This window comes from Aedes aegypti, chromosome 1 (assembly GCF_002204515.2).
Source record: "Aedes aegypti strain LVP_AGWG chromosome 1, AaegL5.0 Primary Assembly, whole genome shotgun sequence".
Classification (NCBI taxonomy): Eukaryota; Metazoa; Arthropoda; class Insecta; order Diptera; family Culicidae; genus Aedes; species Aedes aegypti.
The window spans coordinates 290,774,128-290,846,216 of record NC_035107.1 but is presented as its reverse complement, the minus strand read 5'-3'; the positions used below and the strand labels follow the sequence as shown (position 1 = coordinate 290,846,216).

The 72,089-nt window shown below is 38.2% G+C and overlaps 5 protein-coding genes across 7 annotated transcripts in view; 3 read left to right on the top strand and 2 right to left on the bottom strand.

Moving 5' to 3' along the window:
* LOC23687423 (serine protease easter) overlaps positions 1 to 584 on the top strand; it is an 8,899-nt gene extending 8,315 nt beyond the window's left edge. For both annotated transcript variants that reach the window (XM_021838130.1, XM_011494692.2), the window contains exon 4: positions 54 to 584. In XM_021838130.1, coding sequence (XP_021693822.1) covers positions 54 to 475 — 422 coding nt within the window. In that variant the 3' untranslated portion in view covers positions 476 to 584. The remainder of the gene's footprint in view (positions 1 to 53) is intronic.
* Positions 585 to 20,378: 19,794 nt separating this feature from the next.
* Positions 20,379 to 21,186, bottom strand: LOC110673983 (ADP-ribosylation factor-like protein 2). Its single transcript, XM_021838129.1, has 2 exons — positions 21,003 to 21,186; positions 20,379 to 20,924 (listed from the first exon to the last, which is right to left on the bottom strand). Exons 1-2 carry the CDS (start codon positions 21,065 to 21,067, stop codon positions 20,435 to 20,437), a joined length of 555 nt encoding a protein of 184 aa, XP_021693821.1. The 5' UTR covers positions 21,068 to 21,186; the 3' UTR covers positions 20,379 to 20,434.
* A 7,190-nt stretch (positions 21,187 to 28,376) lies between these two features.
* On the top strand, positions 28,377 to 30,336 carry LOC5577664 (probable palmitoyltransferase ZDHHC16). The gene is made up of 6 exons (XM_001656612.2): positions 28,377 to 28,619; positions 28,682 to 28,829; positions 28,891 to 29,082; positions 29,144 to 29,261; positions 29,489 to 29,700; positions 29,761 to 30,336. The coding sequence occupies exons 1-6, from the start codon at positions 28,573 to 28,575 to the stop codon at positions 30,196 to 30,198; spliced, it is 1,155 nt and encodes a 384-aa protein (XP_001656662.2). The 5' UTR covers positions 28,377 to 28,572; the 3' UTR covers positions 30,199 to 30,336.
* Positions 30,337 to 40,409: 10,073 nt separating this feature from the next.
* Positions 40,410 to 61,743, bottom strand: LOC5577665 (transmembrane protease serine 9). Of its 2 annotated transcripts, XM_021838128.1 has the most exons (7): positions 61,554 to 61,743; positions 59,836 to 61,039; positions 41,951 to 42,078; positions 41,770 to 41,885; positions 41,423 to 41,711; positions 40,847 to 41,341; positions 40,410 to 40,783 (listed from the first exon to the last, which is right to left on the bottom strand). In XM_021838128.1, the coding sequence occupies exons 1-7, from the start codon at positions 61,714 to 61,716 to the stop codon at positions 40,479 to 40,481; spliced, it is 2,700 nt and encodes an 899-aa protein (XP_021693820.1). In that variant the 5' UTR covers positions 61,717 to 61,743; the 3' UTR covers positions 40,410 to 40,478. The 2 variants fall into 2 exon arrangements, with proteins under 2 accessions (XP_021693820.1, XP_021693818.1); XM_021838126.1 differs by having other exon boundaries at positions 40,847 to 41,711.
* A 7,919-nt stretch (positions 61,744 to 69,662) lies between these two features.
* LOC5576794 (serine protease Hayan) lies at positions 69,663 to 71,509 on the top strand. The gene is made up of 4 exons (XM_001662830.2): positions 69,663 to 69,967; positions 70,533 to 71,062; positions 71,121 to 71,310; positions 71,375 to 71,509. Exons 1-4 carry the CDS (start codon positions 69,910 to 69,912, stop codon positions 71,392 to 71,394), a joined length of 798 nt encoding a protein of 265 aa, XP_001662880.2. The 5' UTR covers positions 69,663 to 69,909; the 3' UTR covers positions 71,395 to 71,509.
* Positions 71,510 to 72,089: the final 580 nt, after the last annotated feature.

The following is a 72,089-nucleotide window of genomic DNA, read 5'->3' as shown; positions in this document are numbered from 1 at the left end:
GTAGGTAACCCTTGAAGTAATAAGAACTAACTAAAACCACTCATCTTTCACAGAGCACATCAAACCGATCTGCCTTCCGGTGACGCATAAGCTGCAAAAAACGCTCTACCCCCGATACATCCTCACCGGTTGGGGTAAAACGGAAAAGGACGAACTGTCGGACATTCTGCAAAAGGCAGTTCTTCCCCGAATCGACAACGAACAGTGCATGCAAGTTCTGAAACAGAACCAGCTGCGCATCGCCCTGACGGATAAGCAGATGTGCGCCGGTGGTGAAAAACGTGTCGACAGCTGCCGGGGAGATTCCGGTGGACCACTGGCATGGGTTGACAAGTTGAACGACGCACCACGCTTCATTCAATTCGGAATAGTTTCCCTGGGAAGCAACACCTGTGGAGAGAAAAGCGTGCCCAGCATCTACACCCGGGTGGGACAGTACATGGACTGGATCCTGAACAATTTGCACCCATCATGAGAATTACTCTCATCCAATAACTATCAACCTGTACAGGGATTTCTCATTGCCAAAAACTCATGTAGATTAAGCTTGAAAATAAATATTATTTATGAAATACATAAATTAACCATTGCTGTTCATAGTCTAGTGTGTTCATCCCTTTCGATCCTTGTTTGGAGCCGTGCTTTCGAGTTTTCGTTGGACCCGTTGGCGAAAGCAGTTCTCTCGTTTATTCACTAAACATGGTTGCAACTACTAACAAAAGGAAGGGTGAATCTCTGAAATCACAACTTCCTTCCTATAATGTACCCAATATGGGGTTTTCTCAGTCGATAAATGAATAGCACACGTCTAGACTTTAGTTGTAAATACTGATCACTCATGCTTTATTGCAACGGTTTATATAGGGGTACGAACAATAGTAATGACCACTGGATAAGTGTTGATATCACAGTTGATATCGATTTGACCCGAGTAATAAGAGACTCGCTTCGATCCCATAAATATGTAATTTATGAACATCACAATACCTTTCCTCTTAAGCTTAAACTTATTTCATTTTTTGTTTATTTGAATCCTAAATGGTTTCTATGATTATCTATTCATGCTTATTAATTGATTTTCCAAATTCAAAGGTACACAAAATCACTATCCAATTTTTTCTTCTTAATTCGAGTAGATCGTCTTAAGATAGATCCATCATTTCGATCTGAGAAAGCTGTGCTCTGCAATGGTGATGAACGTAGCGCTTCGGGGTGGACTTCGCTTCTAGACGGTGGAGGAGCTTCGAAGGAAGAGTCTAGCATCGGAGGATCCGTATCCTCCTCGGAGTTATTTCTGCTTCTCTTCGTTCCACGCCTTGGTACCGACTGAAGCGCCACTCTGCGCCGTTCAGTCCTCACAGGCACTCTCAGTTGCCCCATGTGGGCCGAAACTGGGTGAGATCCGATCGCGATCTGAAACATATTTTTAGAAATTCTTTTAATGTATTTTGCCTCAATCCATCGCTGATACTCATTATCTCTAAAATTCCTATAATATACCTTATCCCCAACTGCCAACTTCGCAAAAGGGTCCAGGTTTTCATGCTCTAGAGGCTCTATGGGCATTAAAACATTAGAGTGTGAAGTTTCTGTAGACTGATGCTTGAAACCATTTTTAGGATTCACGAGGTCTAATAATGTCCTAGGCTTGTACCCTAATACCTTTTCAGAAGGATATTCCCCCGTAGACGTTAGGCAACTATTACGGTAATTGAATAGAAAATAATTCAATCGGTCCTGTAAATCCAGATGTCTAAACTCTCTATCTAATAGAAACTTTTTCAAGACTTCCTTTGTCACTCTTACCAAACGTTCTGTCTGACCATTACTTTGCGGATGATAAGGTGGGCTTTTTAAAACCTGTATCCCGTTTCTCTCAAAAAAATTTACAAAATGTCTTGAATTAAATGGCGGGCCATTATCAGTTACGATTAAGTTTGGTAAACCAAACCTTGCAAACAAGGTAGTAAATTTCTTAATAACCTTTCCGGCATCTGTTCCAAATCTCATCCAGTCTATTTCTAACCATTTAGAATGACTATCGACGATTAACAAGAAAGTTTGTTTTTCAAAATAGAATAAATCGGCATGAATTCTGCTAAAAGCTTTATTTGTCGCGGTCCATTCAGTAAGAAATTTGTCTTTGGGAACGACTGCCATTTTCATACAAATGTCACATCGTTTCACATAAGATTCTACATCGTTATTATCGTTAAACCAATACACATGTCGTCTAGCCAGCTGTTTCATTTTCACTATTCCATCGTGGTTTGCGTGAAGAAGTTTCAAAAGTTTTCCTTGCAAAGATCCCGGTATGATCACACGATCCTGGAAGAGCAGGCATCCATTAACCTCCTCTAAATGTTGCTGTTGAGAATATATGTCTCTAAAGCATTTATCAATGCGTTCTGGCCATCCATTTTTTATGAAAAACATTATTTGTTGCAAAAATAAATCTTTCACAATCTCTTGCGCTATCGTCGAGAAATTCAATGGAAACTCCTCAGAAAAGTTCAGGCTTTTGATAGAATATTTCTCATAGTTACCTGGGACCTCAACCTTTAAAAGAAATCGCGAACAGAAGTCTGCGTTGTCCATATTTTGTGACGGTCGATAAATGATTTCATAATCATAAATGGACAATTCCATAATATAACGCTGCAGTCTAGTCACAAAAATTGAATTTCGCCCAGGTTTCCCAAGGATTCCAATTAATGGTTTGTGGTCCGTAAAAACCGTGAACTTCTGCTTATATAAACATTTATGGAACTTTTTAATTGTCGAGACTACAGCCAACGCTTCTAGGTGAAGTATGGGATACGACTTTTGAGCATTATTGAGAGAAAATTATGTGAAGCTTATAGGCTTCTCTTCTCCATTCACCACATGGGAAATCACTCCTCCAAGTCCATAAGACGATGCATCACTACTAACCACAATTGGTTTTTTGGGATCATAAAGGGTTAAAACGTCCGCATTGAGTAACATTTTCTTGCTTTCATTGAAAGCTTCATTACATGACACATTCCATTCGAACCTTATTTCTTTTTTCAACAACCTATACAATGGACTTAAGACTGATGACAGATTTGGGAGAAATTTGCCATAAAAATTAATTAATCCGAGGAAAGCTTTTAACTCAGTTGTATTGGTTGGTGACTTAGCTTCCTGAATTGTTTGAACTTTTTCAGGGTTTGGCAAAAGCCCTTGCTCTGTGAGAATATGACCCAGGTAAGGCAATTGTTCTACGAAAAATTTACACTTTTTGTAATTCACTTTAATGTTCACCTTGTTCAAACGATCCAACACAATTAGAAGCTTTTTATAACAATCCTCGAAATCTTTTCCAGCAATCAACACATCGTCAAGATAGCAATAAACAAAGTCAAGTCCTTTTAATATTGTTTCCATGATCTGCTGGAAAATTGCAGCACTGGATGAAGCCCCCTGTGGAAGTCTATTATACGAATATAGTCCCTTAATCGTGTTAATGATTACAAATTTTCTTGATTTTTCGGAAAGGTTAAGCTGAGTATAAGCAGTAGTTAAATCAAGCGCACAATACACCTTGCACCCCGCTAAGGAAGCGAAAAGATCCTGAGCGGTAGGCAGAGGGTATGTGTTTGGAATTAGTACTTTATTTATAGACACTTTACAGTCTATGACTAATCGTATGTCATTATCTTTTTTTATAACTACTACCACTGGGGAAGCCCATAAACTCGTCTTCACTGGTGTAATAATGCCATCATTTTCTAGCATATCCAAGTGATTTAGTACTTTTTCGCGCAAACGGTACGGTACATCGTAGGCTTTTCTAAAAATCGGCCTGTCCTCTCGAAGCACCAAATCTGCTTCTAAACCAACAATAGGCTTTGAAAAATCTCGCTTGAAAACGTTAGAATATTTGTCTTTTATCTGACTTACAATTGTGTCTTTGTTATCTTGAACAACAGCTTTATTAACAGACAAACCAATGGAAAAATTACTTCTCCATCCAGTACAAAAGACATCAAACCAATCCCTGCCAATCAATGGAATAAAATTATGGGCGCCATCCAAAATTATGATTTCCGCTGGAACGGTTTTCGCATTTAAAGAAACTCTCACATAAGCTTTACCGAAAACGTTAAGATTTGATCCGTTGATCACCACTAACTTTTTTTTACAAGTTCTTAATGGGACATGGCTAAGATTTCTCATAAATTCAACTTTACTTATTACGGATACGGCCGAACCGCTGTCGACCTCCATTGGAACCCTTTTTCCTTTAATTTTGGCTTCAAGGAGACAAGGCTCACTAACATTATTGATGGACGCCACCATTAGGCAAGGGTATTCACCTGAATCGTCACTTTCGCCGCTATAATCCATTTTCAGTCGCTTGAAATAGTCGTGAACTCGTTCTGCTGGCTTGCCGCTGTCCTCTACAAACTTGACCGCATTTTTCTGGCTGTTTTTATAACGGTAGCAGTTTTTCTGTATGTGCCCTTTCATTTTACAAAAATGGCAAGTAAAATTTGGCAAGTAAAATTCTTCCGCGGCTGGATGACCTATCACCAGATCGTGACCTTCCTCGATACATTTTACGCCCTCCACGATTATCGCGACTTCTACTGCGTTCTCTGCTGCGATTTTGAAATCTATCAAGGTTCCTATCACTACGGCTGTCCTTTTGACCTAACCGATGTTTTACCGAATTTACTGGTACGTCAGAATTAATAGCACGCGCTTGAGAAACGGCAATCTCACTATTTTTAATTAATCGTTCAGCAGTTTTAGAAGTTAAATTCTCTTCATTTAGAAGCCGCTTTTGAAGCTCGCGGTCGTATACTCCAAATATCAACTGATCACGGATAGCCTCATCGCGATGGGCGCCGAATTCGCAAGATTCAGCCATCAATTTAACCGCAAGCACAAAATTTTCACCCGTTTCCGATGGACTCTGCTTTCTACATCTAAATTTGTAGCGGAGAACAATGGTAGAATCGATTTTGTCGTACCTCTCTTTCAACTTTTTGGTAATGTCTTCGTATGACAAGGTTTTTAGGTCTGTGGCAGGATATAAAAGCTTTATCTCTTCGAATACAGAAAAACCGGCAAGCGTGATGAAAATATCTTTTCTACGATTTGGATCAATATTGTTAGATGAGAAAAAATGCTCAACCATTTCCACATAATTTGTAAAAGACGAGTCTGGCACATACGGATCAACGGTTCCTATTAACGCCATTGCTACTGCACCTGAGAATACAATCACAGAGTGCACAGAGGTCAAATAACTACTCAATAGACGATAGAACAAAGAAAATGAAATCCACGTACCTTTTTATTCTGCAACGAGCTTTCCAAGCTACTATTGGGCTGTCGTGGCGAGCGGCGAGGCGGGTGGCGGGGTTGGGCGACGGGCGGGGGCGTGGTGGATGGCCTGGTCGGGCGGTGGAGCAACGTCAGGATCGTATACGGAGTACCACAACTAGCCGTCAATTCGGGTCTCCACTTGGGACTCACAATGCTTACTAAATTACTGCTGTAGATCTTCTCTCCCACACAATTTATTTTTATATCACTGCTCAAAAATATCAAAGTTTGACAGTGACTTCAAAAAATAAATGAATATAAGCCCCTACATTACTTGGCTGTATTACATCTTGTCAGTATTACAATTTCCAACAAGAGATTTGTCCTTCTTTTAGTTATCGGCCATTCTTTCGGAAGTTGCACTAGCAAAGTGATTGTTGGCATTCATAATCATTTGACGCTTTCAACAGTGATTTTTTCTTCTTTTATCATAGGCTGTTCTTTAGCGATGTACTTTTGAAATAGTGGTCAGTTTAATATCAGTTAACATTTTCATCTGACATTTTTCAAACCATAGTCTAATGACATTTTAGAATATGTTGAACTCGCATTGCCTCCAGCAATATAAAATATAATTATGCATTACCAAATAATATAACGCTTTTGAAAGAGGGCGGGAAAGGTCTCTAATATTAACATGTCAGCATTATCATCAGTTTCGAAAAATGATTTATTGCTGTGAACACAATCATTCTCACAAAATCAAGTACACGCCTGTGAGTAAAAATTCACCATGCACTTTCGATCAATAGATTTCCTACAGGCACTTTTTTGCCTCACAAACGACGCTACATAAGCGCAATCGTAGCTCACTGCGAGATGGCGGACGGCGTCGCAAATCGACCGGCACAATACAACAACCTAACACGATTTCTTTCCCAAATTTCAATTTCGAAATCTTCCACTTATCTCCGGCAAGGTGATCACCACTTTACGAGAATCAGATTTTAGCACTACTAACAACCGCAACTACCACGTGATCGACCTTAGTACCGGCGCGCACAACCAACGAGATCGATTCGCGAAAGCCAACTAAAGTGTGCTCTATTGCAAATAATACACATAGAGTATCCAACACTATGCCTATCTGTTCGTTACTCACAATCAACGAGATGCTGTGAAAAGATACCACTAGGCACTGTATCACTTTCAAAGAGAGTCACAATACCGTTTTATCCTCGTCGACACTATAATGTACCCAATATGAGGTTTTCTAAATAAATAGCACACGTCTAGACTTTAGTTGTAAATACTGATCACTCATGCTTTATTGCAACGGTTTATATAGGGGTACGAACAATAGTAATGACCACTGGATAAGTGTTGATATCACAGTTGATATCGATTTGACCCGAGTAATAAGAGACTCGCTTCGATCCCATAAATATGTAATTTATGAACATCACACTTCCAAAAAAGTTTAGTTTAAAACTGTCACTAAACGTGGCAAGAATAAAAGAAAGGACGTTTCTCCGTAATGCGCGCTATCTTCCAAGGGTGAAATTGGTGATGTTGATAATTGCATCGAAATGAGCGATCAGTTCGATGCTCTAGACAAATTTTCCGAACACCAAATCAAAGCAGTCTCTAGCCGAGGCTCTTTGATTCAAGTGAGGATGCAAAGAGTGCCGCCGATCGTGGTCAATTGTTCCAAATTTGGGGGATTTAGGCAGGATATCTTGAACTCCATTAGGGAAATCAAGGTTTTTTTCCAATCTCAAAGGAAGGAGACTATCGCGTTTTGCCGGAGACAAACGGTTGATGCAAGTGCGGAATAGTCCTATCTTTCCAAATGACATGCGAATTGAGTTGGACTTTCGATTTAAACTGGGAAATTTGCAGGAAAATGGCCCAGGGGGTCCAAAATATATTGATTACCCTATAAGTCACCTGAAGAGATCAAAAGTGAAATAAATGATTTAGGGTGAAAGCACCGGTTTTGACCAGCCTAAAAGAAAATGTCAATAAAAATTATAAGAGAAGCCCTATCTATACTACAAATATGTCAAATGCAAGCTTATTGTGTATGTAAAATATCGGAACTAAACTGAACCCATTTTTTCGCTTTGAAAATGTCGTTGGTCGATATAGGCTAACATAACCAGTTTCGGCCAGAGATTTATTTTCGGTTCCTAAATTGACCAATCACATTGTTTTTTTATGAGAGTGGCAAAATTAGGAGTACATTGGCCAAATTAGGAGTATGGGAGATAAAATTATTACGAAAATGAATTGTTTTCCTTATGTTTTGAATCAATTCGGACAAGTAAATTAATGTATCTCTATCATGTGAATGTGATCTACTGAACACAAAAGGTAAAACGGTGTAAAATCCAGTATGGCTACAACTGGCGTATGGACAAAACTGGTGCTTCTACCCAATTGGTATTTCCCCAGTCCAAGTAATCATTATGAAAAAAGTTGGAGGGGTTGTGTGCAAGACACAACCGCAGTGTTGACGTTGAATAACGTTAGGCTAGTTAAAAATGATCTGAATAATAATCTGCTCTTGAAAATGATTTTTATAAAGGGTAAATTATTTTGGGGCGGCTGTACACATAGCCGACTCTCCACTTCTCTATATTCTACATTTCGATAACTCTCCCTATGTCAATGATTTGTTCGGTCCCTTCATTCTGCATACATTTTCATTTTTTTTTTAATTTCTTTATTAGTATCATTCCAAATATTACATTCATTTTTTATATCTAGGTGTTCTATGTTATTAGACAACACTATCATCCTAATTTGGTAAAACAAATTTAAGATTTTATCAACATTTTGTTAACAACATATTAAATTTTATAACCTAAACATATAACGCATTAATCATGGCAATAGAATACTGTAACGATTTTTGCCTGAAATTATTATTTATTTTATTTGACATTTGTTCCAATGTTTCAACATTGGATATTCTATGTAACTCATTGGTACTATACCAGGGAGGAAGCTTCAGAATCATTTTCAAAATTTTATTTCGAATTCTTTGCAGAGCTTTCTTCCTGGTATTACAACAGCTAGTACATATTGGTACAGCATACAACATGGCTGGCCTGAAAATTTGTTTGAATATCAAAAGCTTGTTCTTAAGACAAAGTTTTGATTTTTTATAATAAGGGGATAGAGACATTTTACATATTTGTTACATTTGCCTTGAATGCCCTCAATGTGATTTTTGAAAGTAAAATTATCTAGCATGAGCCCTAGATACTTAACTTCATCTGACCAATTTATTGGAAACCCTCTCATCGTGACAACATGTCTACTTGAAGGTTTCAAATAAAGAGCTTTTGGTTTATGTGGGAATATTATTAGTTGAGTTTTGGAAGCATTAGGAGAAATTTTCTATTTCTGCAAGTATGTAGAAAAAATATCCAAACTTTTTTGCAATCGACTACAGATGACACGCAAGCTTCGTCCTTTGGCGGAAAGGCCTGTGTCATCCGCAAACAGGGATTTTTGACATCCCTGAGGTAACTCAGGTAAGTCAGATGTGAAAATATTGTATAATATTGGTCCCAAAATGCTGCCTTGGGGAACACCAGCTCTTACAGGAAGTCTTTCAGATCTGGAGTTCTAATAATTAACCTGAAGCGTACGATTTGACAGATAACTTTGAATTATTCTAACAATATATGTTGGAAAATTAAAGTTTTTTTTTTTTTAATTTTACGATCAAACCTCCATGCCAAACACTGTCGAATACTTTTTCTATGTCTAGAAGAGCAAGACAGCCTTCAGATTTGTTGGCCCGGATCAAATTTGTTACACGTAAAAGTTGATGAGTGGTCGAATGTTCATGGCGGAATCCGAACTGTTCATTGGCAAAGATTGAATTATCGTTGATGTGGGCCATCATTCTGTTCACAATAACCTTTTCAAAAAGTTTACTGATGGAGGAAAGCAAACTGATTGGACGACAGCTAGAAGCATCTGCAGGATTTTTGTCTAGTTTTAAAATTGGAATAACCTTAGCATTTTTCCATTTGTCAGGAAAATATGCTAATTGAAAACATTTGTTAAATATATTAACAAAAAATGATAAGCTACTTTCTGGAAGTTTATTGATGAAGATGTAGAAAATTCCATCATCGCCAGGAGCTTTCATATTTTTGAATTTTTTAATAATAGTTCTCACTTCTTCCAAATCAGTCTCCAGAGGCATTTTCGAAAACGTTCTCTTGATTGAGAATATTTTCGAAGTCCTGAGTAACTTGATTTTCAATTGGACTAGTAAGTCCTAAATTAAAATTGTGCGCGCTTTCAAACTGCATAGCAAGTTTTTGAGCTTTTTCGCAATTGGTTAGTAATAATTTGTGTTCCTCTTTCAATGCCGGTATTGGCTTCTGAGGTTTTTTCAAGATTTTAGATAATTTCCAAAAGGGCTTAGAGTCAGGGTCCAATTCTCGCGTAACATTTCAAAAGGACATATGTAACAATGAGAGATTCTCCCTTCTCTCGCTCTCTTTTGAATATAACAGAGCTATACTGAAACTTTTGGGAAGTTTTCCACTATAGATCGAAAGACAATATCCTTGGCTAGCGTTCCATACAAAAAAAAAACGCTACGGAAAAGTTTGTTTGGCAACAGAAAAAGTTAATGTGGCTCAATTATCGATTAAAGAGAATGTGAACCAAAAGAGCCTCTCACTGTTAGATAGGTCACTTTAGGTGAAAAGTTATGCGAGAATTGAGATTTTTTTTTTAATTCTTGTTTTTTAATTGTGAAAAACGTTTTTTGATTTCTTTCTGCAAATCCTGCCATATAATTTTCATAGCAGGATCGCGAGTGCGTTGAAATTGCCTTCTCGTCTCTCATAATATGCTGCATATTATGATAGTTACAGAGAGCGATACGAGAGAGATTTTCTCAATTTTCCCAGGATTCAATCCCTGATGTTGATATCCAGACATGGAATAAAAGAGAAGTCTTGACGTGGTAGCAATATCGGTCAGCAGCTTGCGGTTGGAGCGAAAGCTTGTTCGTAGTATTTTTATTTCAACAAGTTTTACTGAGTAAACTTGCTATGCGGTTTGAGAGCATGCACAATTTTACTTTAGGACTCACTAGTTTAATTAACCTTTCGGTCGTCGCGCGAATTTTTGTAACGCGAGTAGTCGCGCGTTGTACTTTGTACAACACCCTTGGTTTTGCGAATATCCCAGGAGTCTGACCACTTAGAAAGATGACGTCTTCGGCAAAGTTGTTCAGTAGCTCAAGGGCTATCATTATTTTAGCCAAGAAATTCGGGATTTTGCCACTAGGCGGCACTAGTGAGCATGAAACTTTTGTATCGCGGATCTCAGGATCCTGACCACTTAGAAAGATGGCGTCTTCGGCAAAGTTGCTCGGTAACTTATGGACTATCATTGTTGGAGCTAGTTGATTCAAAATTTTGCCAATAGGCGGCACTAGTGAGCATAAAACATTTGTTTTGCAAATATCTCAGGAGCCTGATCACTTAGAAAGATGGCGTCTTCGGCGGAGTTGTTCAGTAGTTCATTTTTTTTCTTTATTTAATCCTTAAAGTTCAAGATCTTGTAAAATGATAGTTCCTGAGCTTCTGAACAACTTTGCTGATGGTGCCTGTCTTAAAAGTCAAGATCCTGCAGTATCCGCAAAACAAAAATTTTATGCTCACCAGCGCCTGGTTGCAAAATGTCCTATTTCTTGCCTAGAATAATGATAGTCCTTGAGCTACTGAACTACTTTACCGAAGACACTATCTTTCTAAGTGGTCAGGCTTCTAAGATATCTGCAAACAAAAGTTTCATGCACACTAGCGCCACCTTGTGGCAAAATTTTGAATCAACTAGCTCGAACAATGATAGTCCTTAACTTACTAAACAACTTTGTCGAAGACGCCACCCTTATAAATGGTCAGTATCCTGAAATATTTGCAAAACAAAAGTAAAACTTCCATGCCCACTAGTGCCACCTAGCGGTCAAATTTCGAATAAAAGGCGGTATCATCAGATAGCGCTTCACCTCCAGAACAACTTTACTAAAGATTCCAAGTTTCTATATTATCTGGATTTTGAGATATACCGATTTAAAACTGTGGTTTACTCGAACCGTATATAGAGCGTTCATTATTATGCGACTTTCATGTACATATGTTGATTTTACCGCATTATATAGGATCATACTGTAAATAAAAACCCTCAAGTATTTTTCTTAAGAAGATTCTTGAGGAATACATTTTGGTTTGGTGTAGATAGATATCTTTGTTTCAAAATGATAGCATATAAATAACAACTGTTGTACAAAGTACAACAGCGCGACAGCCCGAAGGTTAAGTACCTCAGGATTTCGAAAGCATTCTCAATCAAGAGAACGTTTCTGAAAATTCCAAGGGGACTGATTTGGAAGAAATGGGAACTATTATTATAAAAAATCAAAAATATGAAAGCCCCTGGCGATAACGGAAATTTTTTGGACGTAATGCCAAGAAGTGTTACCGTTTCCAAAGGCAACAATCTAACGATTTGGGACAGGAGGCTCAAGGCCTTAGCTAGTTTAGAGATTTGTTTTTTTTGTCTTATTGTTGTACATATTCCCTGGAAATAAGTCTAGAAGCTTATAGGGGAAGAGCACCAATTTTCGACCCGTTCATACAATTTAGGCCTACTTTGTATGAACATCCGAAAATTGGCACAGATTTCTTGTGAGTCGAAAATTAGTGCTTTTCCCCTAGCATAGTTTAAAAGAAGTCGAATTATTTTTACCATCAGATAGGTCAGCATAAACACCCCTCGTTGAAAAATTTCACCCTTGTATCTCCACTTATGTCGAATTCTTTTTGAACCTAAGGTGGAACTAGCGTAACCCGTTCTGAATCACAGTTCCAACCCCAACCCGATTCAGGTTCGACCGAACTACAATATACTTAACGTTGGTTTGTTTATGTGTTGATCACCGACCTAGTTCCTAAAAACGAAAACGACATTTTTTTACCAATGTTGGCAGCCCTAGTTCCGGACACTGAGAGAGAGGAAAGAATTAGAGGATCAAAATGAGAGAGAACGTGCAGTGGGAAAAGAATTGGATTAGAACGGGGAGTTGATTGCCAGACGCCGAACCGAAAAGGCGAAAAACGCATACAGAAAATTACCTAGACAGAAAGTTCACGAAGTGATTGATCCGCGACAACCGGAGTGATCACGGAAGTGTCCGGAATCGAGTGTGATCGCCGATAGACGATTCATCAGAAGTACGTCAGGCCGTTCCCAGAAAGTTGAAACCCCGATCCACGGTTTGTGGCAACTCCGTGACCAGTATCGTCAACGAAGTTCCTCCACGTGGCCGAATTACTCAACATAAGGAGTAGGCAGGACGAGCCTTCCGTGCCGGAAAAAGGAGTAGGGTGGTTTTGGCGGTCGACAAGCCCCAAGTTATTGTCGTGTCACACGTGGCGGAGGAGTGGCAACCGTAGTTGTGGTGGTGAGGATTACTGTGAGGCCCGGTGGGATTACCCCCGCTCATTCGTAGTCCAACATCCGGTGAGTTGCCACCCCGCACACGAGCATCGTAACGTCACCGTGGGAATCGGACCCGACGCCCCGAATTGTCCGTCGGATCACCCAGGAAGTGGGTACTTCATAGCATAGTTGTCCCACTAGAACAGGAAGTTCAGGCAAGCATGGGAAAATATTCTGTATTATAACAAAATTTGTTACAAATAAGAAACTTTGAGTTGATGGAGGAAATTATAACACAATTAAAATAAAATCAGTTATTTGTTTCAATTCAAAATAAACTATAACACAATTTGTTATAAAAAAACTGAATGCTCAATCAAAAAATCATCGAGCACTATGATACAAATTTAAAAGCACTACAACAGTCAATTTTAATATGGAACATTATAATAGCAAATTGTGGAGCACTACAACAGCAATTTTACAGAACATTCTAGAATTTTCAGGTTCATTGTTCATCCATTAGACTGGCCCAGCTCAGTATGGGAGAAAAATAAAGTTGTATTATTCCACGGGGCACCATTCAGAACTATTTCTTAGGATTAGAGTAAGACTTCCTGAAAATTTCGGTTCATTTGGTCATTCCATGAGCTGGCGCATTTGAATTGAAGTTAATATGGGATTTCCAGCTCAAATATATGGGGAACAGTACATCATCTACTGTTTGGTTTAGGAAAATTGTTGATCGCGTTCAATTGAACCCAGAATGTCAAAAACACTACTTGATACCATAGCGCACAATATTTTAGAAGGTTGTATCATGATTACAATTCATAAAGTTGGTGTTTTACTAATCTAAAGTAGGTCTGCAATACAGCTCTGTATTTCTTCAACATAGCAACATTGCAAGAAAACGAAGTTGTCGTCATATGTGACTTTTCTGAAAATTACACATTTGTTCTTCAGGATGAGGCTCAAAGCCATTACTGGAACAACGATCAAGCAACAATACATCCATTTGTTGTTTATTTTAATGATGGAGGAATAGTAAAGAATTTGAGCTTTGTTGTTGTGTCTGAAGTCATGAGTCACGATACAGTAGCAGTGCATGTTTTTATATCTAAACTAATCACATTTTTGAAACAACGAATGCATATCAAACGAATGATATTTATGTCAGAAGGGGCTGCATCCCAATATAAAAATAAAAAAAAAATTGCGACCTTATGTCAATTTAAATCAAAGTACGATATTGACGTAGAATGGCATTTTTTTGCCACTGCACATGGTAAAGGGCCATGTGATGCCATTGGTGGCACATTGAAAAGGATGGCTACTAGAGCTAGTCTGGCAAGACAGCATGAGCATCCAATCACTAATGCAAAAGCTTTGTATGAGTGGGCTAGTAAGCGGAGAGAAGAATACCCGACAAAATTGTCATTTTGTTTTGTGTCACAGGAAGATTACGAACAAGGATCAGAAGAACTAAGTAACATACATCAACAAGCAAAAAATATCTAGAAAACGGCTAGTTTTAGGAAGATCATTGTTATTAGCATTTTGAATTGTTTTTGGATGAAGAATCATATAACAGCATCAAAACGTCTTTTCTACGGCCAGAAATTGAATTTTCAGAAATGCACCAAAAGTTGCTCTTAGAAATACTTTTTTATTTTAGATTGCACCATGTTGAAACTGTGCTTAAAACATCTGGTTTTACATTGAAATTTTACAGACAAAATTTGAAAAAAATCGAAGATACCTATTTTTTGCAATTTGTGTTATAAGGTTTAATTTCGATTTTTTCATGAAAATAAAAGTATTTTTTTTTCAGTGTATATTTTTTTTTACAAAGCCTATTTGATTGTTTACCATCCCTCCTCAGACACTATTTCTCTATTCCGAGGTACAATTTTTTTAAATGGTGATGCTAAAAATACATACGCCCTTATTAGAAGTTACTCTAGATTCTAAACGATCCCCAATTATATGAGATAATTTTCGTCTCATATACTTAATACATCTGCGCAGTTTCATCCAAATCGGAATGGTACATGTCAGATTTCAGCATTTTATGGACGATTTCGCGTGGAACCGCTCATTTGTCATGTAGCGTTAAGGCCGCACGGGACGTCATTATAATCATCCTATCCATTTGAAGAAGCAGATCTCAAGTACCACTCCATATATGGAAGTGAAAAATTTATCACTATATTCTATATATGTGGTGCACAATCGATTAAATTTTCAGCTTCATCGGTTCATTAAAACTCGAGATTTGCTTCGGCAAAGTTTTGATGATAATTGTTAGAGTGAGACAAAAGATAGGGAAAATAACACGGTCTCCCGTGTCCCCTTAATGCTCTTTTGCTTGACAGCTCTTGTAATGTGTCGAATAAAAGCATTGTCGCATCAGTATTGTTGATATGCAGTAGAATACGTTCAATGTTACACTCAAAAAAATCCAAACGTCATTGCTACGTGAAAAATCACGTAGATCATTCCAAATCCATTTTGCCTCCACTTTACCTGACTAAGATAAAGATCACTAAGCCATTCATAACCATCAAATAGTGAATCGGTAATTGTTACTGAGGTTACCTATCGCACTTACGTGAAATTCACGTAGGTGCCTAAGTTCATTTTGACATCTGCATGTTGTACGTACATTCGGTGTTGAGCGCAAATCCTAAGATGGCGCCTGCTTGATTTTTGAGGAACTCCAGAAGCTGCTGAACTTTAAACCCTGTGTTAGATTGATTTCAAGGTAAATATTCTTTGAATACCGGAGAATCCGTGCATTACTTCATATTTAATACCTGATTTATAACCTCTATCAATTATAGCACGCGAATGCGAAGGCTACAAGACAGAACAAACTCACAACATTTGGGAAACAGGATTCACAATGCTCAGATTGAATATAAAAATATTACAATCTTTTAGGTCTGTTAACATTTTCCAATTGGGAATTAGTTTTCTTCCAAAGCCTATTAGAGATAAGGTTGGTCTTTATTCCAGTTAAATTTAATTCAAAACCATCTAAGTCCTATTGAAACGCTTCGTAAAGGCTACCGGAAAATCCACGTAGCTCTTACGTGTAGCGCCGGTGGAATGGACGAAGTTCAAAAGTTCATGCGTTCATTCTGGGCTACCTATGATTAACGTATAAGCTACGTGGAAAGTGCGATGGAAAAAAACCACGTATGTTTTCACGTAACAATGACGTTTGGATTATTTTGAGTGTATAATTCTCTCTGTGTTATAATGCTTGGTGTTACTTGGGTAGTATCGAATCTATGACAAAAGGTCGAAAGACAAAAGGTCGAAAGGACAAAAGGTCGAAAGGACAAAAGGTCGAAAGACAAAAGGTCGAAAGGACAAAAGGTCGAAGAACAAAAAAGAAGGGACAAAAGGTCGAAAATATTTTTTCATAGAAGGAAAAATTTCCCACCATGTAAATAGTTTTCGACCTTTGTCCTTTCAACTTTTTGTCTTTCGACCTTTTGTCCTTTCGACCTTTTGTATTTCGACCTTTTGTATTTCGACCTTTTGTCCATAAACCGGTAGTATCATGCGTTTTGAAAGTCTATACATATCTATTCTCTTATGAAATTTCGTTCGAACGTGGCTAGCCACGTTAGGTAATCTAGTTATGTTAAGAAAAATAACAAAATGAATTATAATTTTGTTTGATTCGAAACATAATACATAAGTTAAATTTTTGTTTGTTTGTTTCAATTTTGTTTAGTGTAGAAGAAATTGTATTATAATTTTTGTTATTTTAACTAATAATTAGCCAGAATTATAACACATTTTGGTAGCAAAAATGCGCTACCTGAGTAACAAAATCTGTAACAACTCTGTTGTTATCCACTGGTCGGGTATTTTCGTGTTTTGATTAACTCAAAATTCTCTACATGATTGTCATTATCGACATAATGATATTGGCCACACGCAGACTGCATTAGGTGTCAGCCAGGGTAGACGCGTCACGCGAAGCGACGCGAAACTCCTTTGGAATTTGACTTTGCATTATTAATAATTGTTATTCCTTCTCATGCAATTTTCGCTTGCCTTCGCAATTCGCGTCTACCATGGCCGCGCCCTTACAATAACATGCGACAGACAGCTGAGATTTAAGAAGACTTTAACATGATTTTTTTCGATTTTTCTAGAACAATCTCACAGATATTAGTAAGTTGATCGAAAGTATTTATCATTTGATGACTCTCCATGGTATTAACTCCATTTTGTCAAAAATGTCGAATGTGACTGTTTTGCAGTTGTGGGCAGCACTAAAGCTTCATAAATAACATCTAAGATCAAAAACCATTGAAATTGTTACATTAGAAACTATACTATCAATGCATAGAATCAATTATATAAAAAATAAACTACATCAATTAAAATAAGAGTAGAAAAAGGGAATAATGTGGGTAATCTTGGGCCGCAAAGCTGCCTCAATTTAATACAGTATCCTCATGTTTTATCTGTTCTACGACCCTGATGCACGATTAATTTAATCGCAACTGATATCACTATTCATTAAATATTATTTTCCAATAATATTCAAGCATCCATAATAGAAACGTATTTTTTTTTTATATAAATAGTTGACCATCTTCTCCAAAACTTTTTCCAGATTTTTTTATTGGAAAATAGTAGTGAGCCGAAGAACGTACTTCGCCTGATGGTCGAAACAAAAAAGAAAGACTTGTTTTTGATTATGAATCGTGGTTTACGGCTAATCAGCCGAGTGGAAGTTTAACAACTACCGAAAAGCTAAACATTACATATAATCTGCAATTGGATTAGATGGACAAATTGATGTGAAGATTTGCGAAAAAGTTATACGTCTTCTCAGTGAGAATCGAACTCACGACTCCCCGAACTCTAGTTGGGGCGCGTTACCACTACGCCATGAGAGGACTCATGAACGCAGAAGTTAACCTGAATTCGATTTCAGTTCAATAATCACGTGGTCCTTTTTCGCAAAGTGCACCTCTTTCGGAAGAATTAGATGCCCATCCAAACACAACGCTTTCTATATATATCCAATGCCTAGCCCAAGAGCGCATTGTTTTTTAGGTATAGGAATAACACACTACAGCAACTGCGCTGGCTGAGGTATCTATTGTGTGGGCTTCCAATGGGTCACGACGTTCTCAAACGACCGGTTACGGAACATGAGATGTTAAGCTTTTCGGTAGTTGAAAAAGAAAGAGTTTATTAACGATGCAGTACAATTTAAAAAACCATACCCTACTATAATGGTGGATACAATTCAAATTGCGTTAGGGGATTGCTTGACATGTCTAGGCTGACCATACGTACCGTATTTAACGGGACAGTACCGTTTTCATCCCATCGACGGGCTGTCCCGTCGTTTTATGGAAAATGCTCGAATTGTCCCGTATTTTAGGAAACGGAGAATTGGCACATAATAAACACCAATAAAACAATAAAAATAACAACATAATAAACAGTTTATAGAAATATTTCAGAGTTTAATGTCTTACTCATCTATTTTCCAAGCAATTATTATTCTCAAACTGAGTTAAACTTGATCCATACATACTTCTGCTTAACATTTTGCGTTTCTTTATTCATATTTATGCCAAATTTTGGTGGATTTGCAAGATACGGATCTTCATAAGATAATTATTCTATAATACCTAAAATGAAAAAAAAAAACAACTGTGCGTTTACTTCTGATAAGTGTGGATATTTCAATAAAGTAAGAAATATTAGAAAAAATACATTTGAATTGGAAAAATTGAAAAGCGTAACGATTATTTTATGGAATGCTTAAAAAAACTCTGCTTCTCGGAAATCAAAGAATGCGCTTCAAGGTTCTTAAGTTATTTTTATTGAATCATACAGACATGTAGCTTGGGATTGGCTTATCTGGTTCTGCTACTTTCCCTAGAATGGCGGTTTCCTGAATGTCGTTCTACCAACGCCAACATTCTAAGAACGCTAGTTCCCCGAAAACCCCGTTTCCCCGAATAGCTCAGTTCTCCGAAAAGTTCTAACTCATAATTGTCATAATCTTTCGCATTTCAAGGTGATGAACAATATGTATTTTTGGCAATATGTATTTAGTCGAGAATGATCAAATATCTCCTTTGGTAGCTTATCGATCTTTCTAACTCAACACTATCTCACTACCCGAGCAGAAGCAAAGTTCTGACCATTAAATCGAGATATTGATTTGATTGACATAAGAGATAAAAGATCTGAAGATGACATCACAATTATTTTCCTGGAACTTCTGAGCCATAGCCACATTTGATGTTGGAAGGTCTAAAGAATAGCTCGCTGATATTGGTGAGATCTTATAAAAGCTAAATATGATATGCTTATAGTATTCCAGGAGTAAATTTTAAATATTATTTTCGGATCTTTTATCTCTTATATCTTTCAAGTTAATATTACTGTTGTATGTCCATATCAAACTTTGCTATTACTTAGCTTTTTTCGCCTGCTCGGGTAAAGAATATTATTGCACTTTTTCGAGCTGCATTGCTTTACAACGGAACGGGTCATTTAAAGAAATGGCTTCGGAGAAACGGGCCATTCGGGGAAAAGTAGCACTATCGCATAATCTATGTCTTTTAAAATTGTCCCGTTTTTGTTTTTTATTTGTCCCGTTTTTATCTGGTTGGCTTATGGTCAGCCTAGACATGTCGCACTCTAGGACAGGGCGTGACAGCTTAATTGAGACTGCTTCATTGTTTTCAGCCGTTGTTCATCAGTTTATTTCCCAACCCGGCGAAATTTTTAGAGAAAATTTACCCAATTTTCATTATTTTGCTATCAATTAAATATGTTGTATATATTGTAGCATTGTAGCAGCATACACGATTAATTTAACATCAAATATAAATAGATTTGGAGCAAAACGATTTTATGCAAGATGTTCAAACCAATGACGAAATAAAGACCTCCATGTTCCTTGCAGTTGCCCAACATTTTATGGAACATAAAGCAATAGAGCAAAATCTAGAATGTCGTGAGAAGTATACTGCGATCTGTCGAACTTGGGTACCTTTTGCAGTACCAAGGGACCAAATGCAGCACTAGAAGTGGAACCCAATCTGAACCCGACTACTACGTCTCTATCAGTGAATCAAATGTCACCCAACACGCTGGAGAACTTTCTCCATGTTGGTTTTGTGTTTAAAATAACTGATTAATTGCTAGATGAAAAGGTTGCAACAATATTGATTGTCATGGGACTGTGCATTAACCACGTGGCCATTTTTTGAATTTTCATGGTCATTTTTTCGTTAATTAAGGTTTCAGACACACCGTGCTTGAAGTAGATGACTTGGATGAACGAACGCTATATTATGCAGTAGTTTGACCGTAATCATTAGATCAAAAAGTTATATCAATCATAATAATCAGATAGGTAATAGGTAATAGTATATCTGATTACTAAAACAAAATTATCACTCTCTGGAAAATATAATAACAAGCCCAGGGAAGACGAATTCCTGGAAGATTTTTTTACCAAACTTTACCAGCCTTTCAATGATAATTAACATGTACAGGGATTTCTCATTACCAAAAACTCATGTAGATTAAGCTTGAAAATAAATATTGTTTATGGAATACATCACTTACCGTTTGCTATCCTCTAGTCTAGCGTAAAAATTCGTTTTGAAATATCGTCCACCAGCCAATCGATGGCCTCGACCAGTTTCCCCCCGGTCACGGCACTTACTCCGTGAATCGCCCAATGGTGTGTTTCGATCTTTTCCAGCTGTAGAACTTCCCGGATTTCGTTGGCCGTCAACGCCCCGGGAAGATCCTGTTTGTTGGCCAGCACCAGCAATGTGGCTCCCGCGAGTCGTTCCTCCTGCAGCAGCACGGCAAGCTCCTCCCGGCACGATTCCATACGCATCCGATCGGTACTGTCCACCACCCAGACCAGGCCATCGGTGCACTCGAAATAGTTCCTCCAGTAGGATCGGAGCGACTTTTGGCCACCCACGTCCCACATGTTCAGCGTGTAGTTGTTGTACTCCAGCGTTTTTATGTTGAACCCCAGGGTCGGCGATATCTGATCGATCGGTTCCCCGTTGAACCGCTTGAGGATTGTCGTTTTCCCTGCATTGTCCAGACCCCTGTTTTAGAATTAGGATTAGTCATTGGCAGACTTCACACAGGAATCGGCAAATGGTATTTCAAAGGGCTATACTTACAGCAACAGTATTCGCATTTCCTTTTCTTTTTGCTTCATTTTCTTGAGTATCGTTAAAAATCCCATTTTGAGTTGAATACTACAATAAATAACGGAAATATTCACTTAAATTCCTAAAAAAAAATGTCGAGATTGCTGAAAACTACAAAAAGGTTGCGACCGGATTCGTAAAACTGTTTACAAACATTTCAAAACGACAGATCGTTTGGAACCACGTTATGTTGCGTTACACACTAGGCGTTATGCAAATTCCACGAGATTCGCCAGAAGTAGGGTGACTTGTCGTATTGTCGGGAGCTTTGCTTTTGGCCTTCGAACACGCAAACAAATTTTGTAGTATAATCTACTGAATCCATGGTAAAATTAAGAACTGCACCAACGATTTTCAACCGACTACAAAAATCTGTTAAGTTTACTATAATCTCGTAAAAATCACTGACCAGTGCAGTAAAAGTGACCATGTCCATAGCAGTCTCGACTACATATTGTATATTTTGGTAAAATCCAGAATGCGATCGCATCTCAGTTTGGAGCTGCGAACTTATTTACAGAGTGAGGGAATATTACCCAGAACAGTGTATAAAAACTTCTTTGATTTATCACACCACAGGCAGCAAAATAAATGAGCCTTCACATTGGTTATTAATATTTCTTGCCAAATTAGAGTAATACACATTATAATTGATAAAAATAAAACAATTTTTAGTGAAATTTCGTCATCAGAATTTTTAATTTTACAAGCTGCATAACATTTCATTGAAGTTCGTCAATAATGACTTAGTGTGTAAGAGGTCAGTTTAGTCGTTTATTTACATCTGTGAAAGCCGCCCGGAGTCATCACAGCCGCCGTCCCATTGTTTCGACTTTGACATTAGCTTCGCATCCAGAAAACTTCGCATCTCATGAGCAGACGCGAATACGGTTTGGTGCTGCGAAGTCAATAGCATTCACACTTAGAATAAATCACCGACGTCGGTAATTTATTTACCGAAATCTGAACAGTCGGTAATGCGCAGCTGAACAGTCGGTAATGCGTTCGGTAAACGAAAACAAGTACCGACTGGTCGGTAAACTGTGATTTGCCATGAAACGTCAAAAGTTGCTGAACACTTCGGTAAATTTTAGGTCCGTTACCGATCTATACGGTAATTTGCATTTTCCCCTTTCTTTCACCAGCAATTCAATCCATCAAAAAAAAAACAGAAAAACATTAACCATTTGATGCGATTTGTTAATCAAATAATCTTTTATTCATATATTCGTTTGATGCAGTAGTATTTTTGAAGCACCGCACGGTTTTGGCATTCATCATAGGTAGAACTTCGAAACAAATCTCCATGGCGTTCGAAACAGGAGCAGGAATAAACGTTTGAATCTGAAAAGAAAACACCACCGAAATGATAAAAACTACTGTCTTCAGTCCACTGTCTTCTAATCACGGAACCGAACTCAGATGATCTTACCAACAGTTTCTGGTGGGTTTTGATGAATGCATCCACTAATTTCGTTGCGCTTTGCAGGAGGATTGCATTGCACTGCGTACTTGAGAATTTCTGTCGAAAACATGTAGAGGTTGGAGTTGACAGCTCAAATTTACTGAAGGTTCAGTAATATTTTACCGAACTCGGTATTTGATCTGTTTTACTGATATTTTCGGTGAATAAAATTACCGTACTCGTTAAAATGGGATGGCATCACCGATATACCGTAGATTGATTTACAAATTTCGGTAATCTAGCAGGTTATTACCGATACAACTCTCGCATAACTTCTGATCTCGCCCTAAAAGCCATTGGTAACCATGTGTGTAGCTCGTTGTTTCTGAGCATTTAAAAAGATTTTCATGTTATTTAACAACGCTATGGGGAAGAAAGGATCAATATCTACCTGCCCGTGATATTGGTTTGGATGCTATTTCTTTCATTTGCTCAGAAACAACGAGCTACGCAAGTGGTTACCAATGGCTTTTAGGGCGTTATCTCAGAGTATGCGAGAACTGTATTTTTTTAAATTACCGGTCTGTTTCGGTAATTTGCATTACCGAACTCTGAAAGTCTGTTTGAGTGTCCCGCATAGCAAAATACCATTTGCCTTCTATTCCAAACAGTATGATTGTTATAACCGATAATGTTAGTGTATCACAAATAGTCGGTTTTACGTTGAACAATAAAGATTTTGAAGCTTTGAACCGTAAAAGACTATTTGAATAATGAATGTCAAATAGTGACAATAAATTAAATTGTATGCAAATTGTAAAATTATTTGGCGCTGCAAACTCGTGTGAAATAGTGACAGTGTAAGATAACCTTCTGAGAAATTGTTCGTCTTTGTATTTGTGCAAAAAAATTTCAAAAGTGCATTTTACCATATGTTACCTATTTTAAACAGTTTGGCAAGATGTTGAACACATTGATTTTCGGTATTGGCACTTCAAAAAAAAGTACATTGATTGTGTCAGCTACAAACAATTATTCTTTCAATTTTTTATATGACTCGCAAGATTCGTCAAATATTTATGTTTTTTATTAAAAGATACTAACTTCTATTAATGATCGAAAAGATAGAATGCTAAAAGGGTATTTAATTGTCTTCGAAATTCATAGCCCTTGTTAAAATTTTCGAGCGTGTGTATCTCCACAGTCTGCGTGTTTCTGTCAATTTTCAGACCAAAACAACAAAACTTAATCCGTTTGTAGGATTGAAAAAGACACAAAAGTAGTTTTTCTTCAGGCCAAATTAAATTGAAAAGTGCTCAGACTAATCCGTGGTGAGAGAAGAGAAAAGAACATTCTTAAAACATGCAACTTCAGCGGCTATCGTCTACAGAAACTTCGAGCTAGGATGATTATTACCGATGGGATCGCCGACGGGAACACCAATCCGCCGCTTGCTGCTGCTTGTTTTAAGGGAATTGCAACCAACTATGTGACTGGAATCTCCCGAAAACCATCCTCACTTGGTAAGATTGTGTAAACCTATATGTAACCGAGTTGAATATTATCTAACGGTCACGTACATTTTAGGTCCGATGAACCCGACTACCACTAAATGACCGGATGTCCTGCTGCAGCCATTTGGATAAAGAAGTGACTAGGAAGATGCAGCCGTAGTTAAACCGGTCCGCCAATAGCGCGAGTATGATTTAGTGCCAGAAAGTTGTTATTTTATAAAAAGTGCTTCAGTTTAATGCTATATTATTTATTGATTAAAAACCAACCGTGAAGTCGTTAGAATAATAGCTTTCTGAATAATACACGACGTTTTAATTTTATTTCATTTTTTTCATTTTATTCCGAATAAGGCAATGAAACAAGTAATGTGTATGGTAAATACATAACAGGACAGTATTGCTTGTGGTTCAATTACCATAACATACCACAAATAAACTATTACATGTACGTTATATGTTTTATTACGACTTTATAGTTCAACTGTTTCAACACTGTTTGCAATACAGTAAATTGGCCAAAAAATGGATAGTATCCCAACCATTTCTTGAACTGTAAACTTAAAAAAATGTTCGGGAAAATTGGCGTTTTTGAATGGTTACATAACTTAACAGCCTATTCCCCATATTGTTATTTTTTCAATCACCATTTGCCATTTTGTCAAAATAGTTTGTGGTTCGGTAGATATATTGTTATTTTGAGCAATATACGAAACAGTACACGTATTGTTGAAAATGGTTGTGGATAATTTTGGGAACAGTACAAGTATGGTTCTTATTTATGCGGGGTGTTGTATTTCAATCCGTGATACTCACCTTACAACACAGTGTGGTCAAAAGTACAATGCCAAACTTGTCAACTCAAGAATATTTCTAGTCATAAATGCTGCAACTGTGGATAATTAAACCGAAAATATTTTCTTGTGTGGTGATGTTCTGAGACGAGACTCGTGGAGACGGTCTTCTTTTTCTGTGATTGCTGAGTTTTTTTTCTTTTTCCACTTTGTGTTTATACCAATTATGCGCAAGCTGTTCAAACTCTCACATGTACCTCTCAGCAAAAAATGATTGAGTTTGCATCACATCGAATCATAAATAGCCGTTCGAGTAACATTTCATGCCAGCAAACGTAGTAGGCATTAGAATTAATTAATCTTCTGCTTAGATTTATCAGCAACTTTGAAAAAACTGCTCCGCTGACTGAGGTTTTTAATAACAGTTTACGTTGAACACAATACTTTTCACTTTTTCAGCCATAAAAACGGTGGGCTGCATTTGACGTTTCGTGAGAGGGGAATCTGGGCTGCATATGACGTTGATATTTTTCCTCTTCGCGAGTCTCTCTCAGGTGATGTTGAGTTTGTTCTGGTAGAGTTAACAGATTAGTGTAGTCGGTTGAAAATCGTTGGTGCAGTTCTTAATTTTACCATAGATTCAGTAGTTTCTACTATAAAATTTATTTCAGTGAAGTCTTCGTAATGGGTGGGGTTTCTAAAACCTATTGAACCCAAAAATGACATTACTTTTAGCTTGTTTCAGCGCATCGCTGAATTTTAGAAGGTTTGATCGACGAAAACTCCCCATGCACTATGGACGATCAGGTGGCCAATAATCGAAAAAATGACTTGTTCTGATAGGTTTTTCTTGTACATAATAGGGTCCTAAAGCCCTGTCCCAATTTAAGTGCCAAACGCTTCAGTTTAGGGCAAAAACACATGTTTACTCAATTATCTAATGTTTTCCGTTGGTTTAAGCCCAAAAAACATTTTTTTAGATTTTGTCACATCCTTTGGCTTAAACTCAAATTGTGGGTGTATTTTGTTTTCCGTGTCCCTTACGAAATGTCAGATAAGAACAACCCCAGTGGTAGAACTAAAACCCCTGTGGTGTTTTTGTCGACTAAGCGAACGTCAAACATGAGCAAAAGTGTCAAGGTTCATTTATGGACAAAATTTTTAAATTTAAGTTTAAACATGACATAGCCTATATTTGAGCGGAAAAAATTGGTAAAGTAGTTACAGTAACATGCTTTTTCGTGTTATTAAATAAAAACAAGGTTTTATTAAAAATTTTAGAACCTAATTCCATAGTAAACACTTCTATTAAGATATTCCTGGAATATCAGGACAAGATCTTTTATATTTTAATTGATACAGTATGTTAAAGTTAGAGTTTTTAAGAAAAATGAAGAATTCAGTGCAAACACAAGGTAAACATTGAATACAATATACTGCATAATCGTTATATTTTATACAGATCTTTATACACTGTCCGAAAGCTTATTCAAAGAGCTATCTTAGAAAAATAAAAATAAATAAAAATTCCTTTTTTAGGTCGTACAAATGCGAGGAGTAGGGTGTGTTATGTATTTTGGACAGAGCGTTACACGTATATAATTTGGCCACTTCCATTTGATTTTGCCGTAAATGGCCAAATTATATACGTGTAACGCTCTGTCCAAAATACACTGAAATGAATTTTATTGTAGAAACTACTGAATCCATGGTAAAATTAAGAACTGCACCAACGATTTTCAACCGACTACATTAATCTGTTAACTCTACCAAAACATAGTCAACATCACTACACAAGAAAATTTCTTCTGTTAATTTAACCAGAGTTGTAGTATTTTTGACTAGAAACATTCTTGATTTGAGAAGTTTAGCATCATACTTTTGACCACACTGTGTTGTACGGTGGGTGTCACGGATCGAAATACAATGCTGTGTAGTGGATGCTACTATGGACATAGTCAAATTTAATGCACTGCTCAGTGATTTTCACCAGATTGTAGTAAACTTAACAGATTTTTGTAGTCGGTTGAAAGTCGTTGGTACAGTTCTTAATTCTACCATGGATTCGGTAGATTATATTATGGATCCGACAGAAATAAGGACTGTTCATTTAAGAAAGTGGACACCTAAATATTAGCATTTTGGTGTAAAAATTCCATAAAAACAAATAAAATTTTGTTTCAGTGTGATCTCAAGTGTTTATTTTGACAGCAGACAAAAGTTGACATAAAAAAAATTATAAATTCTAAACGATGGGTCGAATTGACATGGCGACTCTCAATTTTTTTCTGCACAAATGGTGTACAGAAAAACTGCCGTTCCGAGATTTGGCTTAACTCGCGAAGTGTCCAAATTGATTTTTTTCAACGCTGTGGCCAAAACAGATATTCCTGACGACGTACGATACATCCCAACAGAAAAATTTGGGAAAAATGATTTGGTATGGCAGGCAATTTGCTCCTGCGGTACGAAAGTACTACATATTTCACGACGGGTTCAATCAACGGCGAAAATTATAGAACTAAATGCATTAAAAAATGGCTTCTGCCCATCTACTGAAAGCAAACCAAGCCTCCATTGTTTTTGCCAGACCTAGCATCGGCTCACTATGCTGCAGCTACTTTGGAGATGCTCAAGAAGGAATAAGTCGAATTTGTAGAAAAATGATCGAATCCATCAAATTGCTCAGAACTACGCCTCATTGAAACATATTGGGCAATAATCAAACGGCATCTTAAGAAGGATGGAAGAGAAGCAAGCTCTATCGATTTTTTCAAGAAAATGTGGTCAGCAGTTCAAAAAGCAGTTTAAAAGTTCCGAAAAAAGTTGTGCAGAATTTTATGGGAGGTATCAAAAGAAAAGTAAGAGCATTCTCCAGCAATGCTCAATAAATGTTCAAATTTATGTGAATTTGATCGAAATTACGTTGATTTCCATGTATTTTAGGTAAACTCATGAATTTGTTCGAAAATAGACAGTTTACTGTAAAAAACACGTGTCCACTTTCTTAAATGAACAGTCCTTATGGCCGGTACGCTGATCATAAGTACTGTGCAAAAGGATAGGACAAGAAACGGTCAAGGAATGATTTCGCTACCGAAATTACTTGAGCTGTACGCTGCTGAGAAGTAGAGCTGATTTCATAACATCGGTAACGCCTGCTGTACAAATCAAATGGAGCTGTCACTTTTCCGTACGGAAAAATGTGCTGCTCAATTATTCCGCAAGTAAAAGTGACATTTCGCTCATAGTAGATCAGTTGTCAAAATTACTTTGGTAAAAAAGAGAAATTTTACTTGAGCGCTTTACGTTTCAGGTGCATACTACGCATTAAGGACAAACATTTTTTTAAACTTTTTTTTCTCAATCTCCAATCGTCGCGACTAATATTTGAATAGTGCGCTGTGTTCATAAACATCGTAAGAATGTAGCGCTACACATGTCATTATGACAGTTATGTCGGGAACGAGTCACACGTCGCGTGTCCCACACGCGCGTTCCGTTTTGGTTGGCGCGCGACAATACAACAAAATTTGTTTGCTAAGAAAAAAAGTTTAAAATTTTCTCCGTGTATTATATTTTCTGCAGCATGGTAACGCATAGTAACGTAAAGTAATTTTTGACCGACCCACTAGTTTGAGAGCAATAAAATGTAAATAAAAATTTGCGAAAGCGTTCTTTTTCGTGAGCTGAAAATTTATTTTTTGTTGTAAAAATGTATGAAAATGAAACCAAAAGAAGTGTTTTGCGTGTGTAATATTAAGCTGTGACCTTAAGCCTAAAGTTTAGCTAGTTTGTGCCGAACGAAAATTAGTATTGTATTAGCTATAATGAGTCGCATTCAGTGGCGCCTCAAAGAGTTTCCAAAGAAATTAGTGTGAGTTGCTTGTTCCTTGATTTATCCATTCCCAGAAATGTAACTTCTGCTTTTGCTTACAGAAATTGCATCCGCTTCCGCTACCACTACTCGCTGCAATGTATCCGTTCACTAACGTATAACCACCACATGAGTCAGTCCTACGCGTCGGACGTTTGTTTGGAACCGATATTCTGGTTTGTGGATAATTTCACCCACCTGCTCGGACCGGTAAAGGAACAATTGTGAACCCCTTGAGGGAAGTAACGAATTATCTGGTTATTGCTTGCAGTTTTTCGTGTTCGCCGTGGTTTGTCTGACGGCGGCAGTGGTCATCATTTGCTACTGGATTGGGCTGCCCTACTGGTGGAAGAAGAGCCCCAACACAACCTACTTCCTGCTGGTGGTGGGCAACTGGTTGCTGGTCAATGTTGCGTGGAACTTTTACAAGGCGGCAGCCACTTCCCCGGGATACCCGCCGGAGGTATGATTTGAATGATTTCAGGTGTTAGGTATTTTCGGTAATTAACGATTTTTCATTTTAGAAGGAACTGATAATCGAGGCTGTGAGCATCTGTAAGAAATGTATCGCCCCGAAGCCCCCGCGAACGCATCACTGCTCGGTGTGCAACCGGTGTGTTCTCAAGATGGACCATCACTGTCGTGAGTATTTGGATCGGATTGCCAGTGGCGTGAGAAATGAGTAGGACAAGACGGACATGGTTTTGGTCTGACTTTCGTTCTTATTGCCCCACTAAACGCTGCAAAATGAAAATGATATCCCTGTGCATAGAGTTTTGTCCAACGTTTGTCCTACCCCTTGGTCACGAATGCGAACGCGTCTCTATTTGATACTATTAGGAAATAACTACAATATTGCTTGGTTTCAGCTTGGCTCAATAACTGCGTTGGATATGGCAATCATCGGTACTTTTTCCTCTACATGCTCTACACAACGGTGGGAGTTTTGTTCATAATAGTCTTTGGTTTCGAGCTGGGGTACAATGTGCTGATCGTGGGTGACGGAGAAGGCTGGAACGAGGTAGAGCCGCTGCATGGTCATCCAGTTAGATTCAATTTGTCCGGGCACATTATTCCTGTGGTTTGTATGAAGTAATTGAAGATAGGTTCATTTTCTCATTCATTGATTTTACCATTCTAGACTGAAATGAACGATTACGTCGATGACGGGCTGGCCCCCGCTGAACATGATCTTCCCGTCCCGCAGGAGTACAGTAGCAATGCGGCGAAGCATCGAGCAATTATATTTATGGCGCTAATTAACGTAGCTACTTTATTCGCTCTCGGAGCTCTTACCTCGTGGCACAGTTCCCTGATCACGAGGGGTGAAACCAGTATTGAGGCACACATCAACAAGTCGGAAACGAAACGGCTCTCTGCGCTTGGGAAGTCCTACCAAAATCCATATGATTTCGGACCTCGCCGAAATTGGAGACTATTCCTGGGGTTGGTTCGCAAGCGAACCTGGTGGCGACACATTTTGCTTCCGTCGGGTCACAAACCCGAAGGAAATGGGCTCACGTGGTTGACGGTCAACGATTTCATAGCTATTGACGATCGGGACGACGAATGGCCGTAACTTATTAGACTTGCACGTGAAGTGATATTTAATGAATTCCAGTTTGCGAACGACTAGTCCTACCACCCGAAAGAGTATGCATTTCTCAATAGTAGAGGAGGTGAGTAAAACACTAAGCTAAGCTTCCACGATGAAAAATATCAAATTTTTGTATGCCGAAAGCCTTGCATAGACTGCCTAAGTAACAATTTCAGTGCTTCTTGATCTTAGATGTTATTTATGGAGGTTTTATTAGAGATGCATTCATTCCTAATAGATTTAATAAAGCATTGGAACGTGCTAAACATTCTTTTCGGTAAAACCCACTTTAAAATGCTTTGTAGATACCTATGGGTGGTAAATGACTGGATAATGCGTACCATTGGTACTTCGCGTACCTGCAGGTACAAAGTAGACCCCATTTGTGATCCTTAGCCTCTTATCCAGTAACTCCTATCCCTACCTCGCCCTTGGTGCCGCCTGGGGTACGAGTAACCTAGGGAAGATCGGGTAACCATCCCTGGTGGGACCTTAGTCGTATACTGACAGGGTAGGGGGGCTCCTCTCTTATGAGGGTGTAGCTTATCAGAGCGCAGAGGCGACTCGTAACCTCACTTTTCACCTGTTCTACGAATCTGAAAATGGTTAATTCGGCAGTTTTAGATTAAAAAGCCAACAGCAAATTATTGGAATCGTCCTTTCTAACAGGTCTCTTCTCAATAGATACAAATTTGTTGCTGAGTTTCAAGATTTTCTATTCGTGGAACAGGTAGATTTGAGGTTAGGGAATCGCCACTGTCAGAACGTCTGTTCTCCATGTCAGGGGCGGCTCAAAACAGCGTCTGTTCTCCATGTTAGGAGCGGCTGATCATCGTCCTAGTGCCAGCGTGGGACTCTAAACAGTGCTGTAGTGATGATCCTCCGGCGAGACAGGGGGTTGGTGCAGGCCTTACAAGCCAGCCGTAAAAACCATCAGTACAGGAAGCATACAATGTAAATTCGTACCGGAACAATCGGCATAGACCCAGGCATCGAAAACGGACTAACGATTGGAAACTCGGATCATGGAACTGTAAGTCTCTCAATTTCTTGGGAAGTACCCGCATTCTTTCCGAATTATTGAGGGTCCGCAAGTTCGATATCGTAGCGCTGCAGGAGGTTTGCTGGAAAGGGTCGACGGTACATACGTATAGGGATGGTTATACCATCTACCAGAGCTGCGGCAACAGACATGAGCTGGGCACAGCTTTTATCGTGATGGGCGAAATGCAGAGGCGCGTGATTGGGTGGTGGCCAATCGACAACAGAATGTGCAAGTTGAGGATCAAAGGCCGTTTCTTCAATATCAGCATAATCAACGTGCACAGCCCTCACCTAGCAAGTGACGATGACGATAAGGACGCTTTCTACGCGCAGTTCGAACGCGAGTACGACCGCTGCCTAAGCCAAAACGTCAAGATTATCATAGGTGATTTGAACGCTCAGATTGGCCAGGAGGATGAGTTCAGACCGATTATAGGGAAGTTCAGAGCTCACCAGCTTACGGACGAAAACGGCCTTAGACTGATTGATTTCGCCGCCTCCAAAACATGGCCATACGTAGTACCTACTTCCAGCACAGCCTCCCGTATCGGTATACCTGGAGATCACTCCAACAGACTGAATCGCAAATCGACCACGTTTTGATTGATGGAAGACACTTCTCGGACATTATCGACGTCAGAACTTATCGCGGCGCAAACATCGATTCGGACCACTACCTAGTGACGGTTAAAGTGCGCCAACGACTCTCTGTTGTGAACAACATTCGGTACCGACGCCAGCCACGGTACAACCTGGAACGACTCAAGCTACCCGAAGTCGCAACTGATTACGCGCAAAGCCTTGAGGCAGCGTTGCCGGAAGAGGGAGAGCTCACCGAAGCCCCTCTTGAGGACTGCTGGAGTAGTCTCAAAGCAGCCATAAACAACGCAGCGGAAGGTGCCATTGGGTTCTTGGAAGCAAATCGACGGAACGGTTGGTTCGACGAGGAGTGTCAGACGGTTTTGGACGAGAAGAATGCAGCGCGGGCGATGATGCTGCAGCAAGGCACCCGTCAAAACGTGGAACGATACAAACAGAAGCGAAGACAGCAAACCCATCTATTCCGGGATAAAAAGCGCCGCCTGGAAGAGTTGGAGTGCGAAGAGATGGAGCAGTTGTATCGTTCTCAAGAAACACGTAAGTTCTACAAGAAACTAAATGCATCCCGCAAAGGCTTTGTGCCGCGAGCCGAAATGTGCCGGGATAAGGATGGTGGTATCTTGACGGACGAACGTGAGGTGATTGAAAGGTGGAAGCAGCACTACGATGAACACCTAAACGGCGCAGAGGAGGAAGATCAAGACAGCAGGAGGAATGGCTTCATCAGTACGGCGGATGAGGGAGACGTGCCAACTCCCACAATAGGTGAAGTTAAGGATGCTATCAAACAGCTCAAGAACAACAAAGCAGCTGGAAAGGATGGTATTGGAGCGGAACTTATTAAAATGGGCCCGGACAGGTTGGCCACTTGTCTGCACCGATTGATAGCCAGGATCTGGGATACAGAACAGCTACCGGAGGAGTGGAAGGAGGGAATAATATACCCAATATACAAAAAGGGTGACAAGTTAGAATGTGAGAACTATCGAGCGATCACCATTCTTAACGCAGCCTATAAAGTGCTTTCCCAGATCATCTTCCGCCGTCTATCGCCACTGGCAAGCAGATTTGTGGGAAGTTATCAAGCCGGTTTTGTGGACGGGCGATCGACGACAGACCAAATCTTTATGTTGTGGCAGATCCTCCAAAAGTGTCGCGAATATCAAGTCCCTACGCACCACCTATTCATCGATTTCAAAGCGGCCTATGATACCATCGACCGCGAAGAGCTATGGAAGATTATGGACGAGAATGGTTTTCCCGTGAAACTGACTAGACTGATCAAAGCAAGTGCTGTGTGAAGATATCGGGTGCATTATCGGACCCGTTTGAAACACGCAAAGGACTTCGACAAGGCGATGGTCTTTCCTGCCTCCTGTTCAATATTGCGCTAGAAGATATTATGAAACGGGCGGGCTTCAACATGCGGGGCACGATCTTCAATAAATCCAGCCAGTTCATTTGTTTCGCTGACGACGTGGACATTGTCGGAAGAACGTTCCAGGTGGTTGCTGATCAGTATACCAGTATACTGATCGGGTTGGATTGAAGGTAAATACGTCGAAGACGAAATATCTGCTGGCTGGAGGAACCGAGCGCGATAGAGCTCGCATTGGCAGATGCGTGATGATTCGAGGTTCGAGGTGGTGGACGAATTTGTCTACCTCGGATCATTGATGACGTCGGAAGTCGTGCTTACTACGGACTCCACAAGACCTTGCGGTCTGGTAAACTTCACTTCCATACTAAGTGTACCATGTACAAAACGCTGATAAGACCGGTAGTCCTCTACGGGCATGAGACGTGAACAATGTTCGAAGAGGACCTGCAAGCGCTAGGAGTTTTTGAACGACGTGTGCTTAGGACGATCTTCGGCGGAGTATGTGAGAACGGCATATGGAGGAGAAGAATGAACCACGAGCTTGCGCAACTCTACGGTGAACCCAGTATCACGAAAGTCGCCAAAGCTGGAAGGGTACGATGGGCGGGACACGTTGTGAGAATGCCGGACAACAATCCCGCAAAAATGGTGTTCACCTCAAATCCGGCCGGTACAAGACGAAGGGGAGCGCAACGAGCTAGGTGGTTTGACCAAGTGGAGCAGGATCTTGGAAGTGTGGGGCGATCGAGAAACTGGAGGTTAGCAGCCATGGATCGAGTTAATTGGCGTAACATTGTGGCGCAGGTCATGTCTTGAAGGACATAGAGCCAGCAAAAGTAAAGTAAGTAAGATACCTATAAGAGTTTCCGTTAATACTTATTTGCCGGCCAAATTTGTTGATGATAAATTGTAGTTTGAAGGAGCTGTTTAGTGTCTATTAAAACCTATACTTAAAACCTCTTATAAATACTTTACCTCTTATAAAGACATAACTTATGAACTTTGTCAATTCCACCGGCGGTACACGTAAGAGCTACGTGGATTTTCCGGTAGCCTTTACGAAGCGTTTCAATAGGATCTAGATGGTTTTGCATTAAATTTAACTGTAGTAAAGACCTAAAGGCTTTGGAAAAAAAACTAATTCCCAATTGGAAAATATATACAAATTTAAAAGACTGTGATATTATTATATTCAATCGGAGCATTTTAAATCCTGTTTCCCAATTTTTGATCTGTCTCGTTGTAGCCTTCGCGTGTTATAATAGAAGCTATAAATTAGGTATAAAATATGAAGTAATGCAGGGATTCTTCGGTATTCAAAGTTTATTTGCCTTGAAATCAACCTTACGCAGGGTTTAAAGTTCAGCAGCTCCTGAAGTTCTTCAAAAATCAAGCGGGCGCCATCTTAGGATTTGAGCTCAACACCGAATGTACGTACAATATACAAATGTCAAAATGAACTTAGGCACCTACGTGAACTTCACGTAAGTGCGATAGGTAATCTCAGTAACAATTACCGATTCACTGTTTGGTGGTTATGAATGGCTTAGTGATCTTTATCTTTGTCAGGTGAAGTGGAGGTAAAAGGAATTCGGAATGATCTTCACGTAGCAATGACGTTTGGATTATTTTGAGTGTACCTACCGTATATAGCATATTTTTCTCACGCTTGCCTGAACTTCCGTTCAACTGGGGCAACTATGCTGCTAACAACTGCTGAGCTACACTTACCGTTTTCTGCCTCAGTACAATCACAACAATTCATTCCAATAAATACATAGAAATATACATAACGGCATACATAAGTAAAATGAATTGCATCACAATATTTAAGCTTCCGATTCGTTTGACAGCACTAGTTTTCCTGAGAGCAAAGTTTAAGTCAAGGCTCCCACAAAACCTATTTGTCTTAGTGCAGAACAAATAATCTGATTTAGCCAGTGAACAAATATTTTATTTTAGCCAGTGATGGATTTTGCGCAAGGATTCTTAAGATCAAAAGCATAAAATCTTGATTATGATTATATTGTTCGGAATAATCACCAATGGATCTTAAACCATCCCAGACAGGATCAGCAAGATTTAACTGGATAGAATCAATTTTTATTGTCGCAGTTTCGGGTTGGTAATTACAATATTCGTGGAAAATTTCAATTTATGATTGAGATGAGCATGAAATCATTGTTGTTGTAAGTCGAAAAATATTGTGTCGTTCAACCAGTAAATTTTTATTGGCAGGGATTTCAAAATGGCACATTTGCACATTTTTTACAAAATTGTCCATAGCTCGAAAACGAAAAAAAAAAAAATACCATTTCAAAAATTTCAGCGATTGAAGCTTATAAAATTATCTTCTCAAAAATATATTTTTGAAAGTTTTCCACTTATTGGAACATAGTTTTTCCGGATTTTCTTTACGAATTTTCTCAACGGTGGAAAATTTTGTGGAAAAGTGTTTCCAGTTAATATTTATTTTTTATTCCTGAGAAAATTTGTTTTCATTTTCATAAAAAACTTTGTTTCTACGATGCTTCTTTCTTGAGTTATGATTTTTCAAAGAAAAGGCTCAAAATGGCACATTTGCACATTTTTTACAAAATTGGTCATAACTCAAAAACGAAAAAAAAGTACATCTCAAAAATTTCAGCTTATGAAATTATCTTCTCAAAAAATTTTTTTTGAAAGTTTTCCACGAGTTGGAGCATAGTTTTTCCGGCTTTTTTTACGAATTTTCTAAACGGTGAAACATTCTGTGGAAAACTTTTTTCAGTTTTTTTTTATTCCTGAGAAAATTTGCTTTCATATTCATAAAAAAACTTTGTTTCTACGATGCTTCGTTCTTGAGTTATGATTTTTCAAAGTAAGTAGTGTCAGAGGAAAACAAAAAAAATCCAGCTGAGTTTTCCGGGAAAATAAGCGACCCTTATTTTTTCTCAATTTTTTTTATTCATATATTAATGAGCCCTGCCTGTGGAAAATGTTTCATGAAAATCTGACACCCTTCGGCCCACTTTGCACGGAAATAAAAAAAATCCCATTTTCTCAAACTTCCAACACAATTCAATCCTCAGATGCCGCAATTTTTGAACATTGTCCCCAGACTTCGCGAAATTCAACGAAGTTAAATTTCGCGAAACCGAGCATCAAAGAAATTTATCTGCAATATTTCCCGAAGTCGTGCATCTCATTCCAACTGACTATTCAAACCATCTAGTCAGCTTGCTCGCTAAACTTCGTGACAAGCGTGGAATGCCGAACAAGGAAAAGGTCAACGCATCCTGAATAGCATAGGCATATGGGTCACTGCCCGCGACCCAAGCGGTTTTTGGGTGGCGTCATGACGCTCGACAGGCTTGCAAAGCCATGCGCTTTCCTGGTAGCTGACCATAGGGAACTCATGACACTCGTTTTAGGCGTGAGTAACTATGTCGTATATTCTCTATGAGAGCAATTGGCGGTGATTGAATTGGAGATTTAATTTAGAAAAACGAATGGACATGCAAAGTTTAATAAATTAACAAATAATGAATTAACAAATAACAAAATAACATGTAATATTTACAGTCTTAAATTTAACCAAGAATTTATAATAAATAATAAAGCGTACTTGCTACACGCTTCTTACGCGCAGCTTGAACGCGAGTACGACAGCTAAGTCACGACGTCAAAATCGTCATAGGAGATCTAAACGCTGAGGTTGACCAAGAGGAGGAATTCAGACCGACTATTATCGACGTCAGGACCTATCGTAGCGCTAACATCGACTCTGACCACTATCTGGTGACGGAAAAACTGTGCACAAAACTCTCCATCATTAACAACGTACGGTACCGACGGTCGCCCTGGTATGACCTAGAGCAGCTTAAGCAACCGGATATCGCAACTGCGTACGCGCAGCACCTCGAGGTTGCATTACCGGAAGAGGGTGAGCTGGATGAAGCCCCTCTTGAGGACTGCTCGAGAACAGTAAAAGCAGTCATCAACAATGCAGCTGAGAGCAACGTCGGATACGTGCGACGGAACGATTGGTTCGACGAGGAATGTAGGCAGATTCTGGAGAAGAAGAATGCAGCGCGGGCGATCATGCTGCAGCAAGGGACCCGACAGAACGTGGAGCGTTATAGACGGAAACGGCAACAGCAAACCCGCCTCTTTCGGGAGAAAAAACGCCGCCTGAAGGAGACGGAGTGCGAGGAGATGGAACAGCTGTGCCGGTCTCAAGAAACACGTAAGTTCTATCAGAAGCTCAACGCATCCCGCAACGGCTTCGTGCCGCGAGCCGAGATGTGCAGGGATAAGAATGGGAGCATTTTGACGGACGAGCGGGAGGTAATCGAAATATGGAAGCAGCACTTCGATGAACACCTGAATGGTGCTGAGAACACAGGTAATGAAGGACGGGACAACAGAGAAAATGCCTTCGTCAGTACTGCGGGCGATTGAAACCAACCAGCCCCCACTTTAAGGGAGGTTAAGGATGCCATTCACCAGCTCAAGAACAACAAAGCTGCTGGTAAGGATGGTATCGGAGTTGAACTCATAAAGATGGGCCCGGAGAGGCTGGCCATTTGTCTGCACCGGCTGATAGGCACAATCTGGGAAACAGAACAGCTACCGGAGGAGTGGAAGGAAGGGGTAATATGCCCCATCTACAAGAAAGGCGACAAGTTAGATTGTGAGAACTTTCGAGCGATCACCATTCTAAATGCGGACTTTAATTAAAGTATTATCCCAGACCATCTTCCGTCGTCTGACACCTGTAGTAAACGAGTTCGTGGGAGGCTATCGAGCCGGCTTCGTTGACGGTCGATCGACAACGGATCAGATCTTTACTGTACGAAAAATTTTCCAAAAATGTCGCGAATACCAGGTCCCAACGCATCACCTTTTCATCGATTTCATCAAGGCGGTATATATCCAGTGAATTTGTTTGCTTTGCTGCTAATATAGACAAAGACGGCAGAACATTTGAAAAGGTCGCAGACCTGTACGTACACTCGCCTGAAACGCGAGGCAGCAAAAGTTGGACTCGTGGTGATTGTTTCCAAGGCAAAGCTCATGCTAGTAGGTGGAGCCTAGGAAGCAGTGTTACGATAGACGGGGATACGTGGTTGATCGAGGTAGTCGACGGGTTCGTTTACCTTGGATCCTTGCTGACGGCTGATAATAACGTGATCCGTGAAATATGGAGGCGCATCATCAGTGCAAAAATGGAGTTCGCGTTAAATCCGTTCGATACAAGAAGACGTGGAGCGCAGCGTGCTAGGTGGGTGGATCAAGTGTACAACGGTTTAGCGAGCGTAGGGTAGAACCGAGGATGGAGCGATATGGCCACGAACCGAGTAATGTGGCCTGAAATTGTTGATTCAGTTGTATCTGTTAAGATGTTAACTGAATAAATGAATGACGTGATATTTCATTTTTCATTTTCATTTTGCAGCGTTTGGTGGGGCAATGAGAGCGTAAGTCAGTCCAAAGCCGGGGGAAGGGATAGGTAATCCGTAATAGTCTATGCGGACCACTTGAACACCATCGGAAAGGATAAGAAGGGTTGGGGTAGGGTATAGGGAATGGAGAAGACTTGACACAGTAATGCGATTAATGCTGCAAAATGTAAATGTGCTGAAAGCAATTTAATTTGAGTTTTGAAGTTTCATTTGACTTATTAAAATCCCAAATAGATCGGCCATTGTACAAGTAAGAAAGAATATGCTGATCGCTTTCTAGAAATTTTATAAACAACAAAATAATAACAATATGAGAGTGATGCTAAGGGCTGCTGATGGCACAATGCGACGCTTTAGGAGATTTTTATACTGATTGAACATTACTATATAGCGCGCAATTTAATCGATGGTGATAACTTTACAAACTTAATCTGTTTTTGCACTGATTGACGATGCTGATTTATATAAAAATATTTTTAAAATATTTGATATTATTAGTTCATTTGTTTGTGTGATCTTGGTGTTAATAATGGAAAAATTTTACATACCTTTGATGATAATACTTCCCTGACCAGAAATATTATATTTAGAGCGCCCTTTTCGAAGCTATTCTATCCAGGTATCCATGTACTGCTTTCAATCCTGAAATTATTCTTATTGTGCATGCTCATGAACTATATTAGTGATGCTCATAATCATGCAACAGATAAGAAGGAGAGAAAAAGAGAATATAGGAACAGTAATTACCAATGAGTTAATTATGTAGTTTTGTTAGAATTTTAAACAATAGTAATGAATAGCTTACAAAATGACTTTGCAGCACAGCTGAGCCTTTCGGATCGTAAGACCGATGTATAAAAATAATTTGTTTCGAAATTGTCCGCGTGGTCTTCTAGTGCCCCTATTAGATAAGAATCAGTCATAGACATACATACCGAATGCTCGCCAAGACCCTATGACCAACATTTGTATATGTATAGACTTAGCTGATGTGGCTTTTCTAATAGGTAGTTCTTTCACTCATTGATTGTCTTCAAAACCTTGTCAAGTATAGAATATTGATTTTATTTCATTTATTACTACATTGAAGCTACATTGTACTTATTAAGTATTAGGTATTATTCTATGTTTTTATCACTATTGATATCAAGGCCAGAATTTCCAGTGATTGAAGAATTTTACAGTACTAGAAAACCATAGAAGATCGCTGAACATTACCTAATCATGGAACGGCTTTTTGCTCTATTATTTTAGGTAGATGCTAGTGATCTTCCTTTGCTCCTATCCGCAACCCGGTGCACGCGCCCTGTTGGTTTTCGAAAACCTCGTAGAAGATTACAAACCGTCAATGGCATTCCCAATTACTACCCCACATTGCACATTCAAGGGTCTGATTGTGCTCCTAACCCACCCTCAGTTCGTAATCTTCTCGCCATCTTGAAATTATATTTTCCCGAAGTGAAAGTAATTTTGATGAGTGATAGCCTAGTGCAGCTCAACTGCATAGTACAGTAGTTTAACCAGAATCTTAAGGTCAGAAGATAAAATCTAAATTTTGTAATAAAAAGGTTGCCATTGCTTTGAAATTCACCCAACATCTAATCAAAACTACTAACAACAGCGATCAATTATCAAAATTCATCACTGCCTGGAAAATATAATCCCAAGCCCAGGGAACTAAATAAATGAATGACGTGATATTGAATGAATTTCAGCTTTCGAACGACTAGTCCTATTATTCGTAAGAGTATGCATTTCTTAACAGTAGAGGAGATGAGTGAAACCCTAAGCTAAGCTTCCACGATGGAAAATATCCAATTGTTGTACGCCGAAAGCCTTGCATAGACTGTGATTGAGTCGGAATGCCCTGGGCAGCCCACATTGTACGAGGAAATCCCCACGACGATGGAGATTTTGATGGACCCGGTGGAAATGCTACCCTCCAGGGGATCACCGCTTCGGTCCTGACACGAGTTGTTTGTGAAATAATAATTCTCCGCACAGAACTGCTCTTCGTCGACGAGATTGTTCAGCTTGTAGAACTTTCGACAGTCCTGATTGTAACGGGCCACACGCGGACGAACTATAACTTGACCTGCAAAAATAACAATTAACCTTGAATAATTGAATATTTGATCTAAAAAGAGCCGTAAAATACCATCGTCAACTCCCAGAGTATACAGCTTCAAAGGTACCGTGGAGTGATTTGGCCACACACAAGCCGGCAGCACACGATCACTGAAGACAACCTTGGACGCCAATCTAACCAGCGCCAAATTGCCAGTCGACAACCCCACGTTGTAACTTGGATAAGCCACAATTCGCTCGATCCCTATATCCTGAGTTCCCTTCTCCTGATAGATCGCTCCCAGTCGGACAATATTGTGCGCGCCTGATTTAACGCAATCGGCACTGGTAAGGACGTACCTATCGCTGATCAAAGCTCCAGTACAGCTCCAGGAATTCCTCCCATACTGCTGGGTCCCAATCAGCGCCACATGTGGATATTCTTTCTCCTGCGCCGGCCGTCCCTCCGAAGGGATACTCTCGTACTCTTCTTCCTCCGTTCGCTTGTACTGCTTCCAATAACTTACGCACTTTTTCATGCTGTACTTCTCCTCGTTGGCTGACCTGCCGCAACAAACGATCGGATCTGTCCCGTGGCGGCAAAATTTCACCAGAGAAAGCGCACACATGTTAACATTGGGACAGCTTCTGTAGTACTGACAAATACCTGCTGCGTTCTGAGCCGTCGTACAGGGCATCCCCAGCACACTGTAGGACGTCGAGGAATAGTCGTCATCATCCGGGAAAACAATCTGACGCTGGAAACGACGGGCTGGCGCCTGCGGTCGCTTCCCCAAAACGATCGATTCGATCCACTGGATGTGGGCCGAGGTCCGCACGAAGTGTGCCTCTTTGCCGAAGCCACAATCTTGGCCGGCCGCCGTCAGTCCGAACACGTACGTGTAGTAGCGGTCGTAGTGCCACGTTTCACGCTCCAACGGACCGCCATGTTCGACCTACTCGGAAAGTTAACATTAATTCTACGCATGTCAATTGTTGAGGGACCAATCTTACCCGACACGTTTGAGGAACGAGGTATTTGCTGTTTTGGGCGCACATTACATTGGGGCTGTTGATATGCTTGCACGCCGTCGGGTCCACTCGCATTCGGGTCAGCACCAGGGTGTTGTCTGTGAAAGAGTCCCGTTTATGATTAGGATGAACTGTTTGAAGTATTTTCCGACATAGAACTTACTGTTGGAGATAGGTTCGTTGTCTCGCAGGAAATTGTTCAGATTGTATGGTCCCAGGCCGGCCATTTCGTACATTGGCATGGTGAGGTCGTTATCGACTAGGCAAGCGGGAACCACATCTGGGCCGAATCTAGAAAATGAAGAGCAATCAACAGTGTCGAATACTACTTTATTAATTATTGCTCGATCTGAAACATGGATCTATCATCCTAGTGAATAGTATTTTGCCAATGGAGCGACCAATTGATCAATTCCGTGTTTGTACTCAATTATCGCCCTTTTTTATGTTCATTTCAGGTTTCAAACTGGTTGACTTTCAAGCTTGAAATACTTTCCCGGACGTTGTTTTTGAGTTTATTTGGATTACGCTGAGTATAATTTTTAATTTCTATAATTTTACGGTAAGATACTTTAATAACACTATGTATGATATGGGGATTTTTTTATCGTACAAATTGGGCCGAAGGGTTTCAGATTTTCATGAAACTTTTTCCACAGGCAGGGCTCATGGATATATGAATAAAAAAAAATTGAGAAAAATTCAGGGTCGCCTATTTTTCCGGAAAACTCAGGTGGAATTTTTTTGTTTTCCCTTGACACTACTTACTTTGAAAAATCATAACTCAAGAACGAAGCATCGTAGAAACAAAGTTTTTATATGAAAATTTAAGCAAATTTTCTCAAAAATCTAAAAAAAAAATATGAACTGGAAAAAGTTTTCCACAAAATTTTCCACCGTTGGGAAAATTCGTAAAGAAAAGCCGGAAAAACTATGCCCGAACTCGTGGAAAATTTTCAAAAAAATATTTTCGAGAAGGTAATTTTATAAGCTTTAATCACTGAAATTTTTGGAATGCACTTTTTTTTCGTTTTTGAGTTATGGCCAATTTTGTGAAAAATGTCCAGATGTGCCATATAAGGCAGCGTCCATTAATTATGTAACGCTAAAATTGGAAATTTTCGACCCCCTCCCCCCCCTCCGTAACGCTTTTTGTATGAAAATTTTTATTTTTTTGTGTGAGTCGTAACGCTTGAGCCTACCCCCCCCTCCCCCTAGAGCGTTACGTAATTTATGGATGCCGCCTAAGACTTTTCTTTGAAAAATCATAACTCAAGAACGAAACATTGTAGAAACAAAGTTTTTATATGAAAATTTAAGCAAATTTTCTCAGAAATCAAAAAAAAATATGAACTGGAAAAAGTTTTCCACAAAATTTTCCACCGTTGAGAAAATTCATAAAGAAAAGCTGGAAAATCTATGCCCCGAACTCGCGGAAAATTTTTATTAAAATATTTTTGAGAAGGAAGCTTTATAAACTTCAATTCTAGTAACTTTTAGGATGTACTTTTTTTTTGTTCCTGAGTTATGGTCAATTTTGTGAAAAATGACCATATTAGCCTTTTCTTTGAAAACCCATATTTCAATCGAAGCATCAGAAAAGCAAGGTTTTTTTTATCAAAGCAATTGCAAATTTTCTAAAAGAGCTGAAAGAAACGATATGGGATTGGTTTTAATGAAGTATAAGTCGGATTGGATTATATTTTTCATGAAACATTACACCGTTAAGCAAAGCTGAAAAAACTGTTTCTTTTCCATTCCAATGGATTCTTTCTTTTCTATGGAACAAATAAGATTCTTTCTATATTTTTCTTTAATTTTATTTATTCAATTATTCAGTACATAACTTACATTTTATCTTAAAACTATCTATTTTTTCAACCGGGAAGATTGCCTTTGGTTGCTACCACCAGAAGATTTTCGTTTCTTTGTAGTATTAAGAACAAAGCATGCTGTATTTTCTTGGTTTTCATGTGCATCTGAGAATTCACTCGCAAAAATGCTTCGTTCGTCTTTTGAAATAAATGAATGATATTTTTTTGTTCCAGGAATTGGAACAAGGTTAGAAAATCTCTCCTGAAGTAATTTTTCAGTCTCTGAATAGTTATTTTCAGTTGCATAGATGAATTCCCAATCTTTTTTAAATTGGTCTTTCACCTTTTGCAACACAGCCCAGTCAAAAAATTGTTTGGCGTTATTAATTTCCGCTGACTTTCTAGTACTAGCATCTCTAGCCATTCGCTTCATATTGCCACCGATACCATCAAATGGACCTTTTCCATGTGAGGTTGGGAAAAAGTGCCATTCTGCTCTAATTTTAAAATCATTTTCATGGTTGCATACATTTTTTAAATTTGATTTATTTTTGTACTGCTCTCCGCAACCATCAGAAAGATAAATGATTTTTTCAAGCTCAGGAAATTTATTTTTCAATCTTGAAATTAGTTTTGTTTGAAAAGCATAAACTGATGTCGTGTTATGCTTTTTTATGTCAGCAATTACAACCAAATTTATGACTTTGATCGAAGATTTGTCTTTGTAATAAATTACAAATGGATGTATTGTTACTTGAAGTCGTACAAAGTAATGGCTTTGAATGGAATCTTGTATCACGCACGAATAATTTTCCGCGAAATCCATCTGGCACATTATTTCTTTGTTTTCAATTAGTGATTCCTTTTTAGCTCTTATAAATTTATTTTGTTTATCTACTTTGTATTGATGCACTAGAAACTTCTCTGTGAGATTTTTCAAGTTTTCTATAAAATCATTTACATTTTCCTCTTTGTTGATAATTTCACAACGAGGAGTAATAATCCAAAAACAATACTTAACTTCTTCAACGTTGTTTTCATCTAAGCGATTGGCAACAAAATCTAATTTCTTTAATTTACAATCCTCACAGGACCTCAAGTAACAATCATCTGTACTATCTGGACATATCATTTGACTAGTCAAAAAGGTGTTAAGTTTTTTTTTCTGTATTATGAACTTCAAAGCAATTAGTTTTTTTCAATGCATCAATCATGAATTTAATATTCTCATGTATCATGCAAACACAAACATTCATGGCCGATGAATCCTTTGTATAAACACATTGTTTTGGTTTAAGTTTCCAGAACGATGTGAATGAGACAGATTCCTGTTCACTCTTACAGGTTTCCAAATATTGTTTATATAAAGTATCCAAAGGGTCAAGCAAAAGGCGTTTTTGAACATTTTGGCGCACTCCATTGGGTAACTTAATAGATATGGTATCTTTCAAGCCAGGAAATGGCCGACTGATATCATCCCTTAGGTAAAAATTTTAAACTATGTCTTGGACATCTGATCCATGCGAGGGTCGTCCTACTTTTGAAAGTGGTTGAATCCCTAAATTGTATTTTTTTGATTCAGTTATAACGTGTTGAGACACGTCAAAATGAGCTTTAACTTTGGCATATGACCAATTCCTAGGAAATAATTTTAGAAGTTCAATTTGCTTGTCAGGTTCGGCTTGTAACAGCTGAGTTCAAATTTAATAAAACGGAATTAAAATCCTCTGTAACATCGACAATATTAGGCGGAAACCAAGTACAGTCAACTTTCGTTCGTTGCACTAAACCCGTGGCCCGATTAGTGAAAGACTTTCACTAATCGGGCTAAGATTTGAGCTGTCAAAACACCGATTACAATAGAAATTCAGGGCTACCAACATTAACAAATTGCGGTTTATGTCAGAAAGTGACGCTTGCCTTCGTTTTAGGTGGGCTATAGCCCAATTAAAACGAAGTGCAATTAAACGTAGTGCAACGAACGAAATTCGACTGTATTTATTTTCCTTAAAATTTGATTGAACATTTCGTCCATAGAAGCATTGCGATAGTTACTACTAGAAGCATCCAAACGTGAAGATTTTACTTGAAAAGAAATTTCCAAGAATTTAGCAAGCTCTTGTATTTTTTGTACATTATTTATAAAACCAACTGACTCACCCGAGGAAGGAGTTTCCTTTGGCGACGCCAACGAAGATAGTGGTGAAACTTGTTCCTCAAACGCCATTGCTTCTGGAAGATCTGTTACGAGAGCCTTCTGGTCACCGGTAATGGAGCACTTCACGCAAATTTTCATCTTTTCCGTAATCCACCGAACTCCATTCGAATGAAGCTTACTGATGAGGCCTTGGCTGATCGATCGTAGATTTGTCCTTACTGATTTGTGGCCGTCCAGTCCGAAGGGGTTACAGCATAAAGAATTGTATTCGTAATATTGAACTTTGTCCATTTCAACAGCTTCGGGAAAACTTTTTTCACTTTACAAAAAATAATAACGAGGAACATATAGCTGATAGACAACACTTGCACTTTCTCACTGCTCTTTGTTAGTTTTTGGTAAACTTATGATTCTCAAGCCATTTCAACGCTTTAAACTTGTATTGGTAAATACCTATTTGTCATATTGTCTACCCATTTATTTAACTGTCAATTTTGTAGTTACCTAACAGGAAAAAAATGCCTACATTCTGATTGAAGAAAACTTTGTTTCTATGTAGTTTCGTTCTTAAGAAATTTTGTTTATGAACTTATAAATTTGTAAATATATGGTTCAAACAGCTCATCCTAGCAATATTTGATCATGTCTTAGGAACGAAAAATGAGCGTATTGAAAAATATTGTAGGATTGGATCTTATTGATCGCTCTTTTCAAATATACTTTGTTTGAAAGCTGGAATAGCTAATCGGGTTTTCATTATTTGTTTTCATAAACAGTGAAAAATGTCCTGGGAAACTGATTCCATTTCAAAAATTTCATATTTTTGAGATAATTTGAATCCGGTTCGACAAGTCATGATGAGTCTTGAGTCATGATTTTTAAACGAAAAGGCATGTATGGCAAATCTTTGCATTTTTTACAAAATTGACCATAGATCAGGAACTAAAGAAAAGTACATCCTAAAAGTTACCAGAATTGAAGTTTATAAAGTTTCTTTCTTAAAAATATTTTATTGGAAAATTTCCGCGAGTTCGGGCATAGATTTTACAGCTTTTTTTTATGAATTTCCCCAACGGTGGAAAATTTTGTGGAAAACTTTTTCCAGTTCATTTTTTTTGGATTTCTGAGAAAATTTGCTTGAATTTTCATATAAAAACTTTGTTTCTACAATGTTTCGTTCTTGAGTTATGATTTTTCAAAGAAAAGTCTTATATGGCACATCTGGACATTTTTCACAAAATTGGCCATAACTCCAAAACAAAAAAAAAGTGCATTCCAAAAATTTCAGTGATTAAAGCTTATAAAATTACCTTCTCGAAAATAATTTTTTGAAAATTTTCAACGAGTTCGGGCATAGTTTTTCCGGCTTTTCTTTACGAATTTTCCCAACGGTGGAAAATTTTGTGGAAAACTTTTTCCAGTTCATATTTTTTTTTGATTTTTGAGAAAATTTGCTTAAATTTTTGTATAAAAACTTTGTTTCTACGATGCTTCGTTCTTGAGTTATGATTTTTCAAAGTAAGTAGTGTCAAGGGAAAACAAAAAATTTCCACCTGAGTTTTCCGGAAAAATAGGCGACCCTGAATTTTTCTCAATTTTTTTTTATTCATATATCCATGAGCCCTGCCTGTGGAAAAAGTTTCATGAAAATCTGAGACCCTTCGGCCCAAACCCGTACGGTAATAAAAAACAATCCCCATATATTACTATATATTGGGTATTGGGGAGGGGTAGCCTAAGGGAGTTAATTGAAATGTTGACTGGATGAAAGTGTGTGGGGTCGCGAGCCTTTTGTCATGAGAAAACAGCCTTAGTGTTGTCTTTCAAAGGTCTTCAAAGATATTAACTAGCCCTGCTACAACAAACAATCAGGTAGATCATACCATTCCGGTATGATTCTGCAGCCATAGGTAATCCTTGCGCTGATGGTGGCTAAATAATCATCATCATCATCAATTATCGCCCTTTACATTAATCACAAATGCGTCAACCTTTTATTACACTTGTAATATGTAAATTCCTGCACTACCCAGAACAACGGCGCATGTGATCTTGTTTTCCTCCGAGATAATCGGCATTCTTAAACCTGAGGGGTGAAATTTGGATATGTTATTTGATTGTAATTCCCAAGTAACATTAGTAGTTGAATAACGGTTTTTTTTTCAGCAGAAGTATGCTTGAGAGTGATTTGATCAACTCTTTTTAAGCAAAAATGTTTGGTGGGTTATCACTTATGTGTGTTATATCTGTGAATTCGACCTAAACGCCGATTCCTGTGTTCTGAGTATTCATTTCATTGTGAGTGCCTTTTGGGCTATCGAATAGTATACAGGAATAAATGAGTTTAGTTTTTGACTCGAGCCTTAAGCTACAAACAACGGTGTTCTATATTTGATATCCGAAACGCAATACATTTCAATATGGTTTCGCCTTAAGTATTCTGTGCTTTTTGGCCTTTTGCGTCTTTCATTAGATACCGATCTGGTTGTTTCGCTGTTTTTTGTTTGTTCTTTTTCGTGCTTAAATTCCAAAAAGCTTTATTTTGCCTGCAATGGTCACATCCATTTACAGCATAAAAGAACAGTAACGGTCAGTCTTTATAAGCTCGTGCTAAATGGTACAATCGGTAATGTTAACTAATATTTCAAGTGTAATTGTAAAATTATTGTGCCGTTATGGAGCACGGTGTGCTGGAACACACATATTATCGAACTTGCATGAACCTCCGATCTTTTTTCACTGAAAGTTAGCCTTGATAGTCAAAAGAAGCTTGCAGAATATTAAAAAATCTTTCATCGGCGAAAAATTGGAAAAAGACGATTTTTGTATTTTTACCCTTCTCCCATATATGAGTTCATAGGAGAATATTAGAGATACACTAATATGATGACTTTTAACGGCTTAATGATCAATTTGACATATCTTCAACATGAATGAATTCTTAGATGTTTTAAATTAAGCATCATTTCCTACATACACTCACACAATATGACCAGCCCATGGTGGTATGCCGTATTTTATATAATGGAAATTTCACTTTCCACTTCAGAAAAGCTCATACGAACGCTTTGTATTCTTCTTTCTGAATCAAATAAGTAATATTTTACGTATACGGTAAAGTTTTCTAATCAGAATAGGAATTCCCAGAAATGGATACACATGGCAGTAAAGGCTGTATTCATGTGCTTATACGCGCAAAAGTCTTGAGAGAGGGTTCACTATAACATGATTAACAGTAAACGGCTTATATAGCCTTAATGTGGTCTCAAGCTCATCGTGATACAAGTTTTGTGCTGTCACTAATCTACTCAAATGCAATGCGCACATTATATTTGGGGTTTGAAGTGCCTGATTTTGAGTAAAAGGGCTGGATTACTTCGGATCGACATTATGTCATCACTCCAATTATTTGTCATAGGATGAATAATAAATGTGGCGACGATGACAAATCGATCCAACGTAGTTCAGCACTTTTATTCAAGACTTCGCACTTATGGAGGGGGCAAATTTTGCGAAATAGACACAACAATTTCAATATAAAACATGGACACATACATTTTAGTATCGTAAAACGAGGTATCTTTGAAAATGCGGCTAACTTTGATAGTGCGGGATACGCAACGTACTAAACAAAATAACAAAAATTATGTTATTCAGTTAAGCAAAACGAATTCGAAACTAAGGGGTATCAGTGTGACACTTCACCTCTGAGCTGTTTTCGTGCCAATCGAGAGTATATGAGGCTTTATATTCGAATATTTAAAAATGATGAGATTTTGGTACTTTCAAAACGCTCACAAACAATCTGTTTTACTATCACTATTTCATGAAACTATAATTAGTTCGGTACGTATGCTTGATGGCCTAGCTATAGTAGATATAACATAAAAAGCTATATATATAACATTAAAAGCCTAGAGGTATGCAACGCCTCATGTACTTTACGGGATTCATTCGATTTATACTCATTCATGTTCCAAAAACGATTGATTTATGGTGAATTCAATGTCGAAACATGATTATCGATAGATATCTATTCAGAGATATACTTTTATACCCATTATTATCAATTTATGATGGTGTTTATCATGTTTGTTTTGACTGAAAACCGTTTTAAAGATATTTCTTGTTCAATAAATTCTGTGCTTTAATTGATAAAATCTAATCCAGTTTCTCTTTTAACACTTCAGTCGTAGCGCTGTTGTATTCTGTACAACACTGGTGGAAAAATCTCGCTCTTCGTTCCCAACAGCAGCGTGGTGGTTCTGACGGTGGCAAACCGCGCGACGACTGGAAGGTTAACATTCTCCAATCCAATTCAAACTGTGATGATGTCAAACAATAGTTTGTTTTGGATTTTCATGTGCTTATCTACTCATTATCAATGTTACCTCATTACCAAAAACTGACTTTCGATTATATGAAAAACTATAGAATCATTAAGATCGAACCGTTATGCAATCTTTCATGTGCAATGGATAACTAACAAACCAGTGCTTGTTTAAAATATTTAAATTTTCTCTAAAAAAAACTATCAAAGTTACCCCGTTTGATGGTATGTATTTAGTTTTAAGTATATTAATGTAACTAGGGATACGTTAATGATGTGAGATTTTAACAAACGCACTCAACCCAGCGGCTGCAAGATTTCCATTTAAATCTGCATGACAACTTTACAAGTATTATATAATATTGTTACTCATACAAGAAATATAAGACTGTCATAGTTTTTTTTTATTTTCACATCTTACATTTTCTGTATAAACTCTGTATATGTAACGATATTTTACAATATTTGTATGCGTTCTTGTTTTGGATGTAGACATACCGTATACAGGTTTACGTAGAATCTTCCTCCATTTTTCAATCAAAACAAATGTGAATAACAAGACCAGCTAGATGTGAACACACCATACAAAATTTAAACAGTACATTGCCCTTTATAATTGTATGGCGGTTTATTTTAATGGTTGCATGTAATTATACAATTGTCTGTTATTTTAAAAAAGCTTCATATTCAATAACGAACTCTAATGATTTCAATTATTCTGTAGAATAGGAAACATTGATTGAAACTTGAAAAGTTGTAGTATGTTTACCTTAATAAATTTATGTAAAAATGCGATGTCGTTAATAAACAGCATACCACCATGGGCTGGTCACCTTGTGTGAATGTAGGTAGAAATTATGCTAAATTTGAAACGTCTTGTAATCGATTCGTGATCAAGGTATATCAAATAAGTCTTTGAGCTATTGCAATGCATCAAAATTAGTGTAACTCTAATATTCTCCTATGAACTCATATATGGGAGAAGGGTAAAAATACAAAAATCGACTTTTTTCAATTTTTTGCCGATGAAAGATTTTTTAATATTCCGCAAGCTTTTCTTGACTATAAAGGCTAACTTTTAGTGAAAAAAGATCGGAGGTTCATGCAAGTTCGATAATATGTGTGTTCCAGCACACCGTGTGGAGGACATTCGACGCGGAGGAAATCAAACAGGATGTTCAATATAAACGATCCGGAGTTTTACAACCTTATCTGGAACGATAAGACCGGTTATGTCGAGTCACTATCGGAGATGGGCGACTTTGCGCACTTCTGGGTCAATTGCAACGGTATCATCACAATCGCGCTGGTTATTAACTCCTCTACTAGCAGCTTCATTCTACAGTCAACCCTCCGTGAGTCGATATTGAAGGGATCATTGACTCATGGAAATATCGAGTCATGGAACAGCAATGCTATGGAAAGCTGTTTGAGGGGACCATCATAGTAACCATGATATTTGATTTTTAGTATGGTTCCATGAGTCGATATCGAGTAATGGAACATCGACTCATGGTGGTTTAACTGTATACCGCAATGAATAAAAACAAATTCAAATGGCGATACCCTTTTTATTCCTTGACATTGTTGCACATATTTTTACAAGTCATCAAAAAACTCTTCTTGTTTCCGAATCTGTGTCGATATTGACCATTGACAATCTGAATCTGAATAGTATTTCAAACGATCTGAGTATTGATGAAGGTAATCAAGAATTCGAAACGGAAGATAATCAATCAAGGTCAGATGAATCTTTTCTGGACTGTAATGAAAGAATCGACACGGAAGATGAATCAGTAATCCAGCCAACACCAAATGAGAATATAAGACGTTCGGAGAGAATCACGAAGGGAATACCACCCACACGTTATTGCAAGCGTTATTGTGAAGTTGCTGATATGATAAAGAAGAATATCCCTGAACCACGCACAATAAAAGAAGTGCTAGCAAGTTCGGAAAGCGAACTTTGGAGAGCTACGGTTGAGGAGGAGTTGCAGTCGCACAAAGAAAAGTGCATTTAGAATATTGTTTCCCTGCCACATGGACGTAAATCAATCGGCTGTAAATGGATTTTTAAAAGAAAGATTGACGAAACTGGAAAAGTTGTACGTTATAAAGCAAGATTGGTGGCACAAGGCCTCACGCAAACATTTGGAACAGATTACGATGAAGTTTTTGCCCCCGAGGTGAAGCAAACTACGTTTAGAACATTGCTGTCTGTAGCTCACCAAAGGAATATGCTAATCAAACACGTGGATGTGAAGACGGCTTACCTAAACGGAGAAGTCCAGGAAACTGTCTGTATGAAACTACAGTCGCCTCTCCACATCTCGATATCGAAGGGACCATCGAGATAGGAAGAGATCGAGACAAAGAACATTGATTCAATGAACACTAGATTGAAAATCACTCCGTTACTAGGAGAATAATAAACAAACAAACTTCATTTCGAGTTTCTAAATTGTTCTGAATCATTGAAATCTGGTCTAGTAACCTTTGATAATGTTCATATCGACATAGGGAAAGTGTACCAGTTATGGCCATAGTGGTTCCCTATTTGGCCATAGGGATGGTACACAAATTATGTCACGCTAAATTTCAACTTTTTCGACCCCCTCCCCCCTTTGTCACGCTTTTTGTATGAGTCCTCCGAAAATTTTGTAAGGGTTGTCACGCTTGGCTTGACCCCCTCCCCCCTTTAAGCGTGACATCATTTGTCACATTTTAAATCTTTTTGAATGTTTAAACATAAATATATATCTTAAAGCTTTCAACTACAACACACAAAATCTTTCAAACTGTGAAAACATTCAAGTAATCCTTTATGGCGAAATAGAGAACCACTGTGTCCATAACTGGTACACCTAACCTATGAAGAGAAAATTGGGAACAAAAAATCAACAAGAATACATCGAGATTTGGAGATATCGAGATAAGGAGGATATCGAGATATGGAGAGCGAAATCGTATGCATAATGAAGGGACCGAAGCAATCATCGACATAGGGAGGGATATCAAGACGTGGAGAGTCCTGGTTGCGATTATGAAGATCCAAGTATGATGTGTCATTTTCAGAAAGGACTATATAAATTGAAGCAAGCTGCAAATATTTGGAACAAGAAGCTCGATTCAGTTTTACGAAAACTTGGATTCAAGTCCTCTGAAAGCGATCTGTGTTTGTATTCGAAGCAAAACGATGATGGTACGATGTCTACGACACAGTAAGACAACTTTCATCGATGTGGACCAGCTAATCATTGTTTGCAAGTCCGAGAAGGAACATGAGACCATTTTCAAGAATTTGAAAAGTCACTTCAAAGTATCAGCATTAGGAGTTATAACACATTTTCTTGGCATCCATGTAACACGCAAGATGGCGTGTATTTGAATCAGAAGGTGTACATCCAAAAACTTTTGACAAGATTTGGACTACAAGATGCAAAATCTTCGAAAATTCCACTTGATCCCGGCTATACAGCCGAAGGAGGAGGAAACAGATAGATTACCAAACAATCATCAGTTCGTCAGTCTGATCAGGATCAGGATTGCTGTACATAGCCGTGAATACCAGACCAGATATAGTTGTGGCAGTGTCTATCCTTGGACGACAAAATAGTAACCCAAGTCAAGACGACTGGAATGAAGCAAAACGAGTACCATCAGTGCACCAGATTCCGCTCATTTAAGGAAAGTTATGTGTTCAAATGTTTATTATAAAATAACTCTTGTGTCGATCAATATTATTTTTATATCAACATGTTACTCCAAGTATAGGTAATCAGCGGCAAAATAAAAAAAATTGAAAAACTTTCATCAAAAATTATTTTATTGCATTTGTTACTGCAACTAAGTGTTCCTATTTCCGCTCACGGTAAACAGATTTCGTGACGAACTAACTAAAAGATGCATTATTTCGAATTTTGTTATTTAACCTGATATTTTTTATAGTCAAACCATACTACTGCAATAAAGAAGGCTGTATACTAAAATCGATATTTCTTACAAATTTTGTTTAATTTTTTGCGTGAGCGGTTATTGGAACACACAAAAATACCTAGTTATCCAAAAACCGATCACGAGGTCTTGTGTTTTCAATATAAAGAATTATTTTATCAAATGAATATAATGTCAGACGATTTCATTTGAAAGTTATTAGTATTGCTAGAATATATCCGTGCAAAATATTCTGGATTTTGACGCGAAAAATCAATTTTTACACTAGTGAGCGGAAATAGGGGCATGAGCGGATACTGGTACATTGATGGTACTTCGATATCTCAAAGGAACCATCGATCATAGGCTAGTATTGGGCATCGATTTATCACAACTAGTATTTATTGATGCTGATTGGGCAGGAGATTCCTAGGATCGCAAGTTAACATCTGGTTTTTTTGAGTTTGCCGATGAGAACACCAGAACTTCGGGGAATGGTCACTTGTGGTAAGGGCTTAAAATAAAGATGTTAATACAGTTAACTCTCCCTTACTCGATATTCCGTATCTCGATATCGAGTTAGAGAACCATAGTAAAAGTTGGTTTTCATGGCTAACTCGATGGTCCTTAGGAACGCACTTGCACTGCTTTTGTGTTCTGTAACTCGATACCTCCCTAACTCGATGGTCCCTTCAGGGGTCTATTTTATAAGTCGAGTCGATCAAAACGAATCGACTGAAGTCACTGTCGACCAAAAATTTCGCTCGACACGGCTCTGTCTCTCGAATTTTTTTACAGTTGTCACTCTATGTGACTGGGTTACTATGGCAGTCGACGGGTGACATCTGAAATATGCCTGCTTACTTTGATCAACCCGGGAGCATCATGACAGCTGCCATACAATGTCAGTGTACCGAAACATTTTGGTCCGTGGTACTGTCAAACTCAATGAAATCATAGAGTGTGCTCGAAATAGGGCGCAAATTAAAATGATGCTTAGGGGTCTATTTTATAAGTCGAGACGAACAAAATGATTCGACTGGAGTCATTGTCGACCGAAAAATACGCTCGACTCAGCTCTGTCACTCGAGTTTTTCGACAGTTATCACTCTATGTGACTGGATTACTATGAGAGTCGACGGGTGACATCTGAAATATGCATGCTTGCTTTGATCGACAATGAATATAGACGAGTCACATGAATCTGCTCGACTTACAAAATAGGCCCCTTAATGGACATATTTAAATTTTTATTTTTGTTTGGCATTTGTAATATCATTATACATCAGTGATCACCAAACTGAAAAGGTTTCGTGTGGTCCTCGAGAAGATTTTGTACGACCCACGAGTGGGTTTTCAATAGTGGTGTGATGTGGTTCGCTCAAAGACATGCTGAAAGTTGCTTATAGTAACCGATCCTTTGCTTTCAAAATTATGTTTTGACCGCTTGGTAATTCAAAAGATGTCAAATTTGTCTGCGTTTCTCCATGTTGGGAATTGTAAAATATTACGTAACGCAATAGGGACAGGAATGGGGTCTTTCGTAGTGTTACGGTCCATACAAAAAAAAATCCATAGATAATCTGTTACTTGGCGAAGGGGGGGGGCTTAAAATTGGTCATGTTATATTTGAATAATTCCTTAGACATATATGATGATTTATGTCACATTTTTTTATGGAAGGGATTTTCTTTTGCAAAAGTGTAGTGAAGTGTTAAAGTTCAATTAGTAGTATTTTTTTCTTAGTAATTTATCAGCTTGAAAATCAATTTTATGTAGTTCATATTCAGCCTTTTACTCGCAGCACATTTTTCTTTGTGGATTTCAACACATTTTTTCTCATACTCAACAACAAATATCTAAGCTTCAATCAGATAAGCTTATTGGATGAACTATCAAGCTTTTAACGAGCGCTAATATATCACCAATAATTTGCTCACTCTTTTGTAAGCTGCTGTTGAAGTGTCAAAATTTTTGGACCGAGTGAATTAAGTACAACGTCGATTGAACGGACTCAAGTCAAACGTCAAACTGATGGATCCCTACCAGAAAGTAACTAACTTTTGACGGCCATTACCGCTCTTGAAAAGTTGGATAGTTCATGCAATGGATTTATTCACGGTCTACTTTTCTTGTCGATTTTTTTTTCTTTTCCGCTCTGCCCGTGTGTGTTTACATAAAATTACTTCCGCACCATGTTCACCGGATGAATATGCAACGAAATCGTTATTTTTTTGTAAACATCGGCCGCTGTTAAGGTTTTCTTCTAGCTGGAAGTTTCAGTGTGACATCATCGTAAATTAGTTCATACTTAATTAAACGGAATCGCCGAGAATCCAACAGCTGATTTTTCGATTATAATTTGACAATTTTCGGTAAAATCTTTACCGAGATCTCGGTAAACGTTTGCCGAATCTCGGTAACGTTCACCGAGATCTCGACAAAAAATTTGGATTGCCAAAGTCTCTGTAAAATAAGTACCGAGATTCGGCATTAAAAATTACCGAATTCTCAGCTGTTAGGTTCTCGGCAAAACATTTTACTGAGGTCGGTGAAATAATTTAAGTGTGTAGGCCTATTTTATTGAAACGTAGACCTGTGGTAATGAGTATGAGAAAAAAGTGTAAAAATCGCGCATTTTCGCTTTTGGATTTAATTTGATCCCATTGAAACCCATTCATACACACTTATTTTCAGTTATTCTGTTCGGTTTTTTTTTATAGATGTACATCTGTAAATCTTAAAAAATACTGAGTTTTCTGCTCTTCGCTGTTAGATCACCGATGTACAGCAATATTTTTTTTTTATTTTACTGAGTTCGGTAGCTATTACTACTGATCATCCAGCTATATTGAAATTTTACCGGAACGACTCAGTAAGATTCAAAAGTCAGTAAAATTAAATTACTGAATCCCGGTGCTCATATTTTTTACTGAGTTTTTTTTATCGGTAAAATAAAATGATAGAAATGGAAATAAAAACAACCCAGCCGCAGTGATCTGCGATGTTGATAACTTCTTCCGAAAAAGAACATTGCTTTTTAGAAACGGATTCCTGCGATTGTTCTAAAACTACTCTGATTAGGGCACACAACCCTCAGAGAAAACATGTTGAGGTTAGGGCTGTTATCTCCATAGAAATTTGCAGCCTGTTTAGTATTCCTTGGCATTACATTTTTCCACCTGATTTTTTTATTAGGTAAAGCAATGATCCGCACTTTGAAGTGATTAATCTTTCGTTTATCCGTGGAAAGGTTCCGGATGTTAGGGTAATTTGTTCTTAATGATTGACCATGCATGAATAAAAAAAAAAAACATTCAGAGATAAGGTAAAGGAGCTCCCGGAAAGGCTGGGCTTTAGAAACTGAAAAACTCGTCAATTTAAGGTAAGCAAATATTTTTTGCTGAAAAAATCTGTTGAAAATGTACTAAGCACTAACAATTCATTCAATCTTTTCACCGAACGAATTGATGCGCGTTTAATTCATTTGGTGTCAAAACTTGGTGCTTTCATTAAGTTTATTCTCACTGCATGAATTTGATTTTATTCGCCCTTATTTCATTTCATTCCATTCGTTGTTTGGCACCCGTCAACAACGAAACAAATTTCCGATCTCCCATAGTGGAAAATCGTGCCGGCAGCGGTGGATGGTCCCATTGTTTACGCTGCAAGTAGGTACGTGAAAATTGCGTTATCTGTCACTTCGCGGGGGGGTTGACTTTGATCGACAATGATTACAGACGAGTCACATGAACTAAAGAGTCTAAATTATAAAGAGACGAAATCTGATCATATTCAAAATAAATCAGCTAGCAACTATGCCAAATCTATTACGCAGCACTGCCAATGTTGAATCCCACGCTAAAAGTGTGTCACAGGTTTTATGTGTTGAGTTTTCACAGGTTTGGGTAACGAATGAAAAATTGACTAAATGTGTGGAAAACCAATGTAATGAGTAGAGCATTCTTCATGCAAAGCATGAAAATTGCAACCGACACTCAAGTATTTAGAAAATATGCTACTTCAGAAGAAGCAAAATTTTCGTGGGCGGTAACATTTTTGTGTGAGCCGTTTTCAGCTTGTGTGAAAAAGTGTTTGACAAGTCTCCTGCTCGATTGGAATGACATTGACAGTAAACTTGGAATTCCAATTGGAACATTTCGCTTCTTTGCTTATAGTTTCTTTAACATGAACCTGCTCGATTTACAAAATAGACCCCTGTATACAGTACTAATGATTCCCAACCAACAACAAAATTTGTTTAAGGCCTTTTGGTGCGTCATCACAAAATGGCTTCTTCAAAAATCGTTATCATATTGTTATGGTAGTATTGGTATTTGCAACATCGATGAAATATAACTGCTTATCACCTGATTTAATGGATAATTTATGCGAAGAAAAATGCTTCAGGTGGTATTTCAATATTTAATCAACACTTTCAGGTACAGCATTATCAATTTAGCGACAATATACATGAGATTTATATTCTCAAAAAAAATCTCCGATTTTATGCCGCATTTCATTGCCTCACACAACTACACTTGTAAATAGAAGGTGCTTACCTTTTCCATTGTAATTCTGCAGCAAACATTTGTGTTTTGGATTTCATATTGCGTTCACTACACTTCCACTAAACAAATCTTTCATTTACTTCCCTTAAAGGAACACATTTCAAACGGGAATCGAATATTTATAAAGTTTTATCAACCGCAACATTCAAAACTATTATGGCGGTGGTTTTCACTTGCTGCGAATCGACGCCGCCACCGCACACTGAGACATGCCTGTGTTTATAGTCTAAAATATCCAACTTTTTTTCTGTTGTATTAATTTTCAGTGCGGATAGGTTGGGCAAAGCATAGAAACTTGAAATTCATACGTTGTTTGTTTTTCGATTCTCTCAAATTACAAAAACCATCTCTACGAAGCATAAAATCATACCAATAGTTTATCAATTTGGACCACCCAAAATAATTGAAAAGCTCCACAGTGCGATGCGTCGGGATGCGTCGGAACGCGTCTATCGTGTGTGCACAATCATCGCGATCGTTGAGCGCAGTGATGTCAGAGTTGCTATCTGTAAAATCATAGCATTTAATGTGAATTGATCACAAAAATCACTAAAATTTTATTAAATCAGTGATCTTGTGATGGAAAACTATTTGCAAAATGATAAGTTTTTATGATATGCAGCAAATGTTCCGAAAACAAGCATATAAAAATTGCTAGAAAAATCTGTCACCAATCACCTGGCAACACCGTCATCCCTTGCAAACATAAACCGTACCGATGCATAACAAAAATATGAGATAAATCCAATTAAAAACTGAGAAATTTCGTTGCCCTTCATTAAATTGTAATGTTTTCTTTTGATATGTACGATTGAAGAGTTGATTTTGATTTCCAATACTCGTCAATCTACTAAATTTCCCATGTGTTTACATAAAAATATGCTTAACACAAATGTTATATTTTGTGTTTGTTTGTTTTGAAAATATACATGGAAAGGCGACACTACTACTATTACATCAATGATGATTCTAATGATTCTTTGACTTACACGCCGCTTCACCTTAATACTGTAAATGAGATCAAACCAGTGGCGCCGTTTAGTAAAATTAAACCGTTTCCCCAAGCAATTAATAACACATGAAACATACAACTTTTCCCCTAAATCCCCTAATAATTTCAATTTTACTTTACGTGAGTAACAATCTCAAACTCAATCGCAAGTGAAACCCCCGAACAATTAAAAGCAGATCGATCGTCTATCTGCAGTACACACATAGATACACACTGATTTACCTACTCACCTCACATCAGTAGCCAGTTTGACCAGTGCGATATCGTTCTCCAGGTTTCCTTCGCGGTACTTGGGATGTTTTATGAACTGCGCTATCCGTACGATTTGCGCCTCCGGTTGATCCTTGTGAATGTCCAAATCCCCAACCTTGACATGGCTTGGCGATAAGTTGAACACAAACTTGTCGCAATGCGCCACCGTCAGCACGTAATCCTCATTTATCAACACTCCACCACAGTTCCACTGGATTCGATTTCCGCGCGTGTAGCCCAAATAGACACGATGCTTGGCCATTATTTCAATGTCCATGTAGCTCTTCTCCGGTTCGATAAACACGTGATCACCCACCCTATTAGTCACCATGGACTCGTCCGCCTCTCGCATTTGAATGTATCTTGCAGCGCAGGTTTCCGGCGCGAAGGATTCCCCGGTTTCCGTTTCGAGCCACGAGATGTACGACGAAACTCTAGTGTAGACTGAGGGTGCAGCCGTGCCGCAGAACACTCCAAAGGAGGTGATTCCCACTACGTACGGCGTCGATCGATGGTTGGACATCAATTTGATCTGTAGTGGACCTCCGGAGTCACCCAGGCAAGTGTCCATTTTGCTGTCGCGAGCACACACTTGCGTATCCACTATTCCGGACCGGAGCTTACGGATGTCTGAGTTGTGAAACTTTGCGCACTCATCGTTCGATATGGGTGATAGTTGCACTTTTAGTAAAATTGGCGTTTTATCGCCAGCGTAGGAAGTTTGGCCGAATCCGACCGCTTCAAGGCGCGGAAAATCCACTTCAGGTTGGTTCCAGAGACAAGCAGGAGTCACCACATCGTTGATTGTGACCGTTCGTTCCAACGTGATGATGGCAATGTCAAAGTAGAACGAGGAGAACTTGTGCTCCGGATGGCGCTGAAATCTTTCGATTTTGTACTGTTGTGCGAATTCGTTTTTGGGGTCATCGAGAGTGGTGTTGATGTGAATGACACCTAACCGAACTACGTCCGGAGGAACGCCATCCCGGCTGGCACAGTGAGCACCGGTCATAACGTGACGTGCTGTTATCAACGATCCCCCACAGCTGAAATCGATGGCGCCATTCGGTCCCGTCCAACCGATCGCTGCCATGTGAGCAAACTCACCCAACCGCACGGGAACTCCAAAGATCGGATAGATTAAGTTGTAGTCACCATATTTGTGGTACCGGAGATGACAATCTAAGAATGAAATAGCTCATCTTACATAAGTGCCATACTGCCCATAACTGCATAACAGTCACATTCGACATTTTTGACAATTTCGAGTTAATACCGGGGAGAGTCATCAAATGACAAATAATTTCGATCCACTTACTAAAATCTGCGAGATTATTCTAGAAAATTCGAAAAAAATACCAAGTTGTTTTGTCACATTGGCAATTGTAACCGCATAACAGTCACATTGAGATTATACTTGAGCCTCATAATGCAGTGGCAACGAAATTTCTATCAGAATTTTTTTCTGACTATTCACCCAATAAGTGATATGAGTTGTACAAAATTTCAGCCTCAAATAAGCACTTTTGAATTTCGAGTGATATTTTGAAATATCAGTTTCCTCCCATACTGCAATAAAATGCAAACTTGGTATCCCATTTACTCAATGCCTACTTTTGTCGAATGTTACAAATATGCAGTTATGGGCAGCATAGGTGTAATTAAAAAAACACGCCGATCTAACAATATTGCGTACCATTCAATCCTTGGCGCACGTTGGGCAGCAACGCCTTGTTCACGTCAGTGGGAAACACATTCTCAGCCGGCTGCAATCGGCAGAGCGCGGGATCGATCGCCAGGCCACCAATGATCAACGCGATAATGGAGCTTCCACAGATGTGCACTTTATTCGAGCGCATCGTAAGTAACACTGCTTGTCGTTTGTGTTCCCACAAACAAATTTCTACCAATTCTACCTAACTAAGTCGTACACTTATGAGGAGAGCGACAGAACTCACAGGAGAGAACCAGTTTAGCGGGAATCTGACTCATCTTCTACCAATCGCCAATGGCGTAGGAACAGGTGAGGGCAGGGGTCAGGCTCCCTTCTCTCCATAGTTTGGTAGGCCCCTCCTAGAAATATTCCATGATAAATAAAATTAAATGGAAAAAATCTAATTTACATAAAATATTTTTTTTTTTGTTGAATTAAGAGCTAACTAAATAATGGGAGATCACCCACTATAGGGCACCTAAGCTTTCAATTTATAAACTTAAAAATTTTGTTTTTATACAGTCTTGTTGCTCATTTCTTCTAAATATGATCATTTTTGTTTCATGTAAAATTTGATTTCGTTGATTTTTGGTACCAAACTGATGACTGGAAGATGACCTCCAATACCGGACACTGTCTCCAAGTATCTCAAAATCAATAAATTTGTGCCTTATTGAATGTTTATCCTTCAGCAGAAGTGACTAGTTTCAAATTTCCATCTTGAATATTGATATGGGCATTTGAGTTGAATTTTACTTTTAAGATGAACAACGTAAAATAGTTCACTGTTTAATGAATTCATTTTTCTTGCATCTTTTGAGAGTAACGGCGAGAGACGGAATTCGGAGTGTGTCCAGTTCGCATAGTAACCACACTATCGGTATCGATCATCCGTGTATATATCCACGTATTGCAGAGAAAGTGCAGAGGACTCCTCGGCTTCCTTAAAACAAGTAACACGTCAACATTTGCCTCCAATCCCTAAATTGACCTGCATTCGGACTCAGCCGGCGCCGGTATTGTTTGTTATAATAATAAGAGCACCAGTACTTACACATTGAAGATGCTACTGATTTTGAGTAGAATCGGTTGGTTCCCTGTGTAAGTACAGCTCTTCTTGCAATCATGCTCATGCTCAATTCATTTTTCTTGCATCTTTTGAATATTTTATACGGTGATCATCAAAAACAATGAAGCACCAGTGCAAAAATAATGATGATAGCCCGCAGAAAATCTCTTTGACCGAAATTGGAAAACAGGAGATGCAAAGCTAAAATTTGCATGTTTTTTTTTCTGTAGATTAAAAATGTGATTGTTTTGGATCATTCTTGTGTGGTTTACATTAACATATCATATTCAAAAGTATTGATAATTAGGTTCAAATATAAGGCGATACGTCGATTTTCCATAGGGCTCTACAAATTTGTAATTCCTGAAAAATGCATGCACTATTATTCAATGACAATGACAATGACAACTCTCTGTAATAGCTAATTTTTCTGGTAATCTAGCATGATGATTGGATCATGATTTCTTCAATTTCTAACGATGTCCGGTACTGGGCACTTCCCGTTGCTAGGTGATCTCCCACTACGTATATTTGTGTCATCATTCTGGCTGTATCAAAATTGTCATCCTCAAGCATTATCTCGTCAATGCTGTTCACGTAAGTGAGGTTTTCCCACATATAATGCACAAATATAAAACAAACGTGTCAATTTTAGTGTTGGTTTCGAACATTTGAAATTTCTGTACAAATACTACAAAAATCTCAAAGAGTGTAACAAGAACCTCTTCGAGGATTCCATCAGACAAATCAGAATACATTCTATCTTTGCTCCTATCAGATTGTTTTTTAAATATTTTAACAAGTGCTGATCAAAGTATCCTATCAATAATACTGCTATAAAACTTTGCTCGGTAGAATGATTTTCACGGATTACCTTAAAATTTAGAAATATCCATAGATTGTTCCGCAGTTTCATCGAATTTCATCAAAAACTCCTTCGACATTCTTTAATTAATGTTTGAATCCTTTGAGCAGAATCTCAATAGAGAAACTTAAAAGTAGATGGAGCAGTAGGAGTAATCATCTAAAATCTAGATTAGGATCAACAAAGGATAAAATTAATAAACTGAATAGAGCAGGAGTCTATAAAATTTCATGCCCCCATTGTAATAAAATCTATATAGGACAAACAAAATGAACTCTAGAAATAAGATTTAAAGAACATATTGCTGAGGTAAAAAAAGCGGGCAAGGATTTAGAAAAGAGATTAGCGTATGACTTTAAAAGTGGCTGAACATGTTTTCCAGGATGGACATCAAATGACAAGCGATAACATAGATATCGTACGAAGCGTATCTTCATCTTGGAAACTAGACGTCGCTGAAAGTTAAGAAATTTACAAACAAAAGCCTTCACTACTTCTTAATAGGGATCAAGGAAACGGACAGTCAAGGCTGTTTAAGTTTGTCAGCCTAAAATTTATATTTATTTTAATTAGACTAAACACAACTATACTGGCAATATTGGATGCATAAAGTCAATTGGCCACCTTGGCCACGTCTATACAATCATGTAAAGATCGAATTTTTGAAATTTGAAATTCTTAATAATTATCCAAGAATTTTATCAATGTTACCTTGGATTACGGTACATAGAAAATGGAAGTAAAAAACTAATGTTTATATTGACAAAATCATAAAACTAAGTCCTTAAGTGAAAATAAAACTTGAAACCAGTCGAAATATATTATCCCGATTTTAGCTCCTTCCCGATTTTGTCAACCCTAAATGCAGCATGGGGTTGACAAAATCGGGACACTACTGTACCAATTTTTGAACATCCCTAGGCTTCAATCTTCTTGTTACTGATTTTTGGCAATTATAAAAATCCAAGTTTTTACTAAACTTTTGAATATACTAAATTTTTATTTGTTTTTCAGTATCCTATTTTATTTTTCTAACGGAAAACCAGGTTTGAAATTATTTTTTATACCACCAGGCTCTTCTTCTGTGAAAGGTTTAATATAAAAATATAAAAGGTACGATTTTTTATATTACACGTTAAATGAACCCCAGGCATTTGTAGGTTATATAAAAATACAATTTTTCAAATATTTTGCGAAAATACAAGAAAGTTTCAAAAGTCATAAAAAACTCCCCTTATAAGCGTGTTATGAGCCAAGGTTTACACCAAAAATATGATCATTTTGATTTCCGAGCTACCAAAAAATACACAAAATTCCAAAGTGTACCCCGTCTAAAGACGGGGTTGGGTATTAGAGGGTTAATTTGAAATTTATCTGGACTATCTTTTGGAAAGGGCCAAACTTTTTTAGCCGATTATTTTCAAAATAGTGTAATACAAAAATTACAACTTCTACATAAAAATGTTTCATGGATGACTTGTAGATAATTGTCGAAATTTTTGAATAATAATAATAACACTGAAACAAATCTCCTGCATTGAAAAATTGATTTGAAAAGTTGTCTTTTTTATTTTAATGTATCAAGATAGGTAATTATGTTTACTACCAATCAGAGCCTTCCAATGTTAGTGAATTTCATAGCCCCCTGATAATATAATTGGTGAACCTGACTTTATCATTCCGATGTTCGATTACTGTAGTTGGCCAATGCTTTCACAGTTAAAACTCCAATAGAAAATGTGAAAATCAATTTTCCTTTTTGATATTTTTGTCATTTTCTTACTTTTGGTAGTACAGGCGGTTGTACATTGCAAGATGGGCACTTTTAAGGAAAAAAGTTTTTTTTTTACAAAAACATTTTCTTATACAAAACAAAAATAAGCGTGTAGTTTAAAACAAAACAAACCCAGTGAAAGCCACAATTATCTCAGAATTCGCTCAATAAGCGAGTCAATTTGGTCTAATCAGTTTACTCCAAATGTTCGAGAATTTTTAAATATTCGAGAATGCTGCCAGCTTAGCGAGATACGATTTGGCGCGAAATGGGAAATGATAGATAAAACAAAATTGTTGTTGCAATGCATAAGAAAACTATGAATATTTCCATTAAAAAGTTTGTTGAAATCTTCCTTGCAGTATTTCGAAAAAATGAGTGAGTAATCCAAATTTTGTAAAAAAAATTAGGTCGTTCTTACAAAAAGTTTCTTTAAAATAATTTTTATGTTGTTATTTTGCTGAAACTGTAGTGCAGCTTCTGGCAGAACTATAAAGATGATTTAAAAGTTTAAGAAAGGAATTATTACAGATATTTCGGCAGATTTCATGGATTACTAACTTGTCACATTTTTAAAGACACTTAAGATTAAAAAAAAAAAAAACTAAAGATTCTAAAGATTTTGTCAGAGTTTTATTTTAATTAGTACATGTAATTTTTTCTTTATAATTGATTTCAAAAAATAGCAGCAATAACGAAGAAATCACTACAAAATCTAGGTTAATTGAGTGAATGATTCTTTTAGAACATGTTTTCATAATACATTATTAACATTGCCGATATCATGTTAGGATGCTCGGATTTCACCAGAAATGTGCGTCTAGCGTCATTAGTCATTTGAGCGTATTGCGAGTGCCAAGAAGCATTTGTTCCATTCCCGCTCCCGTCGAAGGGACAGTCGTCATTCGTCGAGTGATTTGTAGAGTAATTTGTGATAAAAATTTTTTAAGGTGAAGTAGGCCGTCATTGAAATATGTACGCACCATTGATGATTGTTGCTAATTCATCTCACGATTCCGAATCAAAGAAAATCGGTTGGTTTTGCACTAACACAGCTGAAAAAGTATCAGCATACTTTATGTATGTTGGCTAGGGCGGTTCGAAATTTGAAAATGTTTGAAAATCCAATCTCCCATATGCTCCTTACTATCTTTACCATAAAAATAGTGTTCTGTGAAATTTTCAGCTTTCTAGTTGGTGATTTAAAGGTGGCCCAAAGACAATGTATGTTTATATGGAAATTACTATGGAGAAATTTTGAGAAATGTTCCAAACACGCTAGTACTGTAATGTAAGTACAAACTTATTATCCCATAGAAAAAACTCTTTCTTCATACCATAATAAAGAAATTTGCTGAAGAGAGAAATTCTATCCGACGGATAGCAGAAGAGATATTAAAGAGTTTGTTTGCTATTATTTAGCTTGATATGGGATTATAGCCCTGCTAACATGCACAAAAATCCTAAACAAAATTAGCTCAAAAGGGATTTGTTTCTTCAGCAACATCCTTCATTAAGGATTGAAGAATGAGTTTTCAATACGGGATGATAAGTTTCTACTTACATTACAGTACTAGCGTGTTTGGAACATTTCACAAAATTTCTCCATAGTAATTTCCATATAAACATACATTGTCTTTGGGCCACCTTTAAATCACCACCTAGAAAGCTGAAAATTTCTCAGAACACCATTTTTATGGTAAGGATGGTAAGGAGCATATGGGAGATTGGATTTTCAAACATTTTTAAAATTTGAATCGTCCTAATGTTGGCGTGCAGTGATACTTTTTCAAGTCAATATAAACTATCAGAAATGAGTTTTATCACTTTGAAATTGCACGAAGCAAAGTCATCATTGCTGCCAAAACGAATGACGGGCTACTTCGCCTTAAGGAAATTCTGAAAGACCAAGCTGAGTGTCGTGGGTTCGAATCCCACCTGTTGATTCGGATTAGAAATTTTCTCGACTTCCAAGGACATAGAATATTTTCGTGCTTGCCATACGATATACAAATGCAAAATAAGGTTAATAAGCAAAGAAAGCTCTCAGTCAATAACTGTGGAAGTTCTCATAGAAGAAACACTAAACATTAGTGTTTGTAGCAATAGCTAGAAACATTCCCCGGTGATTTTTAATAATTCATGTAGAAACCAATAGCGAAATCTATAATGAAATTCAAGGATAATTCTTTTGTTGTTAGTTTGGAAATGATTATTTAACGGGATTCTACGGGTTTCCTAGAATAATATATTAAAGATTTCTTCTCTAGGAATCCCTGAAAAGTTTTAGGGATGATCCAGTCTAAGATTTGGCGTTTCTAGCGATAATCGTATATGATTTAACTTCCTAACCCTTTATCCCCATGATAGCTTTGATGATCCAACGATTTTCGACGAACAGTAGCTGTATCGATTTGGTACGATTAGCTCAGTAATTATTCGAGTAAATGTATACGCTCATTTGGATCACTAGACATCGTAATGAGTGAATCAACTAACTATTGATACTAAATTTTCGAACTGTTTAGTGAAATACCTATAAGTCGTGTACTAGACTGAACAAAGCCATGTCTAGTGCACGACACTGAAGACAGACGAAAATGCCTTATTTTGAAATGGTCACGATCCAAAAATATCCGCGAAACAAAAATTTCATGCTCAATAGCGCCGCCTGGTGGCAAAATTTAAATTTTTTTCAGTGTTGTGAAAAATTTAATTTTTCATAACTCACGCTTGAGATTTTTCATGCGTGAGTTGTCACTCACGCAAATCAGCAGCAACAAATCGTGGATGAGTTGGCTCACCTGTTTGACTCATTGTCTAGTATTTCCACAGTTTATTCGCACACGGCAATAATTTCTTGTTGGTCTGGTAGACCAACAAGAAATTATTGCCGTTTCTGACGTAAACAACAACATTCGGCTTTCACGAGTTTTTTTGCCGGGTTTAGTGACTAAATCATTTTTTACGGTTTGAGTTGATTTTGCATCAAAATCTCAAGCATGAGATTTGCGAAGCAGATCTCTAATGAGTTTTCTTTCACGGGAGAGCGTATTGATTGAGATTTTGAGTGTGAGTCTATCAACACTGACTGATTCGTACACGGCGAGATATATATTTATATTGTTCTTTCCGTAGTTATTCTCTTCTCTTCTTGTGGCGAATGTGTTAGTTGCGATTAAAGATACTGGCTATCGAGTAGCAATGGGGCTCTGCTTTTTTTCGATCATTTATGTTATCTTTTATTTTGAAATATTTTTTTATTTATAAACAACTTTACTGATATCTCTACAATCATCTGAAAGCTTTTTATCTTGGCTTTGTGAAAAAATATGAAAAGTACGAAAACCCATACTTTTGTATTTATTATCGCTTGTGCCACTATAGGAACACATGTGCCTATAGTAGCACTATTTCTAATTTATGTTCCTATAGTAGCACAAGCTTCACGGCGTGGGCAAAATTCAAATCAAAACCGTATTTTTACAAAAAAAAATTCCTTCAAAGTATTGATCAAAAGCTTTCGTTTGGTGCAAAAAAGTTCTTAATTCATCAATATTTTGTTCAATAAAAAAAATAGTTTCTTTAAGTAGCGCTACTAAAAGAACAATAGGTTTACTATAGGTGCAAGATGGCTTAAATTTTAAGCAAAACTTTTTGTTTCAATCATTCTTTGAACAAAATCGAGTTGTGTATCAATGGTACCTAGATAAAAAGCTGCTGACCTACATATTCAAAAAATATTTTTTTTAGTGTAGAACTAGCCCTCGTGCGTTAAAATACACTCAAATAAAGATTTAAAAAAAAAAAAAAATATTTTGCAACGATTTATAGCCTAACGGTCGTGAAAATCCACTGGTGCGACTATAGGGCACTGTCTACTGAGGGAACACCGACCCTAGTAGAACTTATAAACGAATTTGTTAAGTGGTTTGCACAAGAAAATCAAGTAGGTTAATAAGATCTTCCAATTCATATACGTTTAATGTTAATCGTATAACTACTGAAACTTTTGAACGCTGCTGAAAGATTCCAGTAATTAATAAAATTAAACAATAGGTCCGCGGATGTCACAAAACTGTTAAAATAGAAAATTACGTAAACCACGAGCTTTGTGAAAATAATGATTGTTGCGAAAAAGATTACATCAGAACATGCTTAGGCCCTCTCCTGAAAAAAACCCCAGCTACGCCAATGCCAACCGTTGCGTTAGCTAGCGCCCCTTCCCCCGGTCCCGTGTCGCACAGCCAAGCCAATGTAGGGATGTAATTCGCCTATTTCCGTGAGACGCTTCAATTAAGTTACAATTATCTCGGCTTCCCATTTGATAGGCCTCCGGGATGCGAGCCCCCTCTCTATAAAGCTCTACGGCTCTTCGACAAGTGATTCATTGGTAGTGGCGAGTCGCTTTGTTCACCGCAAGGAAGAAAACCGGCACCTCTTCAAGACGGCGCGGCGGGTACGTTCATGTTTTTGCGCCGCCCTTCTTGGAGACATCATATACTATTTGCACGTAGACGCTCTTTTATTGATCCATCCAGAGAAGCTGCGCGTCGATGTGCGTGGATTGTAAAGATCGTTGACTATCGCTTACTCGCTGTAGTCAATTGCTAACCGTCGCATCGTCAACATGTTGTTCGCTATATGGAGTTTCTTTTTTGTTTGGATTTCCCTAACGATCCGGTTCGGTAGGTCATTTCCATTTCGGAAGGTGTGTTTGTTTTGTGTACCACTTGTCTGCTAGAGATGGTCGGGTTTCGGGTTTTCAAACCCGAAACCCGACCCGAACCCGAACCCGACGGGTTCGGGTCGGGTTCGGGTTTGAAAATTTAAATTTTTTCGGGTTCGGGTTCGGGTCGGGTTTGAAGGCTACAAAATTATCGGGTACGGGTCGGGTTCGGGCTTGAAAAAAGTCGGGTTTAGTTGGGTTTGGGTCGGGTTTGGTGAGAATGGTGAACAGAGTAACAACCTAAAAGCTTCCCTATGCATCAGAAACGATGAATTTAAAATCTTTTCAAACTCGGGTTCTACTCGGGTTTTTCTTAGAAAACTTTTTCGGGTTTCGGGTCGGGTTCGGGTTTGAACAGCGAAAATTTTTCGGGTTCGGGTCGGGTTCGGGTTTGCTTTTCAATTACAGTCTCGGGTTCGGGTCGGGTCCGGGTTTAAAGAAATAAAATAAGTCGGGTACGGGTCGGGTTCGGGTTTGAAAAATGTGAAACCCGACCATCTCTATTGTCTGCTTCCATTCCGTAGGCAAAGGTCAAAGTTTCGAACCGTACGAGACGTCACACGTGGCCCTGATTGGCTGGACTCAACGCAATGGCGCCATTAATTTCGATTGCGCGGGCTCGTACCTAGGAAAGAACATCATTTTGACCGGAGCACGTTGTCTGGAACGGGATGGTGCCTTGGCGGATATCGTTCGGCTCGGAACGGCGATGGGATCGCCGATGGATTTCCACGTTCACAACGTAACTGTTCATTACCGGTACCAGGCTGAGTACTATTACCACAATATGGCGATCATCATCCTGAAAGAGGACCCCCAAACAGTGTCAACCAAATTTAAACCAGCTTGCATTTACTCAAGGCCTCCGCCGATTCCGGAAGGACGCGTCCACTTGATGGGCCGTGACGTGGATGACGCATACCTGAAGACGGAACTGGACCTGGTTGATTCGGACAAGTGTCACGAATACTACAGTCCAACCAAAAAGTTGAAGTATGGCGCGCTGTTGGTCTGCTGTATGTGCGCTCGGAATGCCCAGGTCGGCAAATGCGCAGTAAGTATTATTCAAATGCGAGGTGAATTCGTGTTGGAAATGACTTTTGATCTTCTAGTCCGAGCTGGGTTCGCCGATGCAGATAGTACTGGAGAAGAATGGGAAACGAGTTCCATTCTTGGTCGGGCAGAAGACGATTGGCCGGTCGTGTGGCACCAAGGTGCCCGGAATCTACACCAGATTGAGCTCGGATGGACATTTGCCGTGGATTGCGACCATTGCCCGAATGGATTTCTACAATCACGATGGTGGGTATTTTTGTCAGTTATGAATTGGTTCAAACTCCTGAAACTGTGATTTTTATTGTTTCAGCTTGCATTGAAAAATATTGACCGAAATCTCTCGAGCAATCATTTTCCGTCTGACATTTCTGAATAATTTATTAACATGTAATAATGAATATTTATTAAATGTATGTACTAAACAATATATGTTCTGATAAAATGACTTATTGCCTTGCTCAATGATTATTGCTGTTTCAGGCATATATTTGCATGAAATCAATATGTAATAATGGTGTTTCTAGGAAGTTGGGCGAATTTTAATCAGTGACAGTTGAGGATCAAATGTGCTTGGATTTTGCCTTAATTTCAACGGTAGATTATGCCTCTTTTTTACAAGAGGGAAATCTGCAAACAGACGCCTGAGAAGGTAACTCAGGGAGTGTGGGGAAGCCGCACCAACGACGAACCACTAAAACTAGCCCATGCACTACATGAGCAATTCTCGTTGAATTGCTCAAGTGGTGTACAGAGTGCACCAGACCCTTATATCCCTGGAGCCATCTTACTTCAGTATTTCTTCGGGGAGTGGCCAGTGCACATGTAGCAGAAGTAGCCTAGGCACACTGCTTCTGCTATCCGACATAAGCACTGTTGCAGGGGACCAGCCTCGGCAGGGCTAATTCTCTGCAGCGAACTCTTGGTCGGCGTGCCATAGGCGATGCAATTCTAGCATAATGTTAGCGACAGCCGTTGTTACTACATTACAGCACTCGGCATCCGCACACATTCTCTGGATTATATTG

Bases quoted from the DNA above. Each gene is read 5' to 3' on its own strand.
- LOC5577665 (XM_021838126.1), bottom strand. From the start codon at position 61,716: ATGCGCTCGAATAAAGTGCACATCTGTGGAAGCTCCATTATCGCGTTG. The intron at 61,040-61,553 runs GTACGCAATATT...TTTCATTCTTAG, and splicing joins CGTGCGCCAAGGATTGAATG to ATTGTCATCTCCGGTACCAC. The intron at 40,784-40,846 runs GTATTTTACGGC...TTATTTTTGCAG, and splicing joins TACTCTGGGAGTTGACGATG to GTCAAGTTATAGTTCGTCCG.
- LOC110673983 (XM_021838129.1), bottom strand. From the start codon at position 21,067: ATGGGATTTTTAACGATACTCAAGAAAATGAAGCAAAAAGAAAAGGAA. The intron at 20,925-21,002 runs GTAAGTATAGCC...ATTCTAAAACAG, and splicing joins GAAATGCGAATACTGTTGCT to GGGTCTGGACAATGCAGGGA.
- LOC5577664 (XM_001656612.2), top strand. From the start codon at position 28,573: ATGAGTCGCATTCAGTGGCGCCTCAAAGAGTTTCCAAAGAAATTAGT. The intron at 28,830-28,890 runs GTAAAGGAACAA...TATTGCTTGCAG, and splicing joins TCACCCACCTGCTCGGACCG to TTTTTCGTGTTCGCCGTGGT. The intron at 29,262-29,488 runs GTGAGTATTTGG...GCTTGGTTTCAG, and splicing joins CAAGATGGACCATCACTGTC to CTTGGCTCAATAACTGCGTT.
- LOC5576794 (XM_001662830.2), top strand. From the start codon at position 69,910: ATGTTGTTCGCTATATGGAGTTTCTTTTTTGTTTGGATTTCCCTAACG. The intron at 69,968-70,532 runs GTAGGTCATTTC...TCCATTCCGTAG, and splicing joins TTCCCTAACGATCCGGTTCG to GCAAAGGTCAAAGTTTCGAA. The intron at 71,311-71,374 runs GTGGGTATTTTT...TTATTGTTTCAG, and splicing joins GGATTTCTACAATCACGATG to CTTGCATTGAAAAATATTGA.